Source organism: Chanodichthys erythropterus, chromosome 12, assembly GCF_024489055.1.
Source record: "Chanodichthys erythropterus isolate Z2021 chromosome 12, ASM2448905v1, whole genome shotgun sequence".
Classification (NCBI taxonomy): Eukaryota; Metazoa; Chordata; class Actinopteri; order Cypriniformes; family Xenocyprididae; genus Chanodichthys; species Chanodichthys erythropterus.
Window position 1 is genome coordinate 34,974,081 of NC_090232.1, and position 60,948 is coordinate 35,035,028.

Sequence of the window (60,948 nt, forward strand, 5' to 3'; positions counted from 1 at the left end):
ACTGTTGTGTGAAAGGTTTAAGAATGAATGAACTGCTGGCTGGAAAGAGTAAATGTGAGGTAATGAGAAAGGGAATCTGTTTCTTCAGATTTTCAGCAAAAAATTGAAATTAACATAAGTAGTGTTTGCTGTTTGCTGCCTGGTCCTGACCACTTAAAATATTTAGCTTCCAATAAGCAATATAATTAAATACAATTTAAGTACAATAGTACAATTTAACAGGCATTTAACAGGCATCGCATTTGATCAGGTGAAAAAAAAGTACACTTCTATAATATACTTAAAGTGCTCTATTTTCGTGCGCTAATTTTGTACTTAATATACTAAAAAGTCTTCTTTAGTACTTCTTAACATCATCTTAAGAACATCTAAGTGTACTCAACTGTGCTATTTTGAGACAGCATGAAATATGAACTAAAATGTGCTTTTAACATACTATCTCTGTATTTAAAAAATATATTTAGCTACCACTTGTAGTACACTATGGGTTCAAATGTAGTATAAGTGGTATCTAAATATATTTTTTCAAATACAGAGATAGTATATTAAAAGTACATTTCAGTTCATATTTTATGCTGTCTCAAAATAGCACATTTGAGTACACTTAGATGTTCTTAAGATGATCTTAAGAAGTACTAAAGAAGACTTTTTAGTATATTAAGTACAAAATTAGTGCATGAAAATAGAGCACTTTAAGTATATTATAGAAGTGTACTTTTTTTCACCTGGGAAAAAGAGGCTCATGGGATTATTTCTTGGCAAACTTTGAGGTCCAAACTGAGAGAACACAAGCTATAGTGACATTTCTGTTGAAAATGAATATCAGACAGAAAGACATGCATTTAACATCAAACATTAAAGAGAAAGCACAACCCAAGCACAAAACTGCACATAATCCAGACTTTAAAATCACGCATGAACAGATTTTGGACAGTGTTCTCAGTATCCATCAGCATAACAAACACTTTTAAAGCATGAATGAATATTTAATAGGTGCTGATAAAGCATTGTCTCATTGATAATTGTCGCATTAACAAACACAGCACCTCTTTTGTGTAGTATGACAGGTATGAGAGTTTTCAGTTCACGTCTTGTTGCTCAAAAGTATAAATTGCATCATCAAGCACTTCATAAAGAAACACTTTTGCATGAACCCCTGCTTGATGTTCACTGCCTGTGTACTGAAATAACTTAATAATAACATAATAATGTCATCCATAATTGACCATAACAATGAGTTCAGCAAACCAAAACATTTTTTTAAATCAAGATTATGACTGACAATACAACAGCTCAGCACAACACAGAAACACAAATAACTGCTCCTGTGACACAGCAGTCCATACCTGACCAAAGACAGATGCCACAATGGGTCTGAGTTTCCTGCGCTCCGTCTCTCCTCTGAAGGGCTCTGCCTCAGGTTCAGTGGGCGAGTTCAGACTGAGGGTTTTGGTTTTGGGCGGGCGTTTGAAGCTCCCGCCACCTGAAGAGGTGCTCCATCTCCTCAGCTTCTCTATCTTCTTCCTAAAGGACCCCTACATGGAGCAAAAGAGCATCAGAGAGCATGTGATCAAATTTGAGCTCCATTATATGTCCATATGTGGAGACCGGGACTAGTTAGCCTACAAATGGGCTATATATCAAAAACTACAAGGTTTTGAGGCAAGTACAGTTTGACAAATACTTGTTTTCTCTAACAGTGGTTGCATATGTTGTTCTTTTTAGTGAATTCTGTCCCACCATAATTTATTATATTATAAAATACTGTTCAAAAGTTTTTTTTTTTAAGTTTCATGGTTGAAAAAAAGTATCACAACACTGATAACAATAAGAAATGAGCACCAAATCAGCTTATTAGAATAATTTTTGAAGGATCATGTGATACTGAAGCCTGGACCAATGACTGGCGAAAATTCAGCTTTGCACAGCTCCTGTAATTTATTCACAGGAATAAATTACATTTTAAAACATAATGAAACAGAGAACTGCTGTTATTTTAAGTTTTAACATTTCAATATTGTTTTACTGTGTTTTTGCAGCCTTGGTGAGGATAAGGGTCTTCTTTCAAAAACATATAAAAAAAAATCTTAGTGACCCTTTTTCATGGTAGTATTTATAACATTTTATTTATAAATTACAATTTCTGTTTGTCGATTTTTGCGCTAATAGTTCATTTGTATTCAGAATTTTTATTTTGTTGCAAACTTTAATGTATGCGCCTGTACAGAAAGCCATATCCTAAAAACATTAGCTGGACTAAAAAGTGTTACAAGTCCTAGTTTCCCCTATTTACTTCAAGCATGTCTTTTTCATTAACATATATACTGTAGTGTCAATCTGCCAGATTTTCTACTTTTTCAATCCATATCATCATAAGTTGTAAAGGTCACGTACCTTTTTGACAATCTTGTCTTGAGGAACCTCAATGGTTTCCACGCTGCCTGCTTCCATAGACATTTTTCTCTGTGACGACTGATGAGCATTAATGCTTTTCTACGGCTCTGTTTCTGCCTCTCACTCTGTTTAGATTCTGTTGCAGAAAATTACATTGAGTGTTTCCATCTCTGGACATCAATCGCCCCTCCTCTCTCACTCGCTCATGTTTTTCTCTTTCATTCAGTCTCTCTCTAACCGTTTCTCTCTAATACGGTCCCTGCATCTCTTGCTCTCTCTCATTCATTCATATGTAGGTTCTCTGTCTCCTCCCCCTTTGCTGTATAGATGCTCTGTGCCAAATTAATATGGAATTTATGTTCCCATTGCCAGATGCAATAATATAAGAAAACATCATCACGAGAAAACTTGATTCTAATAGTTTCTAAATTGTTTTTTAGTTAAAAAAAAAAAAAAAACTGGTTCTCCAAACATATAATCCATATTCAGTTTGATTTTATATCTCTATCTCACCTTTTGTATTGTGACACAATTTTGAAGGCATATTAAATTGCATTTCTTTTTATTCCCACAACAACTATATTCATTTTATTTTATCAGACAGTAGATTGATGTACCAGCACTGTGTGATTAGACTGTAGATAAGGAGAAATGTTTCATCTCTCATTCTTTTTTCCTGATTTACATCTGATTTAATCCTTTATCCTGTCTCCTGCTCTCTCGCAAAATCCTCTTACATGTTCATGTTCTTGTCTATAATTTTTCATCCTCTATTTCCACCCAACACCATTAATTGACATTGTCACATCTATATGGGTCATTCTAACCTAAATTAAATCATTTACCTTCTAAAAATGTTCTAAAATTAATTTTAGAAGATATCTTAATTCTTGATTAGTCATTTGTGGGAATGATGACATTATCTTTTAATTGTATTTCTATTTATATTGTTTATGTGCATTTGAGTTCATGTCAATTTCCATATATTACTTGAAATTGCTTACTGAAAAAAACCCAATTTGATAAGATAATTTTATTTGTTTTATGTTTATTGCAATTCAATATTGTCAACTACCCATGCAACCTTCTGGATGCATCTTCTGAAATCAGTCCTTGATCAAAGACCAGATGTCCTGACAAGCAGCAGTTTCAATAAGTAGGGGGTAAGAGTCACATTCCACAGCAGTGCTTTTGTTTATAGGTGAAGATTGGTGAAGTTTGACATAAACAGTAATGTTATGTAAGATCAGAAGGGAAGAATGAAGGAAAAAATCCACAGAGGCAACTGATCCCCTATGATCTGCATGATACATTTTGTTCTGATCTCGAGTAACTTATGTCACACTCACAAAGATGATAGAAATGCTTTCAGTCGATAATCTGGTTGCTGGAAAGGCTGGTGCAACACAACAATCGTCATTCTGGGATACTTTATTTAAATATATGGGAAGAATATGAAAATGTGCTTTCTTGCTGAGGTTGATACTAATTGTATGACAATAAATCAGTGAACACATACACTCTAAAACACTTGATTTGCTTGCATTTCACAGCTTGTTTCCTCATTCCCTTTGTCCCAGAGAAGCTTCAAGCTGCTAGTGACGCATACATGAAGGTTTAATACCACTAAGAGCATCTGTTTCATACTGTTACAGCACAGAGCTCACTCCTTTACAGCTTTAAACATGAACTGTTCCGTCTGTCCACTCTATTCTCCATCCGTTCACTAATTTCTACTTTTTTCCCCCCCTCTCACATGACCTCTTGCTAACAACTGCTGCTAATGAAAACTGGGTCAGCACTCATTGTGCGTACAGATACAATGGAGATTTTGTATGTTACAAAAGACCAATCTATGACTTTAAACCTTGGAAATAAATAAAGATTTTCTATTTTGAAAATGATGGTAAACGAAGAAGAAATATTTGAGATTCGGCACTATTTCAAGGCCACTTAAGTAAGCAAATTTATAATGTTGATCAGATGTTCTTGCTACACACAAGATGCTCTTTGGAACATTCTCAAATCATGCTACATAACATGATCATCAGGTTTTACACAAACTTGTAGTTCATGCAGCTCATGTGCTGCAGACAATTCACAGCACAGTTGAAATTTCTATAGCGGGGTGGAAAAATTAAGGCACAGACAAGAGGACAGCAGTTCTTAACTATTACACCAGAGGGCCCTTTTATTTAAATAATACTCAAATGTGATGAGTTTAGCTGTGTTTTTCCCCTCGTCTGTGCTCTGGTGCATGTCTTTCTCTATTCTGGTGATCTTGGCTGATGTTCTTTTGCATGGTTGGGAGCCTTAGTCTCTGGAGAAAAGAAAAAAGGAGAAAAAACAAAACATTACTTTGATCTTGGTAAATCCTTCTATGTTTTGAGAAATGAGCTTCATGTGCCCTCAATCATGCCATTGAGCTAGAGTGCTGGTTTCCATAGCGATTAATGTCAGGGACATCATAATGGGATGGACATGGTCTGCAACAATACTCAGGTAGGTTGTGATGTGTAACTCAGTTGGAACTAAGGGGCCCAAAGTGTGCCAAGAAAATATCCCCCGCACCATTACACCACCAGCACAAGCCTGAACCATTGATAAGAGGCAAGATGGATCCATATTTTCATGTTGTTTACGCCAAATTCTGACCCTACCATCTGAATGTTGCAGCAGGCATCAAAACTCATCAAACCGGGTAACATTTTTCCAATCTTCTATTGTTCAGTTTTGGTGAGCCTGTGTGAATTGTAGGCTCAGTTTCCTGTTTTTAGCTGACAGGAGTGGCACCCAGTGTGATCTTCTGCTGCTGTAGCCCATCTGCTTCAAGGGTCGACGTGTTGTGTTTTCACAGATGCTCTTTTCATACCTCGGTTTTAAAGGGTTAGTTCACCCGAAAATGAAAATTCTGTTATTTTTTACTCACCCTCATGCCATTCCACACCCGTAAGACCTTCGTTAATCTTCGGAACACAAATTAAGATATTTTAGTTGAAATCAGATGGCTCAGTGAGGCCTCCATAAGGGAGCAGTGTCATTTCCTCTCTCAAGATCAATAAAGGTACTAAAAACATATTTAAATCGGTTCATGTGAGTACAGTGGCTCAATATTAATATTATAAAGCGACGAGAATATTTTTGGTAAAAATTTAGTGATGGCCGATTTCAAAACACTGCTTCATGGAGCATCGTAGCATTATGAATCAGTGTGTCGAATCATGATTCAGATCACGTGTCAAACTGCCAGTGGCTGAAATCACGTGACTTTGGCGCTTCGAACTGCTAATTCGACACGCTGATTCATAAGGCTCTAAAGCTTCCTGAAGCATTGTTTTGAAATCGGACATCACTTTATAAGTCGTTATTTTTTTTTTTTTTTTGGTGCACCAAAAATATTCTCGTCGCTTTATAATATTAATATTGAACCACTGTACTCACATGAACTGATTTAAATATGTTTTTAGTGCCTTTATGGATCTTGAGAGAGGAAGTGTCATTGCTCCCTATGAAGGCCTCACGGAGCCATCGGATTTCAACTAAAATCTTAATTTGTGTTCCGAAGATTAACGAAGGTCTTACGGGTGTGGAACGGCATGAGGGTGAGTAATTAATGACAGAATTTTCATTTTTGGGTGAACTAACCCTTTAATGAGTGGTTATTTGAGCAGTTGAACAGGTGTACCTAGTAATAAAACCAAATATCCATGTCTTTCTTTATTTAGTGGAATGCAATATGTAGGCAGAAGGTCCATACTTTTAAATACAATGGTGACCACAGCCATCAAAGAAAGATTTTCAGTGAACATCAACTTAAATTTCAGTCTGTTCTTCTTGGCTTTCAAAGACAAAATATGTAGCATTAAAGTTGTCTCTTTTTTTTTTGTGTGTGTGATGCATTTTTCACCCTTTTGACAGTTTGTTAGCCCTTTCACTGTATGGAAAAGATCAGCATTGAAGCCTATTCAACGCATTCAAGCTGTCATGTTCCCTTAATCTTGGATGGACTTTTTTGTGTCATTTTTTTTCTTTAGTTCTTTGTAGTTTTTCCTTGTTGATTAGTCTTCCCATGTGTATCTAGTTAACTTGCTACCTTTTTAAGCTTGTTACTCTCTTGTGTATAGCCCGTTTTCCCTTGTTACTTTGTCAGTTGTTGTGCATGAATGGTTACTGTTCTGCCTGTGTTTTTGTTCCTTGTTCTCAGTGTTGCTTGTTGTTGTTTGTTTACTTTGCTACTTCATTAAAAACCCTGCCTACAAATTTTCCTGTTTCCCCCCACTTCTGCAACAGTACGCGGACATTTTTTGTTTTCAAAACATTTTATTTTTTGTTCCACAAAACATGACTTTCATGTAATTTTGTGTAATCATGTTTTCCACAAATGTTTTTAACATTGTTATCTATGCGTATGTGTGGCCTACACTGTAAAAAATGACCGTGATTTTAACAGTAAAAGACTGTAAAAATGCTGCGGTGAAAAACTGTTGATTGGTTTACAGAAAGTTTCCGTACTATATACGGTGAATAACTGTAATAGATCTAATGGTACATTTAATGTAATTTTACGGTAAAATACCGTTAAATTCACAGTTTTTGGAAGTGAAAAATAACAATTCATTGTAAAATTTACAGTGAAAAACCGTATATTTACATTCCCACAATTCCCTGCGTGATACTTCACATTTGATATATTTTTGTTGAAATAAATCTGTTTCTTCTTAGTTTTTCTCATTTTTTTCTAATCAGTTATGTACATTAGGGTTTTATGTTACATCTAATGTTGTTAAATTAATGTTTATTGCATTTATAAAATGTCATGCATGTTACCATGATGGTGTTTAGTGTGTCTGTGAATGACACTGTGTGCACCTTCTATATATTAGTATTGTGCTTCTCAGCTTGTGGAAAAGCTGCTTGTGATGAACTTTGATTCATCATGTGACTCTTATCACCACTGTGTTTGGTGACTGTCAGTGTATTATAAAGGTACAAAACAGATATTAGTACTTCATTAGGTTGGTAAATTAACATTATATCAGTTAATGAAATACGTTATTTTACTGTAAATTTAACAGATTTAAAATGTAAAATTCACATGTAACTCCGTAAGTATGTTTACGGTTTGATGTCATTTTTACAGTATTGTTCTGGTAACCACAGCTGCCGGTATTTTTCCGTAGAAACAACGGGATTTTTTTTACAGTGTAGGTTAAAATTAGCAGACATTTTGTGTGTATGCATGTATGTAGTCAGTAATCTGAGCAATGCGAGAGAACAGAGACAGGAATATGGGCCATGTTGTTTTGTCTGTGATTGAGGGATTTTTGTTTTTAGTTCATTTGTTTTCACCAGTGGCAAGGACATACTCTCCTTAATATTCTCAAAATCACAACAACCTCAGAGGTAATCCAGTATGACTATGGCTTAAATCAAACCAGGAAAGAGACACAAAAAAAGATAAAGGCTTATAAGGTCATCCCATGATTGTAACCTCTAGCTGGTAGACTGTAGTCCACTCAGAAACATCAGGAGTCAGTACCAGGTAATGTTATTCCACATGATGAAGTTGCATTTTGTCATCTCATTTGTGGGATGGCTTTTAAAGCTGAGGAGGTTGATGGAACTCTGGAAGTCTGACTGGATGCGGCGAACTCTGGGAGGGATTGGAGAGCTGAGTGAAGTGGAAGACCTTAGATCTTTTTTTCCTCATTCTTCCAGTACCCAGCACTAATCCCCAGAGCGGACACCACACCATGCACACTCACCACCGCCAGGTTCACTCGAGTGTCATTGTTCAGGGTGCGAGAGATCATTGTCTGCAGAAGGGGACAGTGGACCTCTGAGGGGGACGAGTGGCTGAGTGAGGAAGTAGGAAGTAATGAGGAAGTCATTGTTGTCCCCCAACCCCAAAAGAAAAATGATTAATATATTTTATTACAGCCATCTGAAATTAAGCACATAAATCAACAAATGAAATGTCTATTAAGTATTTTAAATGTTTCTTTTAAAGTTTAACATCTCTGTAGGATTCTAAGACGAGGGTCCTCAACCAGGGGTCCACAGCCACCGTGATTTGCCAAGTAAGACATGTTCCTTGATCAACATCTTTGTTGATCCTGGAACAACATTCCAATCAACCAATCAGATTTGAGGGACAAGTTTACCATTTATGTCAAGTTTAGGCTTATAACCTGGCTTAGGTGCTCCCACAACAGTGTTATTCAACTATCACTTCCCTCTGATTTTAGGGATAAGTTATGGGTAGGGTTAGGTTTAGGGGTTGAGAAAAGGTTAGGACTAAATTTTCAGACAGGAATGTTGTTCCAGGATCAACAGGAACATGTCTTACTTGGCAAAATCACGGTGACCAGGGGGGTCCATGGTATTGTAGTGGATCTGACATTTCTTATAGAAAATAACTGAAAATAACAGAAAATTTACCAAAAATTTAAAAAAGAGGAGGGACTAAGTAGCGAAGTAGTCAATAGGAAAATAAGTCAATAGGAAGCTGTGGTGAATACTGATAATCAGATGACCTTTGAAGTTAAGCAATCTCTGTCAATTTAACTGCATAGTACTCAAATGAACCATTTTAGTCTCTTAACTGTGTTAGTCCTGTCCGTTTTCTGCTGTCGCTGTTTTGACTTCACAACACTTTCATCCAAGACCTCTGTATAATAACATCATCTTGAGGTATGTTGAAATTTTGTTTCAAATAATTTCTTATTTTAGGCATGTGCATGGATGATTGTAAGCATTTTGAGTCACAGTATTTATTGTATAGATTAAATAGATTTTATTTACAACATACAATGAGGTCCAAAAGTTAGTAGTGAGATCACTATAGTCTGCTTCATTTTAGTTTTACTTAAGTTTTTCTAATTTAATATTCAAAAAGCTAGTTTGTGTACGATACAAAGTTCATGTTCTCTAGCATGATTTAAGAATGTTACAAATACCATCTTGTGCTTCAATGGAAACGAGGAGATCTGTTCTTTTGTACAAAGGCCACAAATTAATTTTTCATCAGTGATTACTCCAGTCTTCAGTGTTACATGATAAATCCAGAAGAACTGCAACAATGTCTCCAAGATGCTTGAAGAAACCAACCTGCAAAGCTGCCTGAAAAACTATGTGCAAGAGTACCTATGACAAAAGCATCTCTCGATTTTTTCTGTTTCTTCTTATATCACATAAATAACTGGCTTAAAACCTTTTATTATTATTTTGGTGAAAATGCTAACATGCCTAAGACTTTTGCACAGTACTGTATATCTCAAGACTCTCTTCAAGATTTCAAGATTCCTTGTTCTTTTTACCATAAAATGTAAGACAATGATGGTATCTTAATCTTAAGGTTTAAAGCAGCATCTGAGTATAGACTAAAATAAAACTTGTTTTATTTTTGTTATGTTTTGTTTACTGCTTCCACAGTGTATCTTCTCTAGATGATGATCTTTAGGTGTCCATCAGTTACTTTCTTCTGTGAACTCTCCTTCACCTCTGCCTTTATCCTTCTCTCTCTCTTTCAGGTGCTTTTTTGCCATTCCTGTGTTTCATACATAATTTGTGACCCTGGACCACAAAACCAGTCTTAAGTTGCATGGGTATATTTGTTTAAAATATAATATTTCTTTTATGCCAAAAATCATTAGGATATTAAGTAAAGATCATGTTCCATGGAGATATTTTGTAAATTTCCTACCAATTTATTTTTTGTGAGTGGATATACTTTGCTAAAGACTTCATTTGGACAACATTAAAGACGATTTTCTCTGGTTGTATCTCAGCCAAATATTGTCCTATCCTAACAAACCATTCATCAATGGAAAGTTCATTCAGCTTTCAGATGATGTATAAATCTCAATTTAAAAATATTGACCCTTATGACCAGTTTTGTGGTCCAGGGTCACATTTTAGTTTTCGAGAGGCAAGGTGTGTCATAGAAAAAAGAACAGGAAAGGAGTAGGTGTTAGTCTTTCTGTCTTAAATTCACATGACAGTTCTGCTGTTCATAACAATAGGGTCGAATATGATTGAATAATGACAGACTTGTTGAAAAATAGGTGAAAAAGACCTGTAAACAATGGGTGTGGATCAAGAACCATGAGATTTATCTTTTGAAAGAGAAATTATTCAGATTTTATGACAATCTAATTGCTAATTGGACATTGTGAATTGCACCTTAAGAATTTGGTGGATGCACTTTATACTTTATATAACTGAATATAATTTTAAAAACAAATTATTGAAGTGCATCCACCAAATATTTAAGGATATTAGTTTGTAAACTTTAGTTATATGGAGGACCAGTATGGAGGACCAGGGGTGCCACTTAAAAATAAAAAGAAGAATCAATTAATTAATTTAATAATTCAAACAAAAAAATGTATATAAATGAATCACTTTTTATATGGGGTCCGTGTACTTTTGCGTCCATTCCTTTTTCGTTTTTTATCCACGTCAAGAAAAAACAAAACAAAACAAAAAAACGAACGGTTGTTGTATTTTTAAATGCTATGGTGAATACCAAAATTTAAATTAAAACCGAATACACAAATTTCATGTGCACAAAATAAATATTGACTTATTTTCAGATTTTTGTTTATTACGTTTTGCATCTTTATAAACCAAAATTAAAAAAGGACAGATTAAAGTCGAAAAAATGTCAATTTACAAGTTTTCTTTTGTAAAATTGTTGTTTCCCCCACACTTTCGAGAGCCATGTCTCTGAAACATGATAATACTTGACTTAGGGTGACCACCTGGCTATTGATCTGTTGCAGGACAGTAGATGTGATTTTGCGGGACACATGAGACACATTTACAACTATTACGCTATGTAAATATTGATTTACATTTGTTGGCAAACTTTGCATATACGCCGATTAATGTTTCTGCCGGTGGGTGCCTATACCCAGCAAACATTGGTCCGACGGCGACGTCGTGTCCCCGGCCAAAAATAGTCGCGGTAGGACGGCATAAATCGGTAAAAATATGTAACACAGAACATTTCCTAAAAATGCATTCAGATATGTTTGTACATGTCTATAGTTCAATGGGGTTGCATGTATAATTGTTACTTTGACTTTTAGCTGCGTGTAGTTTAATATATACCCTGTTGTAAATCGGTTGTGAGAAGACGTCAGTAGGTGACGTCTTTTACACGTGTATTACACGTCCGTCATGACCCTCTGTGAAATCCTTGTTCAATATGCAAAAGCTGTGATTACACCTTGGTTAATACTGCAATAATTAAATAAAGTGCACCAAGTAGTTTTTAAGAGGGTTTTAAGAGGTTGTGAATAGACGTCCACTGACGTCGTTTACACGTCTAGTCACGGTCCTGAAAAGACGTCCACAGACGTCTTTTACACGTCTCGTCAAGCAAGACTAGCAGGGGAAAAAATAATTTTCTTTATGAAATACATGATTTGTATACAAAGTAAATATATTTAATTTATCTTGTTTAAATAAATTGTAATCATAAAGTGCCCAGTGTGGTAAAGTGATTGCAAGCTACTGATTTTTAGTCATTATTTCAACCTGATTTATGTAGGTCTATTCGTTGTTATTATTTTCATGGAATGTACGCATATACATGTAAAACAGATATATATACAGTAATTGCAAAAACTGCGCTGCCAACATTTAGTAACAAATCTGGGGATATTCCAAAATCCCGCGATAGGATAGATTATCTCGCGGTTCCAAGAAAAGAAACTGATGGGAGTTCTGTAAAGTAATGCAATAAAGAATATATGGAGAAGTTTAAGTATTTAAAAAAGACAATATTAATGCAAAGAGTTTGAAGATTTGAATTATGTATACAATATCAGGATTATTTTATTTATTTATTTATTCTTCTATAGTTAAACCGTGTACGTTTCACACTCCAGACCAGTATGTGGCGGACATGCACCTTTTACGATGGTTGGCCAATCCGCCAAAAAAACTCGAGAGAAAGATGATTATTTATGATTATTTCGCGCGATAGTGGTTAAGCGTTCACCTGTCCTGGAACATACAACCACGAGGAGAGGAGCAATTGAGGAGGGAGTTGTGTCTGTATATATTTATAAAATCTACTGTTGGGTAAGTACATTTTGTATTATTTGATTAACGTGCTTGAGTTTTACGCGTTTGACACGAAGGAACCGAGAGAAATGATGCGTACATTGTCAACTGAAATTCACCAGGTATGGCTAAAATTAGCTAACGTTAGGCTAGAAATTACTTTGAATTTATACATGGTACACCATAGTATAAAGTATATTTAATGATACAGTCAAAGTTATTACTGTAAATTATTAATGTAGCCTTTTGAGAGTTTCTTTCAGAAAGTAAATTATCTGAATTGAGATTGAAATGTTTAGCTGGATTCGAACATGTTTGTTTTCAGTAACTGCTTTAAAATATTTTGTAATTTTAGAATTGCTAATCATGTCCTCTGAGTACCAAAAGATATGAAACTCAAAAATGTACATAAATTATTTCAGTGTATTTTGTTTACACAGGTGATAGCACACAAAAAAATGTGTCACTTTTGCCTTTAATATGTCATTCTCATTTAGAGGTAAAAATGTATTCCATGAGTCCGGGTTTTGCCTGAATATCAACATAATATCCAAAAAAATTGATTTTAAAAAGTGATTTATTTTAATATTTTAGACAACTATGTACTTTTTTTTTTTTTTTAATACATTTTGCATGTGTATGTTTATTGTACTTAATGAAATTACATGCAAGGTGTAATTTGTCTCGCAGGGTCGCATAATGAACAGCCATCTTCCATCTTCCAATCAGGAATCGTTCTGCAGGCCATCGTGGACAGCCGAAAGAGGCATAGTATTGTTTTCTTGTTTAATGTCATACACCTAAAGATGATTTTTATTTATTTTTTGGTAATTGTACAGTTATGCTGTTATTCATTCATTAATGTGACCTTTCTGACCTTAAATAACTTGAAATTTGCAATAACGTGCAATTTGTCTCTCAGGTTCACATAACGAACAGCCATCTGCCAGACGGAGAACTTATGAAATGTTCTCCAGGCCATCTAGGGCAACCGAAAGAGGCATAGTATTGTTTTCTTGTTTAATTTCATCCACATAAAGAGGATTTTTAATTAATCGTACACTTACAGTGTTCAACAATGAATGTGACATTTTCTACCTTAAATAACTTTGTATTATTTTTCACACCTTTTGTTTGTAATGTGTATTCAGTATTGTCTCCTGTCCCAAATTCTTCGCTGGCACCGCAGTCCCAGAGGACGCCCCCATCCCAGAGGGCACCCCAGTGTATGTGAGAACTTTAGTCACATCTTATTTTAAACGCAGTCCACCTTAGTGACAACACAGCTCAATATACACTACCAGTCAAAAGTTTGGAAACTGTACTAATTGAATGTTTTTGAAAGAAGTCTGTTTTGCTCATTAAGGCTGCATTTAAAAAAAGTAAATAAATAATAATAATAAAATAATATTGTGAATATTTTTAATTTCAATAACTATTTTTTATTTTAAAAATAGTATAAAATGTCATTTATTCCTGTGATCAAAGTTGCAAAAGCTTTATATTTCAGATAAATGTTGTTCTCTTGAACTCTATACTCATCAAATAATCCTGATAAAATTGTACACAACTGTTTTCAACATTTATAGTGATAATACATGTTTCTTGAACATTAATTCGGAATATCAGAATGACTTGTGAAGGATCTTGTGACTCTTAAGACTGTAGTAATGATGACAAATTCAGCTTTGAATCACATCTTCTACACGATGGTCCGGAAAAATTAATAACAGCAATTCGTAATGTTGTTTTTCCTCTTGACAGCTGCATCGAGGAGTGAGCACAGACCTGACGGTATGTTTGTTCCAGCCATGGGGTTGTCCTATCCACAATTGAATTAACATTTTACAATGTTTATTTTCATTTTTTTTTTTTTTTTTTTCAATAGGTGGTACCAGACCCTCAAGGAGCGCCTACCCCATGTCAACCACAAGTAAGAAATATTATTTGTGGTGGTTTTAAAACACTGGCCAGTAAAATAAAATGCAAATGCAATTTTTGTTAAAGTACTAGTTTATGGTTTTAAACCAAGTATTGAATGACAATAAGTGTTTTTACTCACTGTTAATTCAGTCTTGCACTTCTGTTTTCACAACCTTATTTTTACCTGAAATCAGCAGGCAAAAAAGACTGGGAAAAAGTGTCCAAATAAACTGTAAAATGTTATGCTCTGCATAAACTCAAATTGTGACTGCAAGTGTCATAATGAAGAATTTTTAATTATTCAGGTGTCCAGTTGTGTGTACATATTACTCTAATTTTTCTTTCAGAATTTCAAAGGAAGTTCTTTTCAATGTTGTTCGATTTGAAAGATCAACTTAAGCAAATAGTTGGCATTCTGGACCCTGGCAGGTCTACAACATCTCTAAAGAAGATGGATTCAGAGAGTGACCTAAAACTCTCTGAAGAATCCATCTAAGATGTTGATGTCAAGTTGATCTGTCAAGTTGATCTTATTTCAATTGTTTTCACATTTAGGTCCAGCAACTGTCCAGGGTTGGTGGATATTCTGTTCGAGACTGTCAACAAAGTTATGAACAGAAATAAAAATATATATATATTCTCTCCCCTTAGATGCTGTGAAGAGGTGGAGCCCAAATACTACCGACACCGAAATAGATGCAGCAATGGCGGAACATCTGAAGCATGCTCCAGGAAGACCTGGGGGTGGAGGATAGAAAAAAATAAGCCAAACCGCTGTAATGTGTTTAAGGGAAAGTTCACCCAAAAATGACCAAAAAAACCTCATGTTTCAGACCTGTATAACTTTCTAATTTCGGCTGAACACAAAGATATTTGGAAGAATGTAACCAAGCAGATCTCGCCGCCTTAACTATCATAATAATTTTTTTCTATAATGGTAGTTAATGGGTTGTGAGATCTGCTTGGTTACAAACATTCTTCCAAATATATTTGTGATCAGCAGAACATAGAAAGGTATAGAGATTTGAAACATGAGGGTGAGTAAATAACAGAATTTTCATTTTTGGGTGAACTATCCCTTTATATAATTAAGTATTTTGTACTTGTTGTTTTAATTTGGTTAACAGATGCTAAACCGTTCCAAAAAAATAAAAAGTGCTAAATCAGAACATGCTTCTTTTTTGCTTATGTCCACAAATAATGTGTTCTTGTTTGTGATGTACACGTGATTTTTTTTAATGTATGTTCAGGTCTGACTGGACCGATTTTGAACCTTTTGTCAAGTTAAACCTCAAGACATAATTAATTGCCTTTCACGATGTTACACAATGGGTGTGTGATTATTTCATAATCAGGCTTATATACACTTAAAATATGCAGCAACACATTTACACGTCCAGAAGACGACGCACTGACACGTCCAGAAGACGACACATTTAGACGTCCATGGACGTGCAGAAAAGACGTGCAGTTCACGTCCAGAAGACGTCAAAGACGTCGGTTCAACTTTCATTTTGGAACTATTTTTCAACCATGACGGGACGTGTCGGACGGACGTCTTTTCAACGGCCAATAGACGTCCGAATGTTTGCTGGGTAATGTTGCGCTTATGGCAACATTAAATCCTGGAGAGAAGATAGATTCACGGCTGCATGCAGGAGGATAAGGTCTGAGCGCGCAGATGTAATATCTGAGCGAGAGCGCGCGCGCGCGTCCAGTTTTGTGCAGGGGAATCCGCCTGTGAGTGGAGAGATTCCTGCTCGCGTATTTGATGCGCTCTCGACATTTTTCATTATAATAATGCCATAAAACCCGCATTAAATGAACTATTAACGTGTGCTGTAAAGCAGTGCCTGCTTCTCAACGTGCATACTATACATCCTAAATAGTAGTCTATGTGACATTAGTAATATTCAGTACTGTTTAGGTTGGATATGCACATTGGGATGTGCGCTATATAGATTGTTTTTAGTGACGTGCTGGGGAAATGATCAGCTGGCAGCTCCCTTATCACACAAGCCTGATCCTCTGATTCATGAAACAGGACCGCTCGCACCCTGATATTTCTGGATATAAACACTTCAGTCTCTCACTCGTATTTTCCTGTCGTCATCATCATAAAGTGTGTATTATGCACAGTGTTGTGCTGTTGCAACATTAATGCAAAGACTGATAGTTGTAAAGTGTGGTGTTGGAAATTAATCATGTCTTAGTTTAATAATTTTAATCGATCAGGATTAATTATAACATAATGCTTGAATGTGGGATGTGATGCCATATGAGATTACATGCTATATATTTTTAAAACATATTAAACGACAATATTATGTATCTCGACTTTATATCCCCTAGCCTATTGTGATTTTTTTTATTTTTTATTATTATTAATTAATTATATAAATAATGTTCGTCGTAAGTGATACGATCGGGGAAATTGCTGAATGAGTAGCTGTGTAGCCTTTACTGTATGACAGCTGGTGATATAAATCCACCTGCCGGTAAATACGAGCAACGGTCTGAGTGGCCTACAAACCAGTAGAAAATAATTTATTTGTAGATTATACAACAGCAGGTTGGAAAACAGAAAAGGTAAGAAGAGATATTTGAGAAAAAGCATATCAATCTAATAGCCGTAGACGCACAGCGGAACTAACTTTACCCCTCGTCACGTGATTTCCGATTCTTGTGAAAAAGGTCTATTAGCATACTTCCAATCACCCATTGACAAATTACCAGCAAAACCTTTACAAAACTTTCAAAACATCTAATCTACACATAAGACGTGACATAAAGGCCGAATTTTAATAAACAAGAGCTCAATCGATAGCTTAGCATACCTTCTCTGAAAACGGTTGAGATGCTAACGGACTTTTTCGAAGACACTAAACCATTTCTATAAAAAGAAAATATTCAACAGAAGCGTGTCAATTACAGGTAAGAAAAGTGTCAGGAACAGTTGTATGTATTATTTGTGTGATTTTATGGACTAAACTCACCTGAAAGCAGTGAAAACAGCGAGAGACGGAGGAGTTTTTGCTGCTTGCTTGTCCGTTGTTGTTTCCCCGTTTCCATGGCAACTCCGTGCTCCGCTTAACGCGCACGCGCATTAAATCACGCCAAATTCATGCAGCATTTACATAAATAAATACATATAGAATTAAAACATTTAACTTAAAATCTTTAAATAATTATAGCCGCTAATTTTGTGCCACCCAAAAAACTCTGGCAGGCTGATATGTTGTTAGCTGAAATAACCCAATGTATCTATAAAACAATATTAGAAAATAATTCACTGTGACCCAATACGTGTAACTCAGCACTTGGGGTTAAAAAAAAAGTTTCTTAGTGGATTGTATCAAATGTTAGCTGGTACAAGTTGTACATGAAATGAGAATATGACAGCAGTATTGAATGTAAATCAATGAAGTCAGCTTATATAATGTTATATAATATACTATGATATTATAATAATATTTCATAATATACTTATAATATAATATAATATAATATAATATAATATAATATAATATAATGTTGAGTGTGTCACAACGTTATACTGCCAAGTTTCTGTACTAGTCTTGCACGTCCACTGACGTCCAATAAACCTACAATCTGGACGTAAATATTGAACTTAATATCTACGTCCGAGAGACGTCGTAATAAGACGTCCGGATACCGCACCGGATTTGCGCGTCGTGTAGACGATATGGTCCCGACCGACCGACGCAATATAGCTAGACTTGATCTGCACGTCGAGCGGACGTCTCATGTTTGTTGGGAGAGCTGATGATCATCTATAGCTTCAGCGCGAGCGCTCAAAAAGTAAGACAACATTAATATGATTGGGACTGTCTTCTTCTTATACATGATATTATAATCGTATATACTTGTAAAATGACGTTGTGAATTATTTGGGCTTATTTGCTGTGTTTCGGTGTTTCAGTGACGTTACTTCAAGTTCATCTGTGCGTGATTTTGTACAAATACTAGTTGTAATATTATTTTTATTTTGTATTAATATCTGGATTATTTTATATAGGATGTGTTCCGTTGAGTTAATTAACTTTAAGTTTTTTTTTTTTTTTATTATTCTCTTCAGCTTCAGCGTGCGCAGCTCAAACAGCATTAAGTCATTAATGTTGAACGTTACTACACAGTAATATTAAAACTTTAATATTTCTTTTAGAAAATTAATGCATTATTTTTAATACCTAGCTCTCATATTGTTCTAGTATTATTTTCATCAACACAGTTTGATTAATAATAAGGATCATGATTTTTTTTTTCCTCAAATCATCTCATTTTGATAACAGTATTACTGCGGTCAAGCCAGCCGCCACCCAGAAATGAGCGGTCAATCTAGCCGCCCATATATTTCGCGGTCCGCGCATACACTTGGTATTACGGTAAGACTGACTATGAACCGATCTGAACGTGATTTCACATTTATTCAGTCAGTCAGTCAGTCAGTCAATAAAAATAACAAAAAAATATATATATATATTTCACAGCTCAATTTCACCTGAAAATGATAGTAAACCTCAAAGCCTGACATTGTATGCTGCTGAATTCCAAAATTAAAGCCCTCCAACACTCGTATTCAGTTTCACAATGTATGGACTAAACAGCGTATATTTCACAGACCTATTTTACCTCGTGTGGAGAGGACACCTTATCACAGTGTTAACGGCACCGTTTCAGCAGGATATTCTGATGTTGGATTCCAAAATAAGAGCCCCCCCAAAACTCATGTTTGTGCTGTTTTGTTCATATTTTCAGAAATTCATAAAAAATAAAATCCTAGTTTCCACAGACTAATTTCACCTCAGCTGGAGAGGACACATTCTCACAGTGTCAACTGCACCGTTTCAGGACATTCTGATGTTGCATTCCAAAATAAGAGCCCCTCAAAACTCATGTTTCTGCTGTTTTGCTCATATTTTCAGAAATTCATAAAAAATAAAATCCTAGTTTCCACAGACCAATTTCACCTCAGGTGGAGAGGACACATTCTCACAGTGTCAACTGCACCGTTTCAGGACATTCTGATGTTGTATTCCAAAATAAGAGCCCCAAACTTCATATCTATGCACTGTTTTGTCTATACATTCAGACAATCACCTCAGATGGACAGTACACCTTCTCATAGTGTCAACTACACCGTTTCAGGACACTCTGATGTTGTATTCCAAAATAAGAGCCCCCCAAAACTCATGTTTCGGCTGTTTTGTCTTTACATTCAGAAAATCATAAAAATAAAAGTTCTAGTTTCCACAAATCAATTGCACCTCAGCTGGAGAGTACACCTTCTCACAGTTTCAGCTACACTGTTTCAGGACATTCTGATGTTGTATTCCAAAATAAGAGCCCCCCAAAATCTCATATATAAACTTTGTCTATACATTCAGAAAATCATTTAAAAGAAAAGTCCTAGTTTCCACAGAACAATTTAATGTCAGATGGGGTGTACACCTTATCACAGTGTCAAATACACCGTTACAGTACATTCTGACGTTGTATTCCAAACTGTGTATGAAGTTTGGGGGGGACTCTAATTTTGGAATACAACATCAGAATGTCCTGAAACGATGTAGGTGACACTATGAGAAGGTGTATTCTCCATCTTAGGTGAATTTGTTTTGTGGGAACTAGGACTTTTCTTTTTATGATTTTCTGAATGTATAGACAAAATAGCACATAGATATGAAGTTTGGGGGGCTTTTATTTTAGAATACAACATCAGAATGTCCTAAAACGGTGTAGCTGACACTATGAGCAGGGGTACTGTGCATCTGAGGTGAATTTGGTTTGTGGAAACTAGGACTTTTATTTTTTTATGAATTTCTGAAAAGATGAACAAAACAGCACAAACATGAGTTTTGGGGGGCTCTTATTTTGGAATGCAACATCAGAATATCCTGCTGAAACGGTGCCATTAACACTGTGATAAGGTGTACTCTCCACACGAGGTAAAATAGTTCTAATGTATTTAGTTTCACAATGTATGAACAAAACAGCGTATGAGTGTTGGAGGGCTTTAGTTTTGGAATTCGGCAGCATACAATGTCAGGCTTTGAGGTTTACTATCATTTTCAGGTGAAATTGAGCTGTGATTTTTTTTATTTTTTTTTTATTTTTTATTTTTTTTATTGACTGACTGACTGAATAAATGAATGAATGTGAAATCACGTTCAGATCGGTTCACAGACAGTCTTACCGCAATACCAAGTGTATGCGCGGACCGCGAAATATAGGGGCGGCTAGATTGACCGCTCATTTCTCCAGCAGCAGTATTAACATTAAGTGACATGGCATCTGACGCAATGGCACATCCGGTGGCACTTCCGGTCTTCATTGGCATGTGCCACTGGATAGTGGCATGTGTCAGTGGATAGTGGCATGTGTCATCTGACGCAATGGCACATCCGGTGGAACTTCCGGTCTTTATTGGCATGTGTCAGTGGCGCCACTGGCATTGTCGCGAAACACTGACACTGTCGCGGTCTCGCTGACCGTGTTGCCGTATGTTGTGACGCCTGCATGAGAGAGACAGATGAGTTTTATCTTAAAGTTTTATTTAGATACATTTAAAAAACGTTCTCAATTGAATCTCAAACATGTCAGGTTTGTGTCACTAATTGTTATATTTTGATACCGATGTTTTTGAGCACACAAACTGTCTGTAATCGAAAACACAAGGAATAAATGTATCATGGGTCTCTACGAATACCGCATTCGCATTAACAGTCGCGTTTATGAATAGTGCTACAAGCATGCTGGTAGGTGCCAGTATAAGTAGGTTAAAGTGTAAATTGGTCAGCACAAAATAAACCTTAAGAAAATTAACTATGGTTTTACTATGGTAAAACCTCAGGCACATGTCAAGCCACTATCCACTGACACATGCCACTATCCGCTGACACTATCCGCTGACACATGCCACTATCCACTGACACATGCCACTATCCGCTGACACTATCCGCTGACACATGCCACTATCCACTGACACATGCCACTATCCACTGACACTATCCGCTGACACATGCCACTATCCGCTGACACATGCCACTATCCACTGACACATGCCACTATCCGCTGACACTATCCGCTGACACATGCCACTATCCGCTGACACATGCCACTATCCGCTGACACATGCCACTATCCACTGACACATGCCACTATCCGCTGACACTATCCGCTGACACATGCCACTATCCGCTGACACATGCCACTATCCACTGACACATGCCACTATCCGCTGACACTATCCGCTGACACATGCCACTATCCGCTGACACATGCCACTATCCACTGACACATGCCAGTGGCACATGCCAATGAAGACCGGAAGTGCCACCGGATGTGCCATTGCGTCAGATGCCATGTCACTTAATGTTAATACCCCCTCTCCATTTCTGGGTGGCGGCTGGCTTGACCGCAGTGTATTACTTGAGCTGCGTGCGCTGAATAAACACCGGTAAACTGAAGCGCTTTGCTAGAAGGTTAATTTACTCAACGGGACACATCCTATATAGGGTAATTCATATATATTTATACAAGATAGACATTAAATTACAACTTATATTTGCACAAAATCATGCACGCATGTACTTGAACTAAGTAATGTAGTCAGCTGGTGTCGTGAATTTGTTTATCCTGTAACAACACGCCGAAAACACAGCAACTAGAATTCACAATGTTTTCAAATAAATCAAATAAATTTGTAGTTCTGACTACTAGTTCTGACTGTTGAAACGGCTAACAGCACCACATATCCCAGATATATTGTAAACTTGTTGTGAACTTTGTGAGAACATTTTGTTGGCCTTCCTCTGGTAGTTGTAGCTGCTGTCACCATAGACTTTAACAGGGCGCGCAGCTGTGACCATAGACAGTAAATGAAATGGACACAGCGACCCCATTGGAACTCAATTGAGTCAAATGAGGCCCATTTTTAGCGTTTTTTAGCACTTCCCTTTCTGACGCGCAGACTCACACTAAGCTTGATGACGTCCGCAACCTGTCTGACAGATGTAAATCTTCTAGTAGCTGTGCGTGCAAACTGCCATCGTTAATCTTGCAGAGACGGCGAGCTTGAGCGGGGAGTTCTTTGGCGTGAGTGAGCAGGAGTAAGTATTCTGATTAATTAGTTTGTATAGTATTTTAAAAATGTAACGCCAGTATGCCATATTAAGATAATCTCCCCGATTGTCTGCGAGCTTCTCCTCCTGTCTGTACGGTAATTTCGCTACTGTGCGACAGAAAGTCGAGTGGCTAGACGTAATCGTTAGCTTATTTTTACAAAAACTGTTTCTACGGGCCATAATGTAACATAGAAGGTAATGGAGCCCTTTATACATTGTCGTGTATCTTTGGAAATAAATAATGGGCAAATGGAGTCTTTAAACGCCTCAGATGTAAAGTTATTCACTGTCAAAGTGACGCCAAAATGAATGGGAGGCAATGGGATGCTAACGCAAGTGAAGTTCTGCTACAAGATGGCGGCACCCGGCCGACTTCAACTTCCGGTCGACTTCCTTGGGCAATGGTGGTAAACGGGCGGCGCCAGCCGATTTTGCCGGGGCTTCAGCCCCGAATGTTTTGAGTCAAGCCCCGAATGTAATGACTGTCACTGAGAAAATATGAAACTGGACAATAGCCTGTAAACCCCCGAAATCATAAGTTGCTTTATTTCATTGCGCTTTGGCTTTGCATATACTGCATACAGCCTGTAAAAATAGACCTTAAAAATAATCTAGCCTATAGAATACATTTCTTTGCTGTCGGTAGCCTATGGGCTACTCCGTTTCTTCCTCTCTGTTGAATATGCAGCAGGTAGGGGAGGAGCTAGCACAGTCAACCGCAAGAGTGCGAGACAGTCAGCAAGCAGGAATTTCAGGTTAGAGGTTTCTTAACAGTGCTCTCAAAATATAATTTTTCTTAACACATCTCTCTATTAAAATACGTTAAGCAGTTCAATACCGCTTTTCTACAGTATCCGACCATACACCGGCCGCGCTTTCTCTCTCTCGCACATTTGCGCACACGATCAGCTGGTGATGATCAAAATAAAAGCTCAAGGATTTATCTTTTAAAAAGAAATGAGTACAAAAGTATTGTAAAAAAAAAAATTAGTTTGAACCCTTTTTAATGTCCAGGTACAAGTCAATGCTGTTTCTTTGTTCAATTTGCACACACGTGTGTTAAGCTCTTAATTTTGAGTTTCCAGAGTGCACCAGATTGATGCATTTAACCTTAAAATGTACAAAACAGTGTCAAATAATGTACATTTTCTGAAGAACAATACGACAACAAAAGCTCCTTTCATGTCAGTAAAGCTGTTAATAGAAAATTAAAATGTCTTTGGACAAACATAGATTTGGGCTAAGCCCCGAATGTTTACAATGTCTGGCTCCGCCCCTGGTGGTAAAGAGACAGTTCTATATAAACGCAGCGTTTTACTTGCTGATTTAAAAAAAAAAAAAAAAAGGGTAACACTTTACAATAACAGTACATGAATAACCATGAACTAATACCTAAATTAATAGTTACTTCAACATGAACTCATGATTAGTTAAGATATGAACTAATGAAGAGTGATCCTTAACTACGACAGGAGTCATAAGGATTCATGCATGAAAACAGCAGCCTTAACTACGCGTTAATACATGTTTGATAATTAATGCATCAATTAACATTTAGGGGTAAACTAAATAAATCAGCCTAAATAAGAGTAAACAAGAAGTACTCTGAATTTGAATTAAACGCGATTTAATACTGTCATAATTTACACTGTAATATCATAATCTGCCATCTGCAGCTTTGTGACAAATAATTGCAATGGCACATGATTATTTAGCCATTAATTACATAGATCTGTCTAATCAAATGTGGAAAATAGACTAACTACCACTAATAAATTTAATTTGATCTAAACTGTTTTCTGATTTTTACAGTTCATTTATATTTAGTCATATAGCTAAATAGTCATAGTTTATTCCCGGAACTAAAGTATGTAAGGTTTGTTTCTGGCGGGACACTCATTAGTGGCGCACACTAGGTGTTCTCTTGGCGCGTTTGTTGTGTTGCTGGCATTTTAAACTAATAAATGTTGACTGCTTTGGTAAGCCGAATTAATAATTAAAGACATATTTACATGTATGTTTTATTGGGGTTTTCAGGAGGTTATGTGCAGTTATTAACTGTATTTGTATTTTTGTCGTTTAAATGTATATGCTTTGATTAACATTAGCTTGTGGATGCGCGCCATTTTAGATGTAAATGTGCCTTATGTGTGTCTTTACAGGTATGTTTATGGCTTGCTTTCAAGTCCATATATGTTTAATTATATAAATAAAAATAAAATACAAATACTTTTTATTTTAGTTTTTTTGTACCGGGGTGTAAAGGAATAAGGATGGCACTCTATAGTGTTTATTCATATATTAGTTAATGATGTGTGATATGTGCATCATGTCATGACTTTACTTGAGGGGGCACAATCATAATTAACTCATTTTTAGCTAAGCATATACTAACATCAACTAATGGTTTGTTAATGTATACTTATGTCATGACTTTACTTGAGGGGGCACAATCATAATTAACTCATTTTTAGCTAAGCATATACTAACATCAACTAATGGTTTGTTAATGTATACTTATGTCATGACTTTACTTGAGGGGGCACAATCATAATTAATTCACTGTTAACTACTTACCAAATTCAGCTCATGATTATCATTAACTTACTATCAAATACACTTGTACTAACACAACTATATAAGTATTCAGCCCAGTTAAGTGATGTTGTGTGACTTTTCAAAAAGTCAGAGAATGGAGGTACAGTATGATCATGGCCTGCGTCTGGATGGAGAGAGAACTTCTGAATCTGATCCCAGCAAACACTCCCTGACCTTAGTTCATGTTTCCTGTTTGGTTATTTTTTTGGGAACCGATTCCTCAGGAACTGATGTAAGTCACAGTAGTTTAGTTTGATAGGAAAGAATATCACAAAACAGATTAAGACCTTTTAAGATAAATAGTGTATTTAGTATTTTATATGTTTGATAGGGAGGGTCAGTGAAAATAATTACAAACTAATCCTGTGCCTTTCAGTAATGTTTATAATGAAGCTGCTGATGTCAGTAGTTTAAATTCTGACAAGAATAAATTGTTTAAATTTATTTCAAAGTCCAAATATGTATTATTCCTTCTTATAGAGACTGTTTGATTTAGTTTACCCTAAATGTTAATTAATGCATTAATTATCAAACATGTATTAACGCATAGTTAAGGCTTCTGTTTTCATGCATGAATCCCTATGACTCCTGTCGTAGTTAAGGATCACTCTTCATTAGTTCATATCTCAACTAATCATGAGTTCATGTTGAAGTAACTATTAACTCAGGTATTAGTTCATGGTTATTCATGTACTGTTATTGTAAAGTGTTACCAATAAAAGATTTTTATTTTTGGTATTTTATATGCTCTGGTGGTTTGTGGAGTAGCATCACCCAGGAGGGATATTTTTTTTTTTTATGTCTTTTATACATAGACCAGAAGGGGGGAAATCGTCACCCCCCATACAAATCGCACCCTGTGTATATTTATTTGCTTCATTTTCCCCTCCATTTCCCATATTTCTTTATTTAATTAATATTCTTTACTTTATGACTGTATTTCTGTAGCCTATTTCTGTAAATGAGTAGCCTGACTTCGTCATACTCATATTCTAGGCAGAATGTGCAGAACTCTGCACTCAATTGGATAGACCTACAACCAATCAGAGCAGCGCAGTAAGTGACGTATGTTGAACTTGTACTTAAACTTTTGCCGAATCCCGTTGGAAGGACGGCAAACACATCTTTCCCATCGACAAATGCCTTGATTGTGGTTCTTTGTTCCTCTTTTAAAATTAATGCACTGTCGATTTCTTTTATTACAGACGTGATAGCGGAATCTAAACATCTTACTTCTCCAGCTGCAGTCATCGTTGGTGAAAACCAATTCAACCCAAGCGCTTTTTGATGACGTGGGTGGTTACGTAACCGCAGATAGCCTGTCCATCATCGATTAAAGCCCACCCTGGCAATTTGATTGGCTCGGCCTTCTGGGAGCCGAGCATAATTAAGGTGCGTTTATGGAAGTAAGATAATGCCAAATGTTTTTGAAATAAAAAGCTTGTTGAATTGCACTATTTGAAAAAAATATGCATTACATTAGCTGTGCTTGCATTTAGATGCACTGTATTTTTAAGGCTTGCATGTTTATGGGATGAAATTCAACACAATCGTATATTTAAGCTGTGAATATTTCAATTAAAAATATTTCACACACATTTTCATTATTAAAAATTCAGTAATTCATATTCACCTTTCAAATTTCACTTCCAAAATATTCATTCTGTTTAAAAATACAACCTATAAAATTCGACTAGCAATTTTCAGTCCATTTTATTTCGCTTTACAAATTCGCTCCCACAAATTCAGTGGTTCAAATTCGGCAGAAAATTCAACATTTCACATCCGGGAAATGCAGGAAGAGCAGTAGAGTGCCGATGCATCGTCTCTATCTGCTGTTAGTCTGCTTCACCAGCAGGTGCCGCTAGCGGCTGTTTACAAAGACGAGCAACGGCTAGTAAGTCATCATTCATTCATAAAAACGGATTTACAGAATTAGAGCAAGCATAAGTGAATATGTGATGATTATCAGGGCCAGTATAAATGCAGAAAAGCTGATAAAGACACAAAAACTGCATTTATGTTTAATTCAGTGTATTTACGCTTACTTTCCCAGTGTAGCTACAGCTTTCTGTACAGTGAACAAGATAACGTTATTGCCCGATGTTGGTGTACAGATCAAACGTTAAATCTGAGATAGACATATATTTCTCTCTGTTGTTTAGTTTCCTTAACTTTATATCACAGGGCTGTGTTGTAATACTAGGGCTTCCCTCATCCGTCATAGGATTGCCCTGCCATCAGGACATATAAACTCTTAACACAGCTTAATGGACTCGTACAGTGATATAAAAGACCAAACTCGCACCTCATTTGTGATGTAGGTTAGACTATATAGGCTCCAAGAAAGCAGATACTGGCATAAAGTTGATTTGACGCTGAACGTTTGATTGTGATACTCGCAAATTTAGGGACCGTCTCTAAAGTTACGACATTCTGTATTCACGTTTCTACCTTCAATTGCATTTAAAGAGAATGACTTAGTCACAAAACCAACTGTAAATTGTTCATCTAGCTGTCAGGTATAATGCAAACCTTTTAGATTTTTGATGTTTATTATAATAAAAGGTAACACTTTATATTAAATAGTTGATATGAACGAACAATGAACTGCACTTCTACAGCACTTACTAATCTTTGTTAATGTTAATTCCAGCATTTACTAATACATTACTAAAATCAAGAGTTGTATTTGTCAACTTTAGTTAATGCACAGTGAAGTAACATGAACAATGAACTGCTGTATTTTTATTAACGTTAACAAAGATTAACAAATACAACAACAAATGTGTTGCTCATGGATAGTTCACATTAGTTAATACATTATGAACCTTACTGTAAAGTGGTTCCAAATAAACTATCAAGTAATATGTAAAGATTGCTATGTATTTCACTACTGTATTGGATTATACAAAAAAATGCCATAACATAAAGCTCAATAGCATATGATGAGAATGATTTAGTCATCAAAACTACCTGTGAAGTGTTCATCTATAGGTGCCAGGTCGAAGAGTGATGCACCCTTCTCTCTAGGGCTGGGCGATGTATCGAATGCTTTTGTCACGCGCATTTCTTCAGTAAAGCCGGTTCCCTGATTACCGCTAAATCGCCATCACCTGCTTTCAAATGAAGCGGCATTTAATAGACAGAGCCGTATTTCACTGATAAGACACGCAATATCGCGTTCAATATCGATATGTATCGCCGTCGATATTGAACGCGATATTGCGTGTCTTATCAGTGATCTACGGCTCGGTCTATTAAATGCCGCTTCATTTGAAAGCAGGTGATGGCGATTTAGCGGCAATCAGGGAACCGGCTTTACTGAAGAAATGCGCGTGACAAAAGCATTCGATACATCGCCCAGCCCTACTTCTCTCTCTCTCTCTCTCTCTCTCTCTCTCTCTCTCTCTCTCTCTCTCTCTCTCTCTCTCTCTCACACACACACACACACACACACACATATACAAACACACTCAACTCAAAGTACATGCACATATACTTTTTCTTTTTTTTACACATTCATCACACAATTAGTTCTACTTAGTTAATTTTATTTCTAAATTTTATTTAAAATTTTTATAAGCAGGATAATCTATGATCAGGTAAAATAAAAAATGAACAAAGTAAAAAAAAATAGTGTGATGAACGTGTAAAATAAATATATAAATAAATAGTATATATATATATGCATGTACTTTGAGTGAGGTGTGTTTGAATATGTATATGTGCATGTGTGTCTACAAGAGTTTGGTAGAAGGTAGAAACGTGAATACCAAATGTCGTAACTTTAGAGACGGTCCCTAAATTTGCGAGTATCATAATCAAACGTTCAGCGTCAAATCAACTTTATGCCAGTATCTGCTTTCTTGGAGCCTATATAGTCTAACCTACATCACAAATGAGGTGCGAGTTTGGTCTTTTATATCACTGTACGAGTCCATTAAGCTGTGTTAAGAGTTTTTGTCCTGATGGCAGGGCAATCCTATGACGGATGAGGGAAGCCCTAGTATTACAACACAGCGCCGCGATATAAAGTTAAGGAAACTAAACAACAGAGAGAAATATATGTCTATCTCAGATTTAACGTTTGATCTGTACACCAGCATCGGGCAATAACGTTATCTTGTTCACTGTACAGAAAGCTGTAGCTACACTGGGAAAGTAAGCGTAAATACACTGAATTAAACATAAATGCAGCTTTTGTGTCTTTATCAGCTTTTCTGCATTTATACTGGCCCTGATAATCATCACATATTCACTTATGCTTGCTCTAATTCTGTAAATCCGTTTTTATGAATGAATGATGATTTACTAGCGTTGCTTTGGTCTTCCTAAACAGCCGCTAGCGGCACCTGCTGGTGAAGCAGACTAACAGCAGATAGAGATGATGCATCGGCACTCTACTGCTCTTCCTGCAGTTCCCGGATGTGAAATGTTGAATTTTCTGCCGAATTTGAACCACTGAATTTGTGGAAGCGAATTTGTAAAGCGAAATAAAATGGACTGAAAATTGCTAGTTGAATTTTATAGGTTGTATTTTTAAACAGAATAAATATCTTGGAAGTGAAATTTGAAATGTGAATATGAATTATTGAATTTTTAATAATGAAAATGTGTGTGAAATATTTTTAATTGAAATATATTAACAGCTTAAATATACGACCATGTTGAATTTCATCCCATAAAAATGCAAGCCTTAAAAATACAGTGCATTTAAATGCAAGTACAGCTAATGTAGTGCATATTTGTTTTCAGTTAGAGCAATTCAACAAGCTTTTTATTTCAAAAACATTTGGCATTAATTTACTTCCATATTGCGTTCACGCGGCCTCGTAATTCCTGTAGTTACAAGATTCTAGCTTGTAAAAAGCGTTCACGTCCTCGTAGAGCTCGTAATTACAGCTTGTAAGCTGGGAGTTTTCTGAAAGCTCCCAGATGTACCACGTGGCCGCTGTACCACCTGACCGCTGTAGATTAATTTAGGCGTTGATAGTGGTGCCATGGAAACGCATAATTCCCAGTCGGAGGACGTGAACAGCTCCGAATATAACGTTACGTGTTGTCATTTCAAGAACCCGGTAAATACGAGGTGACGTGAACGCAGCATAACTCCACAATGGATCGAGTCCAGACCGAACTTCCCGTCCAAAAAATGTTGTGGGCGGGGTTCGGGCTGGCACCCAGGCTAGTAAATGAGCGTCTGTTTTCACTTGTAGCCCCTCGTGCCTGTGACAGCATTCGAATTAATTCAGTGTTTTAGTTTAAAAAATGTGTTACTATTTTGGAATATTTTGTTTATTATTTGTATATAACCTATGAAAGCTTTATTTATGATTTTATTTTATTTCTGTAGGCGCACGGGAATTTTACAAGTAGTTAATTTACGGGAATATTTTATATATATATATATATATATATATATATATATATATATATATATATATATATGAAAAATAAGGGTGGTATACATACATACATACATATATTTATTATTACATACATACATTATATATATATATATATATATATATATATATATATATATATATATATATGTTTTTATGTATGTATGTATGTATGTATGTATACCACCCTTATTTTTCATTAATTAAAAATATTATTATGGTATTGTCCATTTGTGATAGTTCCAGGTTGCGCAGGTTGTTTACACATTTAACTCGTGGCCATGAGAAAAATATATTGTTCCCTCAACATGATCTCGAGACCACGACTTTACATCGCGTGGCCACGAAATAAGGATGTCATTACCTTGACAAAACGATCTCGTGGCCGTTCCCACGAATGATTATCTTGTGGCCACGACAAAACTAAATGAACCGAACATGTCCCCTCCTGGTCACCGTACTAACTGTCCAATGACAGTGAGTGTTACAAGTGAGAGAGGATTGGCTCTTCAAATTGAGGCTAAAGTTGATTGGTAGCTCCCACGTGTGTACTGTCCAATGGCATTTTACCACTCGATTGACAAATGGATAAAGAAAAGCATTTGGCAAACCAACAAAGAAAAGCAATTGGTAAATAGAGAAAGAAAAGCATTTGCCAAATTATTTTTAAAAAAGCGATTTAAATGCGCATTTAAAATGATTTACTAATGTACTTTTATTGTTTTATTGATCTACATTTTAAAAATGAATTAAATATCCAATTTCAAATTTGTCTATTTATTTATACATTCAAAAAAGATTTTTAAATTTTTTTGTTTTATTGTTTTATTAAACTACATTTAAAAACAGGAATTAAATAAACAACTTTAAATATGTCTTAATTTGCCTATATAAAAAGTGATTTATTTATATACATTTTTATGTTTGAATTATTAAATTAATTGATTCTTCTTTTTATTTTTAAGTGGCACCCCTGGTCCTCCATATAGTTAACGTTGCTCTTGTTGACACCTAATAAATGATAAAAATAGTAACTGATGCCACTTTAAAAAAGAGCTAGTCATGATTCATTTGTTCCATGACTGAAATGAATCTCAGCATTTTCCAAAAGTAATATTTGTTTGTGTAAAACTTTCTTTAATAAAGGAAGTAAATAATACAACAATTGTCACAAGTAGTCACTTTAAGGAAGTGCACTTATTTGTTTAATAAAAGTGTCTTATTTGTTTAATAAAACAAAATACAGAACAGTAAGGAGATAGCAGAAGAATGCAATTTAAATCACATTAACATTGATGACATTGAACAATGAACAAAGGAAACTAAGGGTTTAAATACAAAGATAGTAATAAGAGAACAAATGACCGGCATCTGAATGTACACAGCAAAATCCCCAGAGTTAATTCAACTCTGCTCAGATTACATATGATCCCTCTCTACTTAGTGTTAAAGTAACACTGAAACCGAGATAAAGATAATTACATAATTAAGTGATTAATTACATTATGATTGAGCATTAGTGATGAACACCTGATGTTAACAAGCAGAATCACTGAAGAGAAACACAAGAAGTACAAATGACTTCAGCCACAGCCTTAGATGTAATCAACTGAAGATAAAAATAAAATCATAAAATCTCTCAAGATCTCATTAACTCCACAAACAGCATGTTATCTCAAATTTAACTCTGCTTCAGTGTTATTTTAACTCTATGTAGAGAGGGACCATATGTTCTCTGAGCAGAATTGATTTAACTCTAGAGATTTTGCGGTGTAATTAGTAACAAAGTGAACTAACTAGGGTCAGTAATGTCAGTGTCCAATGCTGTTCACATAAACAGTGCAGCGCTTCCAGGTTCTATACGTCAGAACGCCAGCTCGGTATTTGCTGACTCTGTACACATGAGCAGCACAACGCATGTGTGTGATGCTGATGCATCATTAGTTTTGTTCGTTTTTTGCTCACAAAAACTATTCCCGTCACTACATAACATTTAAGGTTGAACCACTGTAGTCAACGCATTATTCCCACTCAACATCATGGACAGCACTGTGGCAACAGTGGAGTAATTCAGGTTCCTGGACACCACCATGTCACAGGACCTGAGGGGTTCCACATAGACTCCATTTTCAAAACGGCCCAGCAGAGACTTTACTTCCTTCGACAGCTTAAGTTCAAACTGCCACAAGAGCTGAAGAAACATTTCTACTCTGTAGTCATTGAATCTATCCTCTGCACTTCTATAACTCAGCTTATCGACCAAATCAGGGGAGCTATTGGTCCCATTAAAAGTCAACATATTATCACTCAGGAGGGGTCCGATACTGCCGCATGTTGAAGAGAATGTTGTACTGGTGACAAACGCACGCAGCAAAGCGGGACATTCTAAGCACTTAATGTGAAAAATGCTGGCTTAATGTAGGCGACTACTAAGACAGTGATATTGGAGGTGCAAATTCAGTAGGCTACACACCTTATAAATAAAGCATAGGATATGTAGGTTACAGACAAGCAGATGAGCCCACACTATGAATGCAATTAATTAGCCAACACGTTAAGCATTTTCCTAGAACAAAGTTCTTATAAAGAAAACGCTTAATGTATTAAGACAGTGATTTTAAAAGACCAATAAAGCTTTAGACAAGCAGGTCAGGCCGAATATGAAAGCAACTAAACCGTAAGAAATGCTACACATAAAAATATTGTATTTCCACTTTGTTTACGTTGCCGTTGTACGGAAGAGGATTAGGGCCAAGCAATAATAAAAAAATAAAACCCATCTCGAGATTAAAGTTGTTACATTTTGAGAAAAATGTTGAGATACAATGTTGAGAATAAAGTCATTAAATTACAAGAAAAAAAGTTGTTAAATTACAAGAACAAATTCTTTAAATTATGAGAAAAATGTCATTAAATTTCGAGAAAAAAGTTGTTAAATTATGAGAACAATTTCGTAATTTAACAAATTTGTTCTCGGAATTTAACGAGTTTATTCTCAACATTTTATCTAGACTTTTTTCTCGAAATTTAATTAACTTTAATCTCGAGATGGTTTTATTTTTTTTTATTATTGCTTGGGCCTAATCCTCTTCCGTACCGTTGTCTTAGATGTTGTTGATGACAAGAAAATGTGTGAGAAATTAGTTTTACTGGTTGTTGTTTTACGTAAAGTGTTAATGTCTCCCAGCGACGTGGCCGTAACGCATTGCTTTCAATGAGTACTGAGAAACATTTCATGTCAAACCTCCACTGAGGCAAAGGGTATGGGAATTTTGTCTTCATGAAAATTACATATTGGGGTATAATTTTGTCATCATGACATACAGTATGTTTAGGTATTAGGTTCAATTTGAACAGCAGAACTCTAGAAATTAAATTTAGCATTTTTACATATTGAAAAACATATATATGTATATCATTTACATATATATCATGATATATCATTTTGTATATCATTTATATAATTTTTTAATAAAATAATAATAATCTTGCTTAAGGAAAATGAGCTTGTATCTGCTAATTCTATTCATCACTGAAACCGCATTTTCCATATTTCATTTCTGGTTTAAAAAAGGAAAAAGGAATGGATGCAAAAGTACACAGACCATACTGCTTATTTACATTTCCTTAACGTAACTACATACGTACTGTCTATTGTCTATTTTTGTATGTTGTGTATTTTTTTTTAAATTGTTATTTCCCATTTACTTATTCTGGAGTAAGTTGTTTTTTATTTTTATTCTTTTTATTATCTGTGTCTTGTCACTGTCATTCTGTTTGTGCTGTGGAAGCTTCTGTCACCAAAACAAATTCCTTGTATGTGTAAACATACCTGGCAATAAAGCGGTTTCTGATCGGAACACTGAAAATTATGACTACACGTTACAGTATGCCCCCCTTCCGGAAGGCATGCCATAAAAAGTCCAACTGAGGCTCCAGAGGAATATACATTTTTTTAATATTTTTAGCATAATTCCACTCAGTTCTCTCTCTTTTCCTTTTAATTTGTCTGCTAGTGTAGTTTTTTTAGTTTTTCCACATGAATAGAAAAATTGCATTTTGTCTCACATTATTACTTAAAATATGGCTGTATTTTTATAAAAGCAGATAAATGATTGAGAAAAAAAATGCAGAAAATGAAAATGTCTGTTACATTGCTGTTCTTTGGTAACTTAAAATAAGCATTAGTAGTGGAATTTATTTATTTATTATTACTATTATTTTATTTATTTATTTGCACAGGGAAGCATTATTAAAGGTGGGATTAGTAGATTTTGAAAAACGCTGTTAGACATTGTTGATATTTGAAATCAACCCAAACAAACCCACCGCTCTCTGCATTGCTCCGCCTCCAAAACTTACACTCCAATCCTAACCACCCTGCTCCGAGTCGGTCTCAAACCCCGGGCTGACCGCTGCTGGCAGGCAAGGCGAGTGCACTAACAATGATGCTAAACACCACCTTCTCTAGTAGTCATCAGTGTGCAGTAGTTTATCTGCAAAACTCTCACTATCTGGCCTAATAAAGCGCAGTTGATGAACGAATGACAAGGAAGCACAAAAAATTAATGTACAGTAAACAAGAGTAAATACAAGCGTTCTTTGTTAGTCACCAACAGCAAAGCAGCTCCAGACAATCAAAACCCAGTGTTACTCACATGAGAAGCGGAATCTCCGTGTTTGTTTTCAGGCCTTCCCGCTTAGCTCTTTCCAGCGCTTGCCCAGTCATAAACCTTCATTCCATCTCTTGTTCTGCAGGTTTTTTTTTTTTTTTCTTGCTCGTTCTCTCTCCTTGAGCCCCCTAATGCCCCCTATTGCTGATTGGTTACACTATTGTTATTGGGGTCAACCCGACTAACTTCCAAACAGTGGTTTTGCAATTCTGGTGACTCCACTTTTAAATTACTAAATTTTAGTCTTCTTGACTCAGATGATCATGAAGTTGTTGGTGCCCATCGTGGCCCTGATCGCACTAGTGGTGTCCAGGGTGCAGGCATTTTTGCCAGATGGTGGTAACGGAAACACCCATGTGACCATTAATCGTAATGCTGTGATGGCAAAGATCCACGAGGTGTGTGAAGCAGTGGCTAAATCTGAAGGAAAACAGTTCAGTCCAGAGGTGAGTTTGTGTACAAGTAGGGGCATAAAAAACACTATAAACATGTCATGAAAATTATGAAATTCTTCTGAAGACAAACAATTGTTTTGGGAAATACTTTAACACAGGTTTCATCACCCGAAGAGCTGCTGCGTGCATGTCTGTGCAGGGCCACATGTAAGGTTTCAGGAGCCAAGTTCAGTACGGCACTGAATCAGATCTACATGCAGAATGGATTTGTGGACCGTGATCTCATGAGCAGTGCACCACACCACTTCAACAACGAGGCCTTCACTGAGGGGCGCAACCTCATCATTCAGGGGATTGCAGCCATTAAAGCAAATGTCCGCACTGGCAACTTTAAATCTGCCAGAGAAACGCTGTGGCGAGTGTGTCACACATTGCAGGTGGGTGAGAGGGGAGATACAGTCAGTGACTATGACAAGCATATTGCTACAAAATGCTCAACAACATGGTTTCCAAGCAGCTCTTTGCACACATCTTGCATTTGCTCGCAAAACATTTGTGTTCTTTGGAAAGTGAACTCAAAGTTTCCTGAGGAACACAAAACATTTGCAAGATAAAGCAAAAGCATTGCCAAATAATTTTTCCTTCCATGTCATATTTTTTTCTCTTCATGTCTCCTTAGGGCTCCATACTTCAATGTTAATATAATGTAAAACATTTGTCAACACATACTTTGTCAGATACTGTTAGATGGCGGAGTGTATGGGATGACAAATGGACAATTAGAGATTAGACTGTACAGAAATTTAAATCTACAGGTAATGCTAATACACACTAAATACACGTGGTCACACAATGCTGATGTTGTTAACATTAACAATTTGAGAACAAAGTATAACAATAATAATAATTTGCAACGTTTGATGTGATATGAGCTAAGTGATCGTTAGATTTAATCACCATTAATCACCACCTTTTTTTTTTTTCAGTTGGTCAGAGCAAAAGTGGCAGATTTGTAACCCAGATTTGTAAAGTTGCACGGGTATATTTGTGGCAATAGCCAACAATACATTGTAGGCCTATGGGTCAAAATTATTATTTTTTATTATGCCAAAAATCATTAGGATATTAAATAAAGATCATGTTCCATGAAGATATTTTGTAACTTCCTACTGTAAATATACATAAAAAATATTTTTGTAAGTAATATGCATTGCTAAGGACTTCATTTGGACAACTTTAAAGGTGATTTTCTCAATATTTTGTTATCTCTCAATATTAAGACTTTTTTGCACCCTCAGATTCCAGATTTTTAAATAGCTGTATCTCAGCCACATATTGTACTATCCTAACAAAACACACATCAATGGAAAGCTTATTAATTCAGATAATGTATAAATCTCAATTTAAAAATATTTACCCTTATGACTGGTTTTGTGGTCCAGGGTCACATTTGTTATTTGTTCAGATTACATTTTCCAGTAAAAATTCTTATTTTGGTCATATTTCCAAGACTACAATCTGTGATTCTGAAGTACCTGTACAGTATCCATGGGTGCGGTAACTGACAGACACACATTCTCCTCAAAACATTAAATTCATCCGCACTGAGGAGCCGTGCCGATGCACAAGGCACGTAAAGATGATAATTCTGCAAATAACTGCAGTTGCTGGTTTCAAACAGAGATGGCGACAAAGAGGCAAAACTTACAGACTGCAGCTTTAAATAAACACAGATAACGAGAAAAGCTAACGTTTTTTATCCTTTAGAAAAGGTCATAACCATTAACAAAAACATTTCTGATAATAACTTATTAATGTAATGTAATGTTTTTGTTAAAGGTTGTGACATGTATCTCTAAAAGATTATATATATATTATTTATTATTATTATTATATATATATATATATATATATATATATATATATATATATATATATATATATATATATATATATATATATAATAAAATTTAAGCTTTAATATTATTAATATTATCTTATGTATTCATTTTAATTCATATTATTTATTTTTTTTATTTTTTTTTTTTACAGGATTTTTACAGCCACAGTAACTGGGTTGAATTAGGGTACACAAGTCCATATGCCAACCTCATCAGACCAGATCTCAACATTGAGAACATTGCAGGTAGATAAAGACAGTGGGTGTGATTTATGAGAGGGACTCATTTGTGGAAAATAAATGTGATTGCACCTTTCTTTAAGTGTTGACATGTCAAATGTTCATGTGTTAAAAGCTCTTACTAATCAATATTTAAAATGAAAACTGGAGATAAGTGAACAGACGATTTGGTGCAGCTAATAACAGGTTACACCAGAGAGTACACATCATATTGTATGAGAGTAATCTATGTTGACTTTTCCAAAGAGCAAATAAGTAAATTGAGTGCATGCTTGTGATTGATTTAAGTGTGTTGTATGTAGATGGAATGCATGTCTATTTGTTTATGTACAGATGTTGCAATGCCAACATGCAGTGAATGTTCCAGTGGTCCAAACCAGCTGATGCCTGCCATTCTGAAGGGGAAGTTCCTCACTTCAGGATACATGGGCTTGTTCTCCCCTGACAAACCTAGAGGTGAGAGGAGACATACACACTGTAGGTTTATACAGACACGCATGGGAATACGTACTGTAAAAAAAGTAAGGTGAACTCAAAATGTATTAGTAACTTTCCCTTCTTTTAAAGCTAATTCATTAACTTACAAGACATGTTGGAGTTTAATCAGCTTCCTAGAAGGATTGGTTTTAAGTTGTCATGTGTAAACAAATGAAACATGTTGTTGTAACTCACACCTCGTATGCTGCTCCGTCCTCCAGGATGAGAGGAAGGGGGGGTTCAGCTTCGGTCACGCCAGGCTCTGTGGGAAGAGGAACAGAAGGGTGGTGAGGTTTCAGGAGTGATACATGGAAGGCTGGGTGAATACGATACTCAGGAGGTAATTGTAGCTTGTAGGTGACTGGGTTGACCTGCTCCATGATGGTGAATGGGCCAATGAATCTGGGACTCAGCTTACGGCAGGGTAGACGCATGCGGATATCTCTGGTGGATAACCATACCTTCTGTCCAGGTTGGTAAGCAGGGGCCTCAGAGTGTCGTAGATCCGCGGTCATCCTGCGTCTACGAAGGGCCCGTTGTAACTTGTGGTGGGCTGAGTCCCAGACCCTCTCGCTCTCTCGGAACCAGTAGTCGACTGATGGTACATCGGATGGTTCCCCAGACCAGGGGAACAGTGGGGGTTTGTAGCTGAGCACGCACTGGAAGGGTGTCAGGCCGGTGGTAGATTGGCGGAGGGAGTTTTGTGCATGCTCGGCCCAAACCAGATACTGGTTCCAAGAGTCCTGGTGGCCGTGGCAGAAGGTACGGAGGAATCGCCCAACTTCTTGGATCTTGCGTTCCGTCTGCCCATTCGACTGGGGATAGTATCCTGAGGAGAGACTCACGGTCACACCTAGGAGTGAGAAGAAGGCTTTCCAGACCCGTGAGATGAATTGAGGTCCTCTGTCGGATACAATGTCTTCGGGAATTCCGTAGTATCTGAAGATAGTGTTGAACATAATTTCAGCAGTTACCATGGCCGTGGGCAGGCCTCTTAGAGGGATGAGTCGGCAGGATTTAGAAAACCTGTCCACAATGACGAAGATGCAGGTAAATCCGTTGGAGGCTGGGAGATCTGTCACAAAGTCTACTCCTAGGTGTGACCAGGGTCGGTTGGGAATGGGCAGAGGAAGAAGTTTGCCTGATGGTAAATGGCATGGGCTCTTGGACATGGCGCATTCCTTGCATCCCTGCACGTACCTTCTGACGTCGTTGGCCATATTGGGCCACCAGAAGTGCTCTTTCAGCAGCGAGAGGGTTTCATTGACCCCTGGGTGGCCAGTGCCTAGTGAAGAGTGTGCAGAGTGGATCAGTGGAGTGCGCCGTGCTCGGTTGATGTATTGCAAGCCCTGGGGGCAACCCGGCAGAGTGTTGGTGGAGACATTGGATGGAGGGAGAGTTTCTTGAGACCAGGTGATGGGACTGAGGATCATTTGTTCAGGTAGGATAGACTCAGGTTCTTCAGTGATTTTATCTGGAGCATGGATACATGACAGAGCATCAGCTTTGATATTTCTGGAGCCAGGACGGTAGGAAATGGTGAAATTAAAACGTGTGAAGAAGAGAGCCCATCGGGCTTGTCTAGGGTTGAGCCTCTTGGCGGCTCAGAGGTACTCCAGGTTTTTGTGATCCGTTAGGACTAGGAATGGATGTCGGGCTCCCTCTAACCAATGCCTCCACTCCTCGAGAGCCAGCTTGACGGCTAGAAGTTTTGTTGCCAATGTCGTAATTCACCTCCGCTGGGTTGAGCTTGCGGGAGAAAAAGGCACATGGATGGAGTCAGCTCGGGTTCCCCTGCTGCTGCGACAATACCGTTCCAACTCCGGTGGTTGAGGCGTCGACTTCCACAATGAAGGGTCTGTCAGGGTCGGGATGCACCAGGAGTGGAGCGGTCATGAAGGCTTGTTTCAAGGTGTTAAATGCTTCTGTGGCAGATGGAGTCTTGTAAGTTCCATTACCAGCTTGTAAGTGGGCTGGTAATGGAACTGTGATTCTGGATGAATCTTCTGTAAAAGTTGGCAAAGCCGAGGAAATGCTGGAGCTCTTTGATGGTAGTGGGAGTTGTCCAGTTCTTGATAGCTGCCATCTTCCCCTCGTCCATCCGGATGCCACTGTGATCGATGTTGTATCCAAGGAACTGCACTGAGGACTGGTGGAATGAGCATTTTTCAGCCTTGAGGAAGAGCTGGAAGTCTCTCAGGCATTGCAGGACCTCCGCAACGTGGCGTTGATGGTCGGCCATACTCCGGGAGTATATCAGAATATCGTCTATGTAGACCAGCACGAACTCCCGGAGCACCTCGTGAATTAAATCTTGGAAGACGGAGGGGGCGTTGACCAGGCCGTACGGCATGACCAAATATTCGTAATGGCCGGTGGGCGTGACGAAGGCGGTCTTTCACTCGTCCCCCTCACGTATCCGGTGGCTCCGGAGGTGTTCCAGGGCTGCTGGGACGAGAGGAAGGGGATACCGGAATTTGACTGTGATGGAGTTGAGAGCTCGATAGTCGATACATGGCTGCAAGCCTCCGTCCTTTTTCGCCACGAAGAAGCAGCTGGATGTATCAGGGGAAGTAGATGGTCGGATGTATCCCTGAGCCAATGTCTCCTCGATGTAATCCACCATGGCTTTCTCCTCCGGGATGGATAAGCGGTAAATTTTACCCTTTGGCACTGACTCACCCGGAAGCAGGTCGATGGCGCAGTCCCATGGCCGGTGTGGAGGCAGCTTGGAGGCTCTCTTGGGGCAGAATACGTCGCTGAAGGGGGCGTAGCAGGACGGGATGTCCACAGATCGTTTCTCGAGGGGACTCTCAACGGACGTGGCACAGACTGGAAGAACGTTGGAGCAAGGAGACTTGGGAACAGGCAGGACGGAGAAACACTTGGAAAAGCAGGTTTCGCCCCACTTCAGGACTTCTCCAGTTTTCCAAGAGAGGATGGGATCATGTTGCTGCAACCACGGACGCCCTAGTATCACGTCAGCGGTGGAACCCTCCAGAACTAGCAGTTGAATGTGTTCGATATGTAGTACTCCTACTTGTAGTTGAACTGGTTCCGTGATATGGCTGACTCGTCTATTACTCACAGGTCTTCCTGTTATTGAGTGAATCTGGTAGGTGGTCGGCGTGTTCGTGGTCTTGATGTTGAGCTGATGACAGAGGGCGCCAGAGATGAAATTTCCCGCTGACCCAGAATCGAGGAGGGTGGATACTAGAAGAGAAACATCGGCAGCAGTAAGAGTTATAGTCGTGGTGATTGGCTTTTGTGTCTGGAGAGTAGAGATAATGGCACTCACCATGGAACGTGGTGGGCGTGTAGGGCATCAGGAAAGTACATGCCCTGGTAATCCGCAGTATAAACACAAATTCTGGGTCAGCCTTCTCTGTCTTTCTGTCGGAGTCAGCCGTGAAGATTCCACTTGCATGGGTTCTTGTGCTGGTTCTGGAGTGCTGACTGATTCTGGCCGGCAGAGGAAGGTGTTGAGGAGGCTCTGACCCTGGTGCTCTTTGAGACACGACTGCATAAGAGTGGCGAAGTGTATTGACAGCTGGATGAAGCGTTCAAGCCCAATGGTATCCTTGTATGCAGTGAGATGCAACCGCACTCAAGGATCCAGTCCTTGACGGTATGACATCAGCAGTGCTTGTTCGTTCCATCCGCTCCGAACTGCAGAGCAACTTTCCTTGTTTCAAATTATACAGTTTCTCACTGATAGATGAATCCCAAGATGGTTTTCCAAACACTTCCCGGAATGTCTGCGTCACTGGATTGTTTTGCAACCAGATGGAATCGGACCACTGTAAAGCTCTGCCAGAAAGTTGTGAAATGATGAATGCTACCTTAGAGTAGTCAGTAGGGAACAGGTGCGGTTGCATCTCCAGGGTCAGAGAAACTTGCAGGAGGAATCCATTGCAGTCCTCCGCCGAACTAGAGTAGGGTGCCGGTTTGGCCATGGGACTGGCGTACGCAGGTGGTGAGGAAGAGGTTACGGTGGATGCAGAAGTGATGGCGGGAGCTGGAGGTGGCGTTTGAGATGGTGGTTGCACGTTGAAAGTGCGACGAAACGCATTCAACAAATCCTGGAAGGGATCCGATTGACTCATGCTTGTGTTCTGCTGTTAGGGTCCGGTCTTCTATTACAATAGGACCAGCCGGGAGACAGAAGATAGGTTAACAGGTAGTTTATTGAACACAAGCAGAGTATATGGATGACAACAGGTGAGTAAACAGATGCAAGTTCGTGACTGATGAATGATATGAAGAATGACAGTCCTTTTGTGATTGCAGAGTGACAATGGAGAATGATACTTGCTGAATGGAGTAGATGACTTCAAACAACACTTCACACCAGATAGAAGACGAGGAGAGGAGCTTGGGTACACGGAGTACAGGTAAGTAGCAAGAGGAGTCCTTGAGGTAAGCATTCAGGTAAGTCCTTTGATGCAAACGAGACCAAACAATGTGACTGTGTGTGTAAGTGTCTTAAGTAGTGCTGGTGATGAGTGTGCTGATGAGGTGCAGGTGATGGTGATTAGTATTCTGGAGATGGTGTGCGCTGTGATTGGAGGGTGCTACAGCCTGGTGTGTCTGTGACAGTAACTAGGATGTTAATGGTACGGTTGTGGCTCAATTAATTTCTTAACATGTCTTGCACATTTTTTTTCTTTCAAATTTCTTTCCACAGTACAACAAAATCAATTTGATATATTGTGTTTGTGAGGTGAGAAATGGTTTTAATTAAGCAAGGTCCAACTTTTCCATAGGGAACACTAACTGTGACAACACATTAAATTCATTTGCTTTTAGGTTTTGTTATAAATATGTAACCGGAACGAGTATGCGACGTCTTTAATGTGCAGGAGGCGTGATAGGGCAGGTTACTTTAAAAGTCTTGCGGGTTTCGGCGAAACAACGTTTGTTCTCGTTCTCCGCTGATTAACGAGCGTGTGTGGGGTTCTCTCTGGCGCATTGGAAGAACTGCTTCTGTGTGGTTACTGCTCTCAACAATTCAGCGTGAGTAAACAGGGTTCTTATTAATAGGTGGGGTGGCATAGTCAAATTGATCGACATTTTTAATAGCCATGTATAATATAGGTCACATTATACATGGCTATTAAAAATGTCGATCAATTTGACTACGCCACCCCCACTTTTCTTGGGTAGGGGACCCAATTATATTTTTAAACAGGCAGTTCAAATAAATTAAACAGATTTATTAGAAAGGCAATCACGATCTTTGTCACATATAGTACTGTTGAATTAATATCAATATTGCTGTGGATTAGATTAAGATGTAAAATTGAAAACGAATAAATCAAAACAAAAAAAAAAACATTAAACAATATACAAAACAAATCAGGATCAATCAAATCAACTGAATATCACAACAAAAAAAAAGTCAATCAAATTAGAAATTAGCAGATAATGTAAAAAAACAACAAATATAGTACCCACAGTAAAACAAATGAAATCAACTTGAATCATAACTGGATAACCACCAGATGGGAGGAAACAAACCCAAAAATGAATCAAAAGAAATCAAACCATACGTAAAACACACAAACCAAAAATCACACAAACCAAAGTAGGTCCTCCCATACAGTAGTACACCAATCAATAAAACAAAATTGTACAACAAAATATACAGAAGTGTCACTGAAAATTATAATGACACAAACACCCCCAAAAAACTAAATATACACAAAACAAAACCAAACAAATAAACCTTAATTTTTAATGGAAAGAAATGGTGGCGCTGAACCAGAAGGAGGATTTATAACCTGTAATTAAAACCATTTCACATTTTTATTACACAAATCCATCATATTACATTAAAACAACCATATAGAAGTGGATTACAACAGTCTATTCTGTGTGATTATCCATGGATTCTGGCACTCATAACTCAGTATAAACACAAGCGATCCTAAGAGAACACATACTAAATTTATGATCACGCATTTCATATCAATTACAATTCGTCAGTAAACTTGACCATACGCTCACATTGAGTAGCTGAACCCCCGACGCGGACTCGCAGAGTTGCACGCACACAGCGTCTTCAAATCAACAGGTGATCAGCACCGACCAATCCTAAAAACACATTAGCGGGCGCATTAGACGTTTCTCATTAAAATCTACTCCTATTAATAAGAACCCCGTTTATTCACGCTGAATTGTTGAGAGCAGTTACAACACAGAAGCAGTTCTTCCAATGCGCTAGAGAGAACCCCACACACGCTCGTTCATCAGCGGCGAACGAGAACAAACGTTGTTTTGCCGAAACCCGCGAGACTTTTAAAGTAACCTGCCCTATCACGCCACCTGCCCATTAAAGGCGTCGCATACTCATTCCGGTTACAAATATACTATTTATAAATACAATATTTATAACAAAACTTAAAAGCAGAAAAGCAGAGCTAAAACATCTAGTAGTTCACAACGAAATTTAGCAGTGTAAGCAGATGCTGTATTAACCAAAACATATCAACATTTACCAAATTTTAAAAAAATAAACAGATAATTCAAAATTAGAAGACAAAAAAAAAAAAAAAATGGGGAGAAAGGGGGAGAAAACTAAGTTTAAAGATTAGAAAATAGATGTGTATGGATTTGGAGAAAAAATATTCTTAAGTGTTACAATTTTATTATTTGTCTTTTATGTGTGTGTGAAAGGTAAATGTAGTCATGGTGGAGAGACTGATCTCAACAGTTACCAGAATCCTGGAGTAGGGATCAGTAAAGATGAGCCACTTTCCTATAATGCTGATCTACACATTAATGCTGTAAATCTGGCATCTGAAGCCACCCTGGATCTGCTGGAGGACATCCGTGGAGCTATAGGAAACAAGGACTACCTTCGGTATGGGCAGAGATGGGCATAATACATGAAAATGTATTTAAAATAAAAATACAGTCACAGAAGTGAGCACACTCCTCACATTTTTGTAAAAAGATAATTTTGTATTATATCTTTTCATGTGATAACACTGAAGAAATTACACTTTGCTACAATGTAAAATAGTCAGTGTACAGCTTGTATAACAGTGTAAATTTGCTGTCCACTCAAAATAACTCACAAAATAAATAACACACAGCCATTAATGTCTAAACCGTTGGCCACAAAAGTGAGTACACCCCTAAGTGAAAATGTCCAAATTGGGCCCAAAGTGCCAATATTTTGTGTGGCCACCATTTTCCAGCACTGCCTTAACCCTCTTGGGCATGAAGTTCACCAGAGCTTCACAAGTTGCCACCGGAGTCCTCTTCCACTCCTCCATGACAACATCACAGAGCTGGTGGATATTAGAGACCTTGCGCTCCTCCACCTTTCATTTGAGGATGCCCCACAGATGCTCAATAGGGTTTAGGTCTGGAGACATACTTGGCCAGCCCATCATCTTTACCCTCAGCTTCTTTAGCAAGGCAGTGGTCGTCTTGGAGGTGTGTTTGGGGTTGTTATCATGTTGGATTACTGCCCTGCGGCCCAGTCTCTGAAGGGACGGGATCATGCTCTGCTCATTCATGGTTCCCTTAATGAACTGTAGCTACTAAATAAATCAAATATACAACTGTGGGAACATTTCCTGAAATCTACCAACATCTTAGATGATCTTATTCCGCAAACTCCTCGAGGGAGCACAGGGCCTCAGAAACAGTCTTTCAGTGGACTCAGTTTTGGGCGACTCTCTTCAGGTGGGCCCACAACCATTCGGCTGCCTTCATCTCAGTTTCAGTGCACGTCTCCACGTCTGTCTTGGCTTGCCCACTCTTCTCTTTCTTTGTGGGTTCTGTAGGAACAAAATCAGCTAAAATTAAATAATTAATTTATAGGGAATTATAAAGAGTCATTTAGTTTACGACCGAGCAACTGAATCACCAAGCGTTCATCTGCTCGGACCGTAATAAGCTCTTGTAGCGGATGTAAATATCCAACTATTGTGAAAACACTAATTAATAGCTTAGTAACAGGATCAATAGTGTAAGAGATTAAACTTTCAAGCACATTATACAAGACGCTTTCTTTTAAAATCTACAGGAGACTTTATTTATTGTAACACAAACTAATCTAACACACACACACGTTTGTTTTTGTGAATTGTGGGGACTTCCATAGGCCGTAATGCATTTTATACTGTACAAACCGTACTTTCTATCCCCCTACCCTACCCCTAACCCTAAACCTAACCATCACAGGAAACTGTGCACACCTTTATTTTCTCACAAAAACATCATTTAGTATTTTTATTAATTAATTTACATTGTGGGGACCGGTGGCTGGTCCCCACGATGTAGGTGAACTCAGGTTTATATTACATCGTGGGGACAATGTAATATAAACAAAAGCACACACACACACACACACACACACACACACACACACACACACACACACACACACACACACACACACACACACACACACACACACACACACACACACACACACACACACACACACACACACACACACACACACACACACACACACATTCATACACATTGCAGAAAGAAAGGAAATAAGAGAGAAAGAATTTTAAGAGAATGAAATGATGAGCATGATTTCTAGCAAAATATGCACTTCAAAAGACCTGACCTGAACGAACCATGAATCTTTAATTTAATGCACCAGTTCAGCTTTAAAATCTGGAGGTACTTACTTGTTTACTTTAAACAAGAATCTCCTTGCCGACGTTCTTGGCTTGGAGAGAAGGGTTTTTCAGAGTCGATGATTTGTTGCAGGATCTTTTCAGGTCTGGATTGTAGTTAGGTAAAACCCAATCATGTTCGAGTGTGCTGGCAAATGAAATGAAGTCTCTTGTAGTGGCTGGAGTTTAAAGTTGAGGCGGCAAAAGTCGTTGGTTAAACTTTGCGGAAAAACGTACAACACAAGACTCTCAACGGAAAAGAAAGTTAAGTAAGAGAAATTAAAAGTGAGTAAAAGTTGGATGGCTTGAATCAGCTGCTTGTCTGTCCTTTTGTCTTCAGCTTAGTCTTGTCTTCATTTTGTAATTTTTTCTTCTTCTGGTCTTTGTTCTGTGATGTGACTATTTAAACCTACGTGTTTGTGTCACGTTAGTGTAGGAACAATTACGACGAGGAGATTTGCAGAAAAATAGACTTTTAATAAAAGGATTAAGGAACCAAGAGAAACTCAGGATAAATAACACCACATACAAACGTAAACATAATACATTGATGAGAACCAACCAAGACTGAGGAAGAACACAGGGAATATATAGAGTGGCAAACAAGGCTAATTAACAGGACACAGCTGGGACTAATGAACTCAAAATGGGGTAACTAAGGAAACAAACAAGTGGCAGGAAAACTGAACAAAAGAACATGTGACATAACAGGAAACAGACACAGAACCCTGACATCATTCCCCCTCCTGGAAGGAGCGTCCTGCACCATACAACATCCACAGGGGTGGGAGGGTGGGCGCTCTGGAGACTGGCAAGGATGTAGCACAGGGGACAGGAAGCCTCCAGAGCGGCACCATGGCTGACAGTTCGGGGGGGCCATAGTGGGTCAGGAAGTTCGGGGGGCCATGGGGGGGTCAGGAAGTTCGGGGGCCTAGAGTGGTGCTGGTAGCTCAGTGGGCCATGGTGGTGCAGCCTCCTTGGCCTTGGCCCCTATTGCCATGGGTATATGGCGCCCCCCCTAAAAAAAAAAAAGTTATTGGGACGAGCTACAGTCTGGAGCCGAGCCTGAAGCGGGCTCATGGGCTGGATTCTGGAAGGGAACTGGAGCCCCCCCTGGGTTTAGGACGGAGACTGGAGCCCCCTCTGGGCTCGGCACAGAGACTGGAACAGAGTGGGGGCCTGACTCAGGGTCTGGAAGGGAGTCTGGACTCTGGTCAGGGGCTGAATTAAGTTCAGACCAAAAGTCTATTAGCCATAGTTCCTCTTTACTTTCTGGAGAGGACCTAGGCAGTGCGGCCATTTTGGCTAAGGGCTCAGGCATTGCAGCAGCCATCTTGACTGAGGGCTCAGGTGTGGCGGCGGCCATCTTGCGACGAGGCTCTGAATTGGCGAGAGCGGCCTCCCTCCAGTCAAGTCCTGAGGTGTCTGGAAGGTCTACAGGGAGGTGGTAGTTGGACCTGATCAAGAAAAGTGATTTGACGGTCTTGTTGTGGTAGGGGCAGGTGATGAGCATAAGGTTGGATAAGACTGACCCCAAACTTTTGAATAGAAGTGTATGTAGCATTCCTAATTTTTAAAGGTAGGGTTGGCAACTGTGGAGAGGCTAGCAATAGCAAGTTAGCTTTGAAGCCATGAGATCCCACCCTCCCTTCAGAGTGCTCTCCAAAGCCACGCCTCATTCAAAAGCGTCATGAGAAACCATATAACATTACAATAATAATGAACGTAAACAACTTGCAGAGGTCTGACTTGTACCACCTGACTGCTGCAAATTGAGACATTGAGCATTGACATAGAAATGCATTTCTGTCATGAGAACTCTCGGAGTGTTTGGTATGGTAATGGATATGACAATGTAGATATTTTTGATCTTGGCGGAATAGATCTGCTACGCTGCTGCTGCTTGATTGCTGCTGCTGCTGCTGTTGATTATTGCTGCTGCTGCTTCAGAGCAAGTACGGGACTTGCTACAGCCAATACATACACAACCAGCTGCTGTGAGCAAGTAAGACATGCTGCTGCTGTACAATATAGCGTACATGAATAACCCCCCAACAGAGCAGGTGACATGATATTGGACAATACAAGCCGGTGTATTGTATGTCAGAGATCCCCCATCAAAGCAGAAGGCAAGATGATGATTCACCCTAACCCCCCAGCAGATCTACCGCCAAAACTTATGTACTGCTGCTGCTCCGAAGAGCCATAGGAACCGTGTGTATGCTTCTATGTGTGCCTGGCCCATTTTTTGCCACGACAAGTATTTCTGGGTTGTAAGGCTTGGCTCTAGTGGCCTATTAGACTATGTGTGCCTGGGCTACCACGCCGAATGGCTTAGCTCTAGTGAACGATATGGCTATGTGTGCCTGGGCTACCACGCCGAATGGCTTAGCTCTAGTGACCTATGTCTATGTGTGTCTGAGCCAAAAGGCTCAAACATACCAATTATAACGCGCATTATGTGTGGCTTTAACAAATGGTAAAATGTTGCAGGCTAATAGAGATAAGAAACCCTCCATGACCGCCTGAGCAAATAATAGTATAATGACGTAGCATCGTTTGAAAATGTCATTGGACCCTGTATACTCCTAAAAGTATACTCATTCGGATGAACGGACAATTAATGAGCAGGACTCCAACATGCATCAGCTGACCCAGCCCGAACATGTAGGTACCTGAAACATCAGCCTTGAAGAGTTGTTGAGTTGAGCAATACTATGAAACATTTAGATTTACAAGTCATAATATGAGTGACATTAATAGAAACTCAATATTGCATTGACAATTGCATTGTCCCATGCAATGGTTATGTCAGTTGATGCAATTTGACAGTGAATCCCATAACATCGTTTTTCAGCATGCAACCGACTGTCGGTGCTCACATATTAACACAAATTAAACGTATGGCCGCAAGTGTGTAAAACGTTCACTTATCTCAGTAGCGAACTCAAAGTTCTGCTACGTCAATGGCTGACCACCACACTGCAAAGTGTCTTCTATTTACGCTCCTGTTAATGAATACCTCGGCATTTTAAGCAGAGAGAGATATTTCTGACAGTCATGCAGCCACCGCAACACAATTATACTATACAGATTATAACACAAAATACATATTAAGCATACTGAGTCGCTCTTGCTTCGTTTGGAGAACTGCCTTGGCACGCTCTAGGGTAAGCAGAAATGATAAATATCATTCTACGTGAAATCCATTAATTAAAAGACTTACCAACCTTGCAAAATAGCTGTTCGTCCTGTAGTATGAAAAAGTATATGCCCAATAAAGTCTGAATACAGCTGCTCACATACTTAGTATGTAAATAAGACAGAAACATTGTTTGCATTTTAATCATTATATATTCACATTGCATGATCACTCATTAGCCGACACAAACTCATCTCACTCAATAGCAACAGGTAACTTTAGCCCTGCAAGCGGCAGGCACGCAACGTCTGCTGTGTTCCATGTTATGTTGTTGATATCCGCTCCATTGCTATCTGAATTTGTTATCCATACTTCTGCTGTACAAAATACTTGCTGTAGCTTCGTTAGAATGCGATACAAAGTGAAACCTGTTTCCATTTAAGTTCAGCAAGCTTGTCTCTGTATCATTAAACACATGCATATGCACTAGCTGCTAAAATGCTTAGTAATTCTCTCTAATTATTAACCAGAGTGTTGATATGACATTGAATTGATAAAGCAGACTACGCAAAAATGCACAGTGATTATAGTGTAAAACCCATGTACTTATCTTAGATGATGTATGAAGCATGCTGTGCTTCTAAGCAATGCTAACTCATGTATTTAAAGATTAAGCACACAGCTCATTGGCTACTAATACAGCAGGAACCAATCATCTGTGACCTATAGATATTGATGTGATAATTAGCAGGTGTGTTAAAAGGACCTATTAGCCTGCGCCATCTAGAGTTTCATGCTTTGTAGAAATCAGAGTCTGAGGACCTGAACAGCTTTGGGTAGAATGTCAAGGGTTGCTATCTCATGGCGTAGTTCAGGAGGAACTGAAAAAGATGGCTGCTGTTTGTTTGTGGCGCTTGGCGACTCTCTGTCTATAACTTTGCAAAGCCTTATGGAACGCGCTGATGACGTGTGACATCTAGGTACGTGGAGGTATGGAAATGCCAGTGTTGACAGGCAGATAGGACATCGTATGCACTGATTGGATGAATATTGTTTGGTCCTAAGACTTCCACAGAAGATATATGTACATGTTTGAATATTTATAACACTTCCATTATTGATTGCTATCAGGATGTGAAGAGAATTTCAACCAGTATAACAAAAAGAGTTTATAAAAACAAATTGCCTACCCTACCTTTAAGTTTAATTTGAGTATTTAACTATAAATGTAATGTGAATGCATTAATGCTCACATTTAAAATCCATTACCATAATAACATTTTTTCCCTCCATCAGGCTGATGGGTATCACACGATTTGCAGTACTGGCTTTTGTGATTGACACCACAGGCAGTATGTCAAATGACATTGCAGAGGCCAAGAGCGTCGCCTTCAACATCATTGACAGTAAGAAAGGAACTCAAGATGAACCATCTGACTATATTCTAGTGCCGTTTAATGATCCAGGTGAGTGCAAAAAGGGTTTCAATTAAGTTTTGAAATACACAGCACATAGAAATATTTGATAAAATTACTTTTACTTAGACTAAGTTCTTCCTGTGCTGAATGGCGCATTGAAAGACGAGCGATCTCCAGTGTACTTGGTCTAGCACGGCAACTTCAGCTTCGTCCTATGATATTCCCACAGCATTCACGTCTTTGATGAACGTGTTGCGCCTAGTGTTTTTCGGACGGCCAGGCTTTTTTGGCATCCTATATTTGGTCTTGTCCAAGCGTCTATGTCATCGGCACTTTTGGAAGTTGGGTTTGTGGAAGACAAAGCAGATACCCGGCGAATCGAAACAGTTGTTCGGCAACCAAGTTTACTAGGAGTTAGTCTCAGCCTCAGACGTCATGCCCAAGGACCGTTAGCTGAACGTTTGATGCATATGGCACACTTATCTGAAAAAAACACTTCAGGAGTTTCGGAAGTCATCATCTGGTTGGTTGAATTCTACAGGATGTCCAGGAGACGTGTGTCATATCCTTTAACGGTCCACCTGGAAACAAATGCCATGATGCCAAACTCTGCCGTCAGACTGAAGGTCTGACTACGCGAGACTAACTGGGGGTCGACTCGAGGTGCAGTGGTATACTTCTTTGTTGATTATATGATTTCTGTATGATATTTGCAGAATTCACCACAGGCAGTTTTGGCGGAAAATGTTAAGTTGTCGTTCGATGGTCGCTGTCAGTTTTCACGTCTCTGAGGTGTATGCCGCCATCATCAATCTTGGCTCATCTGTGGCAAGAGATTGTTTTACGGGGTGGGGCATCAGCCCCACAACCATCGCTCCTCCTTGCGGGTTTGGCACCAGCGATGGTGGGGTTCAGTAATTAATTATACTGAACTGTTTTTATTGATACTTTTCATTATTAAATGTAAATTAAAATAGGTTTATATAATAGCAACATTTGTTTGACATCCTTGTTTTTTTCCCCTCTGAGTATGTTGTTATGCCTTAGAATTTGACTAAAATTAAGTACTTTTTGGAAAAGCACTTCATGTTGATAATTTGCCTATAAGGTGCCTTAAAATGTTTCCTCTGTAGGCAGCTCATTATGTACTATTATATATTATTACTGCAAAAATGATCTAGTTTTTTTACAGCTATAATTTGTATGAATTTGCAGATTTTGGACCACTAATAAGTACCACAAACCCAGATGTAATGAAGTCAGCGATCTCCAATCTCACAGCTGTTGGAGGAGACGACACACCAGAAATGTGCCTGTCAGGACTTTATGTACGTGTGGCCTTTCAGCCAATCAGCTCAATCCTCATATCTGATTAGCAACCACAATAGTCTCTGGTTAGAAGTAATAAATATTATAATATTGAATATTATAGAATTTAAGAGAAAATTTGAATCTTTTCACAACACTAAAAGGGATTCCGTTTTTATTGACCACCCTTCATGGTGGTTCTTCTTTCTAACATTCTGTCTCTCCCACAGTTGGCTCTGAGAGGTGCTCCCTCCTCCTCATATATATATGTGTTTACCGACGCTCCACCTAAAGATACATACCTGAATAAAACCATCACCACCCTCATCCACAGCACCAAGTCTATAGTAAACTGTCTATCATTGTTTCACTTTCAGTCTTTGCCATCAACATTTTCACCAGCCCTCCATTAGTTTCCCACATTTCCATCTCTCTCCCTCTCTTTTCAGGTGACTTTCTTAATGACGACATCTAGCAGGAGGAGAAGGTCATTGAATGCACGGCCAGAATTTCAGGTGTATTATGACATTGCCTTGGCCTCTGGTGGTCAAGCCATTGAGGTCCCCAAGTCCAGCATCTCTCAAGCCACTAAAATTATTGTTGATACATCTACTTCAGCCCTGGTATGATCAGCATCTTTTAGTCATTTTGAAATTGTAAATATCTCACAAACCAAACAGTTATACCAGCTTACTGACACAAAGTACTGAAAAGCCAGGGTTTTTTCCTTGCAAATGTTTGCACACCCGGTCGTCTTCTGTCAGGTGACAATTCTTCAGCGCTCCAGAGATCCAGGACGTGTGGAGAGTTTCTCCTTCCTACTGGATAGGTCTGTGTCCAACACTACCATCTACATCACAGGAAGTAGCCTCACATTCAACCTACGCAGCCCGACAGGTAAACTTTTAGTAGAATGCAAAACACATAGTTGTTGAAAACCAAATTAATGCATTTTTGTTAACTAACATAAAAATATTTTTTCTAACCAAACCATATTCATTATACAAAAGTTAGGTGTATTTGAATGAGAATATTAACATTGAAATGTTAATATAGATATTAGACAATATAGAAATATGATGTGAATCATATAAAATGAAAAGTAAAAATAATAGTAGTTTACACAGAAAATAATAGTTTACACTGAATTAATTTAAATACAAATTTAACATAATGACTTAACTTATACTGACTACACAATTGTTTTACACACCACTAGACTTAAAATTGGAAATGGGAAATGCATCCTGTCTAACCAGAAAAGGGGATAAAACATAACCCCTCTTGGGATGAAAAATGAATGACCAGAAGTGGTGATATCAAAAGCACTGCATGGTATATTATAAAACTTGAAATCTTTGCAGCATGCCAGGATTAAACATGAAATGCCACTAGGTCGCAATAACACTGAGAAATTGAAATAATTTTAAATGATAGCAGTTAGCGCATTAACTTTGGCAGCCATACAAATAAAATAAATTGAATCTAGAAAACTCTGAAAATTAAACTAAAATTAAAACTAACAATGTTAGAGTGATATGTTAGAAGTTATTAAAAATAACATTGAAAATGACAGTAAATAAAAATGTAAAATTATAATACGTTTATATTATAATGTACTATACTCATTTGGTTGATTCTTGATTGTTATTATGAACAGCTTCAATATAAGATATTAAAGTAAGTTTCTCCACTATTATCTAATGGTATGCACTTGCTTCCAGGTGTGTCTCAATCTAACACTGTTGCCAACGGACCTCTGGGAACAATTCAGTCAGTAGGAAACCTGCAACGAATCCAATTAAATGAAACTGAGATGGGCCTGTGGTTTATTGACATGACGACAAGTCAGTCCTACGCCATAAAAGTGATTGGTGAGACATTATGTACATATTTAATTAACCAATGCAAAACAAAAGACTAAAGTCTTTTCCAACCTGTCTTTAGACCTTTGTAATGTAGACAGTAAAGAAATTGATTTAAATTTAAAACAAAAAAAATTTCAGGCCAGAGTGCGATTACATTTATCTACAACTTTGTGGAGGAATTCAAAGGACCCCATCCTGGATATGCTGCCATTGATGGTCGGCCGTTAGCAGGTTTGAACTGCTGTTATGTTTAGCTAATCGATTCTTATAAAAGTATTTGAATGGAGGTGTTAAAAGATTGTTTGCTCTTTATTCAGGCTCACCGGCTAAGCTGCTACTAACACTGACTGGAGAGAAAGGTCCAGAGGCTCTAGAGGTGCATGAGGTCGCTCTCGTGGAGGTGTCTGGGGTCAAAGTGTCTAATGGATCCATAGAGAAAATGGCTGGTGGAGATTTCCTAGTTACTGTGAAAGATGTGCCAGAAGGAGAGTTTGTGGTTTTGCTGAAAGGAAAAGACAAGACCTTCTCCAGCTTGTTCCAGAGGCAGACCACCACAATGATGTCTCAGTCCAAAGTCACTGTCAAGGTACAAACTGCACAACACATTTTTAAAACTATATTTGAACCATTATGACATTGTGACTTAGTGAGCTGTACCAATAGGTAGATACAGGTAGATGCATCTTTAAATATGTTGCTTCCTGAGATAATGATTTTAATCAAGATTTGAATGAATTGTTGCATATTTTCTTTACAAAGAGAATGGCATTATATTCCCAGATTGCACTGCACCAAGTTTTGTGATAAAATAAACACTAGGCCATCAGTCTGAGGGTGATACGGTGTGGTTCGCACTCTCTTAATCCCCAACAGTTGATATACCTGGTGCAGGGTATGGCTCATGAAGTTAGGACCTTGGTCTGTAAGAACCTCTCGTGGTATGCTACTTGTGAAAAGAATTTCAAAAGTGCTGTGGATATCTGTTTGGCAGTGACCTCTCTAAGTGGATAAGCCTCCGGGCACCTTGTGGCATAGTCACAAATTACTAAAATGAATCGGTTCCCTGCCTGACTTCTCTCCAGTGGGCCAACAATATCCACTCCTATCCTTTCAAATGGAGAGTCAACAACAGGCAATGGTATGAGCGGGGCATATGCAGGCGTACGACCAACAGCAAGTTGACACACAGGGCATGTCTTACAATACTCCTTAACCTCACTGTACATTCTGGGCCAGTAAAACCTCTTGGCAATCCGCATCAAAGTTTTCATAAATCCCAAGTGACCTGTCCAAGGGATGGAGTGTCCTAGATCATATATCTCCCTTCTCTTTGACTTTGGTACAACCAACTGCTTGCCGTCCTCCTTACTTTCTCTGTACAAGAGTCCATTTCTCAGTACAAATCTTTCACCCAACAAAACATTCACCCCTTCCTTCTCCCTTACCGGTCTAAAACAGTCAGCTAAGGTAGGATCTTCATTCTGAAGCTTAGCAAGATTATTCGGAATGGCAATGTCTGTTTCACTCAAATCAGGTTCCTCTACCTCAGCTTGCTCTGTGTTCTCTATCAAAGTTTCGACATGCTCTCTACATAGCTGTAGACTATCCTCCTCCGTAGGTTTTGGTTCTGCAACAGTAACTTCAACTTCTATCTCTGGGTACATATTTGGCCTCTACCAATGTGTGGGCACAACCTGTGTCTACCAAAGCTGGAAGTGGTTTACCATCCAACAAGACTGTGACAATTGGCTCTAAGTCATGTTTGGGGGTTGCATACTGTACTAGCCGTAGAACATAACAGAGACTTGCTATCCTAGGCTTTTTTAAGGGGCAGTGCGGTCTAGTATGCTCTGGCTCACCACAATTATAACACACAACTTCCTTAGTGTCAGTCTCCTTTCCGCTAAATAGACCTCCAACAGGTTAGCAGCATGTGCAGCAGTGGTTGGATTCCATTCCTTGACCCACGTTCTCACCTCTGGCTGCAAGACCTGCAGGTACTGTTCAAGCACAATAGCCTCCATGATGTTATCTTTGTTGCTTTTGGTGAACTGGACCCACTTGCAGAACAGGTCCTTAAGGCGAGTGTAGAGTTCTTGTGGTGACTCATGCATAGGGGTATTTAAAGTACGGAACCTCAGTCGATAGGTCTCAGTGCTAAACTCATACTTTTTCAGTATGGCTTGCTTGCATCCTGTGTCTGGGAAGGATTCATTGCCAAAAAAGCACTCCTGGCCTTGCCTGTAAGCAGGGATATAAGGCGTATAGCCCAGTCTCCTCTCGGCCACTGGTAAACTTCAGCCAGTCTCTCAAAAGTGGTCAAAAAGCTGACGAAACCTCACCACCTCCTATGGCACCCTGATCCTTGTCCTAAACTGTGCCTTCCTCAGGCTTACTCCTTAATTTGGGAGGCATGTCAGAAGATGTAAAAAAAACAATAATCCACACTTGTCACTCAACTGGTACTGAATCCCACTTCTGACACCACTTGTTAGGATGTACCAGTGGCCAGAGGTGTAAAAAAAAAAATAGCAGGGGACAAAAATGCACAGTTCAGAATGGTTTTAATCCAAAATGTTCAAACAAGTAGTTTGTAGTTTGTCCCAGTTGTGCACAGTAGCAATAGTCAAAAACAAAACAACAAAGGGGAAGAAGAAAAAAAAGAAAAAAAAAAAGAGATAAATCAAACTTATTTATAATATATCAATAAATGTAAGTTTGGCTATGCCAATGTCCAGGCCCAAAATACAAGTGCAATTCAACCTCTCTATCTTCCATTTATTTTCTTTTCCTTCTTCTTTTCCTTCTTCTTTTCCTTCTTCTTTTCCTTCTTCTTTTCCTTCTTCTTTTCCTTCTTCTTTTCCTTCTTCTTTTCCTTCTTCTTTTCCTTCTTCTTTTCCTTCTTCTTTTCCTTCTTCTTCTTTCGGGTTTAATGGCGGATGGCAACCTATCTTTCATTTCCCTAAAATGGCTGCCTTTTAAAGCTTTGGCTCCTCCTATATTTGGAACATACCATTTTACTGGGAACACGTTTAAGTTACAAGCAGATGACAAAATAAAACCATAATTCCTTCATTATAGTTTGGCTCTACAACATACATCATTTGCATATATTACAGTTTAAACTGCTCAAATCAATAAAGAAAAGACATATAAGAAAACACTTGCATCCACAGTTCTCTCCCTCCCCTATGAGGTCAGAACCAGATGGAGAAATCTGCCATGAGCAAATGTTAGCTTAAAAATGGCTGCTTCCCATGTGGACAGGTTTGGCAAGTGAGAGGTGCACCCGAAGGTATGTCTAGCTGTTTGAAATGCTTTGAAGTTAACTTGATAACTAAAGAAAATGAAATAAACACCTATTGTGTAAAGTATTTTTGGTATTCTTTTCTGTGTAACATTATTGGAACAGGATGCATCACTGAACATTAAACATTTAAATACATAACAATATTTAACAGACAAAAACACAACTAACAACTTGGGATGATAAATGGGATGTTACAACACCAAAATTAGGGCACAACATACAACTACGTAAGGATGGTATAGTTTGCCGGCATTTAGTTTGTACGTATGTGTAATGGTGGAAAGAGTTTGTTGTACATATACCCATGCTCTGTCCCTTCAAAATAAAAGTCCTAGGTCACAGTCAGTCTGTGACATCTGTGCCAAAAATACTCTTCCAAATCCTCATAAACTTAAGTCTTTTTTCGAATATTTGCCTGTGTGACATCAGAAAGGTCGTAATTCCTTGTACAGGCTCTTCTCCCAGAAGAGCGCACATCGCAGAGAGTGATGGTGTATTGTGTGTGTTTAAATACATTTGTTTAGCTGACCATTGATAGCTTGTAGACAATTGTTACACACTCTCTAAAGACGCACTCTTGAAGAAATATCTATGTATAAAATTACCAAGAGTATGTGGTCCAGCAATACCTTTTAGTATGAAAGTATTGATGAATCATGATTTGTTTGGGAAAACATTTGTATGCAGATTTCATGCACAATTTTGTACATATACATGGTTAGTGAATGAGACCCATTGTCCTTAACAAGTATTTAAAAAATAAATAAATAAAAAAAGTATGCTTATTTAAAGTCACCATGTCATCAAAATGGACAATTCTGTTTTGGGGGGGAATATTGCTGTATTTATTATAGATTATTTATCTGCACACATCATTATTTTTTGTAAATAACTTCCCCTCCCACTTGCAGTGACCTCTTCTCTTCTCTGATGATGAGAGGGCAGGACAACCTGCCACTCACGTAAAATCAAAACAATAGCAAACCACAACCATCCACCGATCCAATCAATTCCCAATGGACAAAATCAAGTCCCGCCTACACCTTTTCTTGTTCGTAAAGCAGTTTAACTCGGATATATGTCACAATAAGGAAGAAAGACTATCGCAATTTGTGTTTCATGCCAACTTTAAGTACTGTGTTGTTAGCTTAATAACATGCTAACATAAAAAAATCTATTGAAATCTGTAGTAAAGTCTCTTATGTAGAAATCAGTCCATGAAAGTTAGAATATTTCCTTCCGAAAGCATTAGGCAGCTCACTAGTTGTTTGAACAAATCTAGTTTAATTCTAATGCTATTTTTTTTTTTTTTTATTAAATGTCCTCTATTCTGTTTTACCTCTCCATCTACAGGCAAAGGCAGACAGCTCCATGTTGCCAGGAGAAGAATTTAAACTAAATTTTACTGTTAAAACCAACGGACCAAGCGGTGCCTACACAATTCGTGCAAGGAATGACAAAAACATCCCTATGACGCATTCACCAACGTAATTTCTCCACTTCTCAAATCACTCAGTGATTACTAACATACAAGCTTTTATAGCTTTTCTTGTCAAGAACAAAACTCTGTGCCACAGTTCTGTTTCTTTGTCATCACAGGCTCAGTCTCGTGAGCGGCGGCAGTGCTCAAGGGACAGTGTCTCTCACTCCTCCTGCTGATACGGTCTCAGGCACAGATGTTACGCTAACCATCGAGGCAGAGGGTCCTGGAGGAAGTGATTCTAACTATGCTGTCCTTCGACTTTCAGTTCTCTCCAAGGTAACCTCACATGGTTTTAATTTAGACAGACCAATAAAGTGTTCTGCTGTTGTGGAGTTGACATATCTCCACAAATGAGGCATATTTCTATTTGAAATGTCATTTTTCAACAAACCACAAACCATGAGTCATTTCAGTCATGGTTTCTCTACTGATTTTGCAGTAGTGGTGACCCAACACTGACTGAAACATTTTTGTGTACAAAAGCATTAATATCAAACAATTATATTTATTAGACCCACCAAAATGCTCAATTATTAATTTGACTTAGAAATATTAGAAAAATGGGTAGTTTACATCTTTAAATGTCAAAATTCAGATTTGCCATCACTTGAATAAATACAAAAATATTTTAAATTTCTATAATAGTTAAAATTTTTACTGTTTTTACCGTTTTATTCAAATAAATGTAAAAATATATTATAAATATTCTATAATATTATGTATGCCATGTTATTCTTCATTAAGCTGTTGTTTTAACTCATCCTTTAATGTCTGTTCAGGTGACTGACTTGACACCACCAAAATGTGAAATTGTCGATGTACAGGGCACTTGCTACTCCTCATCTTGCAGCTCATCAAACTGGGAATTGTCTGTCAACATCACAGACCGTAATGGCACAGGCATTGAGAGAATTTCCATCCAGCAAGGCAGTGGAAACTTTACCCAGAAGAAAGTGGAAGACGGTGTGATGGGTCTATATGAGGCCTCATGTTGTTCAACTTCCGTGACTTTGTCCGCAGTTAACAAGGTCGGGAACGTGGGCAGATGCAGTTACACCATGAAGTCTAGTGCAGGCTCTCGCCTCATGTCCCTCCCTCTGTGGGCATCTCTGCTTTTATACGGTTTTCTACGTGAATCCTTTACTCTGTAAGGATATTGAGTTCATCAGCCAAATACACAATCATCCTCTTTCTCATCCCATCCTTTATAAAGCTTTCTTAGAGCTGTGAAATAATGTAAAGCAAAACATTTCATTCCAAACATTCCATTATTGGCATTTCCAATACAAAATTGCATTTTATGTCTCAGTAAACTTACTTACAACTTTACAAAATGCAACCTTAAGGACAATGACAGTTATACAACATGAAGCATTATAGTATGGAGCAAATTTCACTCCATACTATTGTCTCAATAATAATTTATGCAAAAGACATGTGCACATGAGTAGCCAATTTCACATGCATGAAACATAATTCACTTGCACAAAAAACTATTTTTGCGCGCAAAATAAAATTGTATATTCATAAAATTCG

At 38.1% G+C, this 60,948-nt stretch overlaps 1 protein-coding gene across 1 annotated transcript; it reads left to right on the plus strand.

Moving 5' to 3' along the window:
* Window positions 1–35,483: 35,483 nt before the first annotated feature.
* LOC137032660 (von Willebrand factor A domain-containing protein 7-like) lies at window positions 35,484–60,594 on the plus strand. The gene is made up of 16 exons (XM_067404521.1): window positions 35,484–35,666; window positions 35,774–36,052; window positions 37,668–37,761; window positions 38,089–38,211; window positions 44,911–45,097; window positions 51,322–51,491; window positions 52,659–52,771; window positions 52,982–53,098; window positions 53,201–53,374; window positions 53,516–53,648; window positions 54,476–54,625; window positions 54,758–54,850; window positions 54,937–55,205; window positions 59,283–59,416; window positions 59,529–59,688; window positions 60,192–60,594. The coding sequence occupies exons 1-16, from the start codon at window positions 35,484–35,486 to the stop codon at window positions 60,561–60,563; spliced, it is 2,751 nt and encodes a 916-aa protein (XP_067260622.1). The 3' UTR covers window positions 60,564–60,594.
* The last annotated feature ends 354 nt before the right edge of the window (window positions 60,595–60,948 follow it).

Excerpts from the sequence above, each read along its gene's own strand:
- LOC137032660 (XM_067404521.1), top strand. The coding sequence starts at position 35,484 with ATGAAGTTGTTGGTGCCCATCGTGGCCCTGATCGCACTAGTGGTGTCC. Across the intron at positions 52,772-52,981 it reads TGTGCCTGTCAGGACTTTAT|TTGGCTCTGAGAGGTGCTCC; the intron begins GTACGTGTGGCC and ends TCTCTCCCACAG. Across the intron at positions 53,375-53,515 it reads ATACATCTACTTCAGCCCTG|GTGACAATTCTTCAGCGCTC; the intron begins GTATGATCAGCA and ends GTCTTCTGTCAG.